Source organism: Musca domestica, unplaced genomic scaffold (genome assembly GCF_030504385.1).
Source record: "Musca domestica strain aabys unplaced genomic scaffold, Musca_domestica.polishedcontigs.V.1.1 20, whole genome shotgun sequence".
In the NCBI taxonomy this organism is placed as follows: domain Eukaryota; kingdom Metazoa; phylum Arthropoda; class Insecta; order Diptera; family Muscidae; genus Musca; species Musca domestica.
This window is the reverse complement of record NW_026712250.1, coordinates 12084102-12156190: the sequence shown is the minus strand read 5'-3', so window position 1 is coordinate 12156190 and position 72089 is coordinate 12084102. Positions and strand designations below refer to the sequence as shown.

General features: G+C 30.6%; 4 protein-coding genes across 7 annotated transcripts; 1 reads left to right on the top strand and 3 right to left on the bottom strand.

Moving 5' to 3' along the window:
* Nucleotides 1-989: 989 nt before the first annotated feature.
* Nucleotides 990-16400, bottom strand: LOC101887431 (SET domain-containing protein SmydA-8). The gene is made up of 7 exons (XM_059122519.1): nt 16237-16400; nt 4963-5279; nt 4318-4888; nt 1822-1994; nt 1545-1667; nt 1291-1484; nt 990-1233 (listed from the first exon to the last, which is right to left on the bottom strand). The coding sequence occupies exons 1-7, from the start codon at nt 16252-16254 to the stop codon at nt 1013-1015; spliced, it is 1617 nt and encodes a 538-aa protein (XP_058978502.1). The 5' UTR covers nt 16255-16400; the 3' UTR covers nt 990-1012.
* Nucleotides 16401-31093: 14693 nt separating this feature from the next.
* Nucleotides 31094-41258, bottom strand: LOC101892012 (tenascin). Of its 3 annotated transcripts, none has more exons than XM_059122241.1 (8): nt 41130-41258; nt 37379-37528; nt 36978-37116; nt 35306-35464; nt 35034-35225; nt 34905-34965; nt 34696-34826; nt 31094-31960 (listed from the first exon to the last, which is right to left on the bottom strand). In XM_059122241.1, exons 2-8 carry the CDS (start codon nt 37487-37489, stop codon nt 31173-31175), a joined length of 1581 nt encoding a protein of 526 aa, XP_058978224.1. In that variant the 5' UTR covers nt 37490-37528; nt 41130-41258; the 3' UTR covers nt 31094-31172. The 3 variants fall into 3 exon arrangements, with proteins under 3 accessions (XP_058978224.1, XP_058978223.1, XP_058978225.1); XM_059122240.1 differs by lacking the exon at nt 41130-41258 and adding an exon at nt 40954-41112; XM_059122242.1 differs by lacking the exon at nt 41130-41258 and adding an exon at nt 40963-41112.
* A 7238-nt stretch (nt 41259-48496) lies between these two features.
* LOC101891839 (uncharacterized) lies at nt 48497-53014 on the top strand. The gene is made up of 3 exons (XM_005189599.4): nt 48497-48741; nt 48944-49058; nt 52690-53014. Exons 1-3 carry the CDS (start codon nt 48627-48629, stop codon nt 52862-52864), a joined length of 405 nt encoding a protein of 134 aa, XP_005189656.2. The 5' UTR covers nt 48497-48626; the 3' UTR covers nt 52865-53014.
* A 3192-nt stretch (nt 53015-56206) lies between these two features.
* LOC131802279 (uncharacterized protein CG1552) lies at nt 56207-60614 on the bottom strand. 2 transcript variants are annotated; one of them, XM_059122245.1, is made up of 3 exons: nt 60361-60614; nt 60133-60286; nt 56207-56720 (listed from the first exon to the last, which is right to left on the bottom strand). In XM_059122245.1, exons 1-3 carry the CDS (start codon nt 60482-60484, stop codon nt 56498-56500), a joined length of 501 nt encoding a protein of 166 aa, XP_058978228.1. In that variant the 5' UTR covers nt 60485-60614; the 3' UTR covers nt 56207-56497. The 2 variants fall into 2 exon arrangements, with proteins under 2 accessions (XP_058978228.1, XP_058978229.1); XM_059122246.1 differs by having other exon boundaries at nt 60172-60286; nt 60361-60613.
* Nucleotides 60615-72089: the final 11475 nt, after the last annotated feature.

Here is a 72089-nt window from a genome sequence, read left to right as displayed (position 1 = left end):
AAATATTTTTTCAAAATATCAACAGACGTGGATTTTTTAAAAAATATTTTTTAAAGTATCAACAGACGTGGATTTATTAAAAAATATTTTTTCAAAATATTACAAGGCGTGGATTTTTTAAAAAATATTTTCTTAAATATGATAAGGCGTGGATCTTTTAAAAAATATTTTTCTTAAATATGATAAGGCGTGGATTTTTTAAAAAAATATTTTTCTTAAATATGATAAGGCGTGAATTTTTTAAAAAATATTTTTCTTAAATATGATAAGGCGTGGATTTTTTAAAAAATATTTTTCTTAAATATGATAAGGCGTGGATTTTTTAAAAAATATTTTTCTTAAATATGATAAGGCGTGGATTTTTTAAAAAATATTTTCTTAAATATGATAAGGCGTCGATTTTTTAAAAAATATTTTTCTTAAATATGATAAGGCGTCGATTTTTTAAAAAATATTTTTCTTAAATATGATAAGGCGTGGATTTTTTAAAAAATATTTTTCTTAAATATGATAAGGCGTGGATTTTTTAAAAAATATTTTTCTTAAATATGATAAGGCGTGGATTTTTTAAAAATATTTTTTTTTTTTCAAAATATAACAAGACGTGGATTTTTGAAAAAATTATTTTTTCAAAATATAACAAGACGTGGATTTTTTAAAAAATTATTTTTTCAAAATATAACAAGACGTGGATTTTTTAAAAAATTATTTTTTCAAAATATAACAAGACGTGGATTTTTTAAAAAATTATTTTTTCAAAATATAACAAGACGTGGATTTTTTAAAAAATTATTTTTTCAAAATATAACAAGACGTGGGTTTTTTAAAAAATTATTTTTTCAAAATATAACAAGACGTGGATTTTTTAAAAAATTATTTTTTCAAAATATAACAAGACGTGGATTTTTTAAAAATATCTTTTTTAATTTATTTAAATATTTTTAATTAAAATAATATATGAATTTTTTTAAATTTATTTATTTGCTCTCTTAAATCGGATTTCCATTTTTCACTATTGCACTCCCATCTTTTGCAGGGCTTCCTCGGCGGCCAGGCCCATTTGATGTTCCGTCGAGCCGGCCGGCTCCATTTTTAATATTTTGGCACTTTCCCTCAGCAGATGTATGACCTCTTTTATGGTCTTATTAAAATCACGGGCTGTTGTGAGCTGCATCATCATTGATCGCTGGGCCAGCATTAGCATGGGGGCATGGAGTTCGTACATGATGAGTCCTGAAAAAAATATGCCTTTTTATTATTTTTTCTAATTTTTCTTTTGGAGTACCTTACCTCTTAGCCTGGTCAATTGGGGCTCCAAAATATCCACAACCTTGAGAAAATGTTCACAGTAGCTTTTTTTCCTCTGCAGATCCTCCAACGACAAATCAGGCAATAAATAACCCTCAATCTTGCCATACAACTGGCAGAGCGAGTACTTGGCTGACAACAGCAGATAATGATTCTCTCCCAAGAGCCCAGAGTACCTTAAAAAGGAAATTTGTTTAATTTAAAAAAAAAAAATAAAATTTTTTATTTTGAAATACCTCTTCAAAAAATTCTCCAGTCCCGGTATGTCATGGGCATCTATGGCATCCAAATCATTGTTGATTTTATCCAGCAATTTTACCACAGCCTCACTTTTCATGACAAAGGGGCATTTGTCACATCTGAAATTGAAAAAAAGAAGAGAGGGAAAAGGGGCTTGAGGTTGGGTCTCAAGGGTGTGGTGGGGCGTAGTCGATTTCAAGAGCACCGGTTAATTTGCCAGCAAAATGGGGTTAGAAAAAAAATGAAAACATTTTAGCATGGTATCCAATGTACCTCCAATCGGCTTCTTGATCCAGGGGATTGGTGGATCTAACCAAGCCTGCACGGCATTTTTCACAAGCTATGGCACTGCAGTCCGTGCCCAGCTCGTAGGGGTCGGAACAGCGCCTGCAGCAGCACCAGAATAATTTGCCAGCCTGCATGAAGTCGCGCCGCTTCAGGGTGCCCTGGAAGCAAAGAAAAAAATTATTAAAAAATACCGAATATCAGGAGGTACCGCTATATGGGGCCTGTACGAAGACGTGGTCCGGCACAGACAATTTTCTGTCATAGGCTGTAGTACCCATTACGAACTTCAACTATCAAATTTTAAACAATTCCGGTAAATAATGGCGTTAAAATCATCAAAATACCGAATATCGGGAGGTACCCTTATATGGGGGCTATACGAAGACGTGGACCTGCACAGATAATTTTCTGTCATAGGCTGTAGTATCCATTACGAACTTCAAATACCAAATTTGAAACAATTCCGGTGAATAACGTGGCTAAAATCATCAAAATTCCGAATATCGAGAGGAACCCTTATATGGGGGCTATACGAAGACGTGGACCTGCACAGATAATTTTCTGTCATAGGCTGTAGTGCTTATTAGGAATTTCAAATACCAAATTTGAAACAATTCCGGTGAAAAACGTGAGTAATATCATCAAAATACCGAATATAGGGAGGTACCCTTATATGGGGGCTATACGAAGACGTAAATCTGCACAGACAATTTTCTGCCTTAGACTGCAGTATCCATTACGAACTTCAAATACCTAATTTGAAACAATTCCAGTAAATAATGGCGCTAAAATCATCAAAAAACCGAATATCGGGAGGTACTGTTGTATGGGGGCTATACGAAGACGTGGACCTGCACACACAATTTTGTGTCATAGGCTGTAGTATCTATTACGAACTTCAAATACCAAAATAAATAATAATAAATAATAAATAATGCCGCTAAAATCATCAAAATACCCGATATCGGGAGGTACCGATATATGGAGGCTATACGAAGAAGTGGACCTGAACAGACAATTTTCTGTCATAGGGTGTAGTACCCATTGCGAACATCAAATACCAAATATGAAACAATTCCGGTGAAAAACGTGGCTAAAATCATCAGAAAACCGAATATCGGGGGGTACCGCTATATGGGGGCTATACGAAGACTGGGACCTGCATAGACAATTTTCTGTCCTAGGCTGTAGTACCCATTACGAACTTCAAATACCAAATTTGAAACGATTCTGGTAAATAATGCCGCGAAAATCATCAAAATACCGAATATCGGGAGGTACCGTCATATGGAGGCTATACGAAGACGGGGACCGGCACAGACAATTTTCTGTCATAGGCTGTAGTACCTATTACGAACTTCAAATACCAATTTTGAAAAAATTCCGTTGAATAACGTGGCTAAAATCATCAAAATACCGAATATCGGGAGGTACCGTTATATGGAGGCTAAACGAAGGCGTGGACCTGCACAAACAGTTTTCTGCCATAGGCTGTAGTATCCATTACGAACTTCAAATACCAAATTTGAAACAATTCCGGTAAATAATGGCGCTAAAATCATCAAAATACCGAATATTGGGAGGTACCGCTATATGGGGGCTATACGAAGACGTGAACCTACACAGACAATTTTCTGTCTCAGGCTGTAGTATACATTACGAACTTCAAATACCAAATTCGAAACAATTCCGGTGAATAGTATCGCTAAAATCATCAAAATACCGAATATCGGGTGGTACCGCTATATGGGGGCTATACGAAGACGTGGACCTGCGCAGACAATTTTCTGTCATAGGCTGTAGTACCCATTAAGAACTTCAAATACTAAATTTGAAACAATTTCGGTAAATAATGCCGCTAAAATCATCAAAATACCGAATATCGGGGGTACCGTCACATGGGGGCTATACAAAGACGTGGACCTGCAGAGAAAATTTTCTGTCATACGTTGTAGCATCCATTTCGAACTTCACATACCAAATTTGAAACATTTCCGGTAAATAATGTTGCTAAAATCATGAAAAAACCGAATATCGGGAGGTATCGTTACATGGGGGCTATACGAAGACGTGGACCTGCAGAGAAAATTTTCTGTCATACGTTGTAGCATCCATTTCGAACTTCACATACCAAATTTGAAACATTTCCGGTAAATAATGTTGCTAAAATCATGAAAAAACCGAATATCGGGAGGTATCGTTACATGGGGGCTATACCAAAACGTAGACCTACATGGCCCATTTTCAATACCAAAAGTTCTACAGGCATAATATACATTTGAGTAAAATTTTATCAATCTACTTCATTTAGTTCGGAAGCTAGAGGGATTTTTCGAAGATGGTTGGCCTCCGGAACTCAAGCACCGGCCATGGTGATGGTGTAGGCCTTGGGCCGCCATAACAGCCGATGGTCGCTCTCCGCTAGTATTTCTTTATTTTTTATTTATTTTCTAATTATTTTCGTATTTTTATTCAACCCACCTGCAGAGTATAGGCATAGCTCAGCGTTATGGCCTCCCCCTTCCTGACCGCCCTTGATGTCCTCAGAATAATATCAAACGTCTCCGGGTCATCGGTGTGCGACGTATTCGGACAGCAATCGTGAGCCAATAGGAAAGCACTGGGATATAAGGTGCGTGCCTTGGCCAGATTTTGACCTATTTCGAAACAGTTCACATCCAAAATGCCACAGACCGTGTGAATTTCCGCGGATGTGAACCTTTCGGCCAAATGCCAATTTTCACGCAGATATTTCACGACATTACTTTCATAGTGGCTCCAGAGTTCGGGATTCTTTTGACGCATTTCCAGATGGGATTCCATGACCATGATGCGACCATAGAGTTCGGGATTTTGTTCCTTTTGCAGTAGGATGCGCGCCACCAACACCAGTTCATAGAGATTTTTCACCTTGACCGGTGAGGCATCAGGAGTAAGTGGGGCGGCCGTATTTTCCCTTGTGAACAGTTCACATTCCACGGCCGTGTGGCCGGTGTCCTTGCCTAGGCCACGACACTGGGCACCACACATGGGCCAGCGGCAGGAGGGACATCTGGAACAAAGAAACAATTTCCAAATCATTAAAAGATATTCTAGGTAAAATACCCTCCCCCACCCCTCACCCACCTGTACTGTGTTGCCTTCAATGTGACCGGCATGTAGCAGCCCAAACAAACCGGCTCGGCCGAGACACAGGGTCCAATGGCCAAGGCCTTTTCTTTGATGAGTATCTCCCCTGGCCTCAAATTACGATTTGCCACCAAGTAGCGTCCATAAATTTGGGATATCTCCACCCGATAGGGCTTCGCTGCACCACCATTCTCTTCAATGTGTAAATTTTGTAATTTCTCCTCCAGAACATCGTGGTGGTCTTCTGTTTCGGAATGTGCTGGTTTTGGGGCCGAATGATTGTTGTGATGGTGGTGTTGCTTTTTCTTGTTTTTCTGCAGAGAAATAATGAAAAAAAAAATATTGAAAAAAGTTGCCTGAATTTAATTTCAAAAATTCTAAAAAACACTTTTAGAAGTCCTTTAAAAATTCAGATACCCTTTAAAAATCCGGATATAAATGCTGGATTTTTTTTACATTTAATTTTGAGGCTTTTGGGGAGCACAAAAAATTCTTTAAAAAAATCTCGTTTGGAAACTTTTTGGGAAGATCAAAAAATTCTTTAAAAAAAATTTTGGAGAATTCAACAATTCTCTAAAAATCCACTTTTGGAGACTCATGCAGAGCTCAAAAAGTTCTTTAAAAAATCGACGTGTGAAAACTTTTGGAGAGCTCTAAAAATCCACGTTTGGGGACTTCAAAAAATTCTTTAAAAAAAACTAAGTTTGGAGAGCACAAACAATTCTTTAAAATATCCAAGTTTGGAGAGTTTAAAAAATTCTAAAAATCCATGTTTGGAGACTTTTGAAAAACCCAAAAAATTGTTTAAAAATTCAAGTTTGGAGAGCCCAAAAAATTCTTTAAAAAATCCTTGTTTGTAGATCTCAAAAAATTCTTTAAAAAATCCAATCTCTAAAAAATCTATGTGTGGAGACTTTTGGAGAGCTCAAAAAACTCTTTATAAAATCCACGAGTGCTATAAAAATACTTTAAAACATCTGCGTTTGGAAACTTTTAAAGTGCTCAAAAAAAATTAAAAAAAAAAACAAATTTGGAGACTTTTGGAGTGACCAAGAAATTCTTTAACGAATCCACGTTTGGAGACCATGTAATTTTTAGTATAAAATTTACTTTTGGTCAAAAAATTCGTTAAAAATTCAGGTTTGGAGAGCATGGAGTTTTTAGTTAAAATTTTTATTAATTGTTTCTAAAAATCCACGTTGGAGAATTTTTTAAAGTCACTTTTGGAGACTTTGAAAAAATCTACATTTGGAGACTTTTTTGTAAAATAATCCTAAAACACTTGGATAGCTCGGAAAATTTCCTTAAAAATCTACTTTTGGAAAAAATCTACATTTTTGGTTAAAAATTTGCTATTGGAGACCTAAAAATTTAAAAATCCACGTTTAGAGACCATGGTATTTTTGGATAAAAATTTGCTACTGGGATGTTAAAAAACATCTTTAAAACATCGACGTTTGGGGACCTCGGGAAATATTCTTAAAAATTACTTTTGGAGAGCTTTGGAAAAAGTCTATATTTGTAGACTTTTTTTGTAACAAATCTTATAAAAATTTACTATTGGAACCCTCGAAAAATTCTTTAAAATATCCAAGCTTTGGAGACTTTAGAATGTTTTTAAAAAATCATATTTGAAAACCTTGGGATTTTTTTTAAATAATTCGCTTCTAGAGGCCTCGGAAAAAATCATGAAAAATCCACGTTTGGAGACTTTTTTATAAAAAATCTTAATCTACGTTTGGAATACTCGTTTTAAAAAAAAGGGATTTTGGAAATTTTTTTAAAAAATCTAAGTCTGTAGATTTCGGAAAAATTCTTTAAAAAATCCAAGTTTTGGAGACTTTAGAGTGTTTTTAAAAAATCATACCTGAAAACCTTGGGAATTTTTTTTAAATACTTCGCTTCTAGAGGCCTCGGAAAAAATCTTGAAAAATCAACGTTTGGAGACATTTTTTATGAAAAAAAAAAAAATCGCTTTGAGGAACATTGGAATTTAAAAAATATCCAATTCATCTACGGAGATTTCGGAAAAATTCTTTAAAAAAAATCCACGTTGGGAGATCTCAGACAATTTTCTAAAAAAATTACTTTTGGAGACCTTGGGCAATTTCATTAAAGAATCTTGAATTGAAGACTTTTCAATTTCTTATAAAATTCTACGTTTGTAGACCTCGGTTTTCTAAAAATTCGCTTTTGGAGACTTTGGGAAAATTCTTTAAAAAGTACACGTTTGGAGAAATCAGAAAATGTTCTTAAAAATCACTTTTGGAGATATTGTACAATATTTTTTAAATAATCTGCAGTTGAGGACCCTTTTTGTAAAACATTTTTTTGCGAAACCCGCTTTTGGAAACCTTGAAAATCTCATAAAAATCCACGTTTGGAGACCTCGCAAAAATTTCTTTAACAAATCTGCCTTTGGAGACTTTGTTGCAAAAAAGTCTTATAAAAGTCCACATTTGGAGACCTCGGAAAATTTCTTTAAAAAATCTACAATTGAAGACTTTTTTTAGAACAATTTTTTTTTTTGCAAAAACCACGTTTGGAGAGAGAAAAATCTACTTTTGGATGCCTCGAAATTTTTATTTAAAAATTTGCTTTTGGAGATCTCCTTTTAGAAATCTCGGAAAATTTCTTTAAAAAATTCTAGTTTGGAGACCTTGGAAATCTTTTTCCAAAAATTTACCTTTGGAGACCTCGGATTTTTTTTTTTAAATCGGCATTTGGAGACTTTGTTGTAAAAAAATCTTATACAAATCCACTTTTGGAGACTTCGGAAAATTTCTTTACAAAAACTACATTTGGAGACCTTGTTGTAAAAAAGTCTTATAAAAATCCACTTTTGGAGACCTCGCAAAAATTTCTTTAAAAAATCTACTATTGGAAACTTATTTGTAAAACAATTGTTTTGCACAAACCACGTTTAGAGAGAGAAAAATCTACTTTGGATGCCTCGAAATTTTTATTAAAAAATTCGCCTTTGGAGATCTGGGAAAACTTTTTTAAATCACTTTTAGAAATCTCGGAAAATTTCTTTAAAAAATTCTAGTTTGGAGACCTTGGAAATATTTTTCCAAGAATTTACCTTTGTATACCTCGGATTTTTTTTTTAAAAAATCTGCATTTGGAGACTTGGTTGTTTTTTTTATACAAATCCATTTTTGTAGACTTCGGAAAATTTCTTTACAAAAAATACATTTGGAGACTTTGCTGTAAAAAAGTTTTATAAAAATCCACTTTTGGAGACCTCGCAAAAATTTCTTTAAATAATCTACTATTGGAGACTTATTTGTAGAACAATTATTTGGCAAAAAACCACGTTTGGAGAGAGAAAAATCTACTTTGGATACCTCGAAATTTTTATTTAAAAATTCCCTTTTGGAGACCTGGGAAAACTCTTTTATATCACATTCAGAAATCTCGGAAATTTTGTTTAAAAAATTCTAGTTTGGAGACCTTGGAAATATTTTTCCAAGAATTTACCTTTGGAGACCTCGCAAAAATTTGATGTAAAAAAAATCTTATACAAATCCACTTTTGGAGACTTCGGAGAATTTCTTTACAAAAACTACATTTGGAGACTTTGTTGTAAAAAAGTCTTATACAAATCCACATTTGGAGACCTCGCAAAATGTCTTTAAAAAATCTGCATTTGAAGACTTTTGGAGACCTCACAAAAATTTCTTTACAAAATCTACATTTGGAGACTTTTGGGGACCTCGCAAAAATTTCCTTGGAGACATTTGGAGAATTTGGAGACTTTTTTCTAAAATAATGTTATAAAATACTGCGTTTGGAGACCTTGAAATTTTTATTTAAAAATTCGCGTTTGGAGATGTAGGAAAACTCTTTTAAGTCAATTTTAGAAATCACGGAAAAATTCTTTAAAAAATTCTAGTTTGGAGGCCTTGGAAATCTTTTTCCAAAAAATTACCTTTGGAGACCTCGGAAAATATTTCAAAAATCTGCATTTGGAGACTTGGTTGTTTTTTTTATACAAATCCATTTTTGTAGACTTCAGAAAATTTCTTTACAAAAACTACATTTGGAGACTTTGTTGTAAAAAAGTCTTATACAAATCCACTTTTGGAGACTTCGGAGAATTTCTTTACAAAAACTACATTTGGAGACTTTGTTGTAAAAAAGTCTTATACAGATCCACTTTTGGAGACCTCGCAAAAATGTCTTTAAAGAATCTGCATTTGGAGACTTTTCGGGACTTCTCAAAAATTTCTATAAAAAATCTACATTTGGGGACTTTTGGGGACCTCGCAAAAATTTCTTTGGAGAAATTTGGAGAAATTGGATACTTTTTTCTAAAATAATGTTATAAAAATCCGCGTTTGGAGACCTCGAATTTTTTATTTAAAAATTCGCGTTTGGAGATGTAGGAAAACTCCTTTAACCCTTTCAGTGTTTTAAAAGTACTCTCTTTCTTTGCCATTTTTTGTTTTTCTTACGAACCGTTATTTTTGATATGTTTTAATAATATTTTTTCGCTATTTAAAAATATTGCAGTTCTATTCTATTAGTTTCGTTTTCGAATTTCTGAGCATATTTTAGCAAATTAGTACGGAATTTCAGATTTTTATCTCGACAAAAATTGTCATTGACACTGAAAGGGTTAAATCAATTTTAGAAATCTGGGAAAAATTCTTTAAAAAATCCAAGTTTGGAGGCCTTGGAAATCTTTTTTCAAAAATTTACTTTTGGAAACCTCGGAAAATATTTCAAAAATCTGCATTTGGAGACCTTGTTGTAAAAAAGTCCCACAAATTTTCACTTTTGGAAACCTCGCAACAATTCCTTAAAAATATACGTTTGGAGTTCTTGGAAATATTTTTAAAAACTCACTTTTGCAGACCTCAAAAATATATATTTTTTTAAAAAATCACGTCGGGGCCCTGAAAAATTTTTGTTTTCTCTTTCTTTTAAATTCACGTTGAGAGGCCCCGGAAATATTCCTTAAAACCTGCGTTTATTGCTTAAATTTTTTTTTTTAAGAAATGTAAAAAAAATGTTTTTTAAAATCATTTCATATTTTTGAGCCTTGAAAAAAATATTTCTTAAAAATTCTGGTTGATTAGAACTTTAAAAATATTTAAAAAAAAAAAATGTTTTTCAATCTTTTTAAAAAATATTTTTTTTTTAAAAATCTACTTTAATGGCTGTTGTTGTTGGTCCTTTTAAAAATATCCTGCAGCCTAGTACCCGCATTAATCACTCCCCTTTTGCAAAGTTACAATTTAATTAAAAATGTTGTTGATGTTGATGTTTTTTCATGGCGTGGAAATTTCTCATGTTTGTCGAGCTGTCTTCTGCAAGTCTTCAATAGCTGCTGCTGCTGCTGTCGTTGCTGCTGCTTTCGCCTCTACATCGATTAAAATCTCATTTAATGTGTTATTGGCTGGCAAACCGGCATAAAATGCCATGACAGAACAACAGGTGTCTGTCTGTCTGTCTGTCTGTCTATCATGTCCCAGTTCAGTTTGGATGGGTGTTGATTCCGTCGCCGCCATCGCCACCGCGTCTCATCGACAAGACTAGTCAACACATGTTATTGGATGACAGTGGTGTTCGCAAGATAAATCTTCTGTAGCCATGTTTTCGAATAACCAAATTTGCCCTTTTACCAGTGGAGTGGGGAAGGGGAGACCAGAAAGGCGAAGGCTGTTGCACGCCTTGCCACGCTAATTATTTTCACAAATTGCGGTTGCAAAGCACGCACAGACACCAAAATACGCCCGGCTATTTATAGGCATTTGGCACGCGCATTTCCAATAGATTTTCTCGTTGTTGTTGTTGGTTTTCTTCTTTGGGAGCCTCTGTCCTGTCTTTGCTGACACGTTGATTGGCGGTTGTTTTGGTAGTGGTGCTGATGGTGGTGGTGGTTTGGTGACGCTGTGTTGGTTGCATCAAATGATTCTATTTCATTTGAGGTTTTCTGACAACAAGGAGCAAATTTGCCGAGAACATTTTCGAGCCAAGAACAAGATTTATCGGGAATGTGAATTGTTGTAATTAACAACAATTTGGCAACGGTTTTGAAAATACATAAATATTTTTCAAAATACGAATTTTGATTCAGAAAATATGAGGTGTTCTAAGAATTTTTGACCTTCAAAGAAAAATGATTTTTTTTAATTTTTTAAAAATTTTCATAGGTTCCAAATCGGGATTTTTTTGAGGATGTGAATTGTTGTAATTAACAAAAATTTGGCAACAATTTTGAAAATATATAAAAATATTTTAAAAATAAAAACTTTTGATACGACAAAGAAAATGTTAGGTGTTCTAATAATTTTTGTAGCTAGACCTTCAAAGAAAAATGTTTTTTTTTTTAATTTTTTTAAATTTTTTTGCATGTCTTCCAAATAAGAATTTTTCAAGAATTTTGAGTTTTATTTCAGACCTAGAATGTTCCGGGATATTTAAACCTATATATTTTAAAGAATTTTCCCAGGTGGCCTCTAAACTTTTTTGAAAAAATGCAAGGCCACTAAAACTAGACTTAAAAAAAAAACAAAGGTCTTCAAACGTGAATTTTTGAGAAGTTTTTTTTTAATTATCCCAATCCTACAATCTCGAATTTTTAAGAATTTTACAAAATCTCAAAAATGAAATTATTTTTTATTTGAATTTTCCTAGTTTTCTAAAGAATCATACAAGGCTCCAAAAGTGAAGTCCTGTAAACATTTTCCGAAGCCTATTTCATAAAGAGTGAATTTTTCAAAAAAAAAATTCTAGATTTTTAGAAGTTTTCTGAGACTTCAAATGTGGATTTTGTAGGATTTTCCAACAACAACAACAGTTCCAATCGTGAATTCTGGATAATTTTCTTGGGCCTTCAAGCCAATTTTTTTTAAAAAAATTCTGAAGGAATTTTACAACAAAATCTTAAAATTAAGAAAATCAAAAAATTTCAAAGGGCTACAGGTGTAGATTTAAAAAAAGTCTCCAAATGTGAATTTTTGAAGAATATGTCTTAAGGTCTCTAAAAGCCATTAAAAAAAATATCTGAAGTCTCCAAACGTTTCATTTTTTGAAGAATGTTTTATATTTTCTAAACTATTTCTTAAGAATTTTCCCAGGCCTACAATTGTAGATTTTCAAAACTGTTTCCAAATATGGGTTTCTTTAAAGAATTTTCATAAGAGGTCTCCAAAAGTGAGTTTAAAAAAATCCAATGTCTCCAAAAGTGGGTTTTAAAAAAAAAAAATTTCGTGGTCTCCAAATGTGAATTTTCAAAAAAATATTTCTGATGCCTCAAAAAGCGATATTAAAAAATCGCTCCAAACGAGAATTTTTTTAAAGAATTTTCAGAGGTCTCCAGAAGTAGATATTTAAGAGATTGTTTGAGGTTTAAAAAAGTGGATTTTAAAAAGAGTTTTTCGCTTAAATTGCTTAAAATGTTCCATATTTTCTAAACTAAATTTTTAAGAATTTTACCAGGCCTTCAATTGTAGATTTTCAAAAATGTTTCCAAATATGGATTTCTTAAAGAATTTTTCAAAGAGGTCTCCAAAAGTGAGTTTGAAAAAATCCGAGGTCTCCAAAAGTGATTCTTTAATTTTTTTTTGTGGTCTCCAAACGTGATTTTTTTAATGAATCTTTCTGAGTCCTCCAAAAGTGATACTAGAAAAATCCCAGGCCTCCAAGCGAGAATTTTTTTAAAGAATTTTAAGAGGTCTTCAGAAGTAGATATTTAAGAGATTTGTTGAGGTTTAAAAAAGTGGATTTTAAAAAGATGTTCTTGATTAAAAACGGCAAATTTAAATTTAAAAGGTCCCCAAATGTAGATTTTTTAGAGAATTTTTTCCAAGGAGATCCCCATAAGTTTACGAGGTCTCCAAAAGTGGATTATTAAAAGTGATTTTTTAAAAAATTTTTTCGAGGTCTCAAAACTTACATTTTTTAGGGAATCTTTCTCAGGTCTCAAAAATGATGTTTTTGAATAATTTTCTACGTCTCCAAGGTTGGATTTTTTAAAGAATTTTTCAGAGGTCTCCTGAACTAGATTTTTGAAGTTCTAGAAACGTGGATTTAAAAAAGATTTTTTGCAAAAAGTCTGCAAATTTAGATTTAAAAAGTCCCCAAAAATAGATTTTTTAAGAATTTTTCTAAGGAGATCCTCATAAAATGTTTATAAAAAAAAAGATTTCTAAGGTCTCCAAAAGTGAGTTTTTAAAATATTTTTTAAGGTCTCTAAAATCTCAAAAATTAATGTTTTACAAGATTTTCCTACTGTCTCCTGGGATGGATTTTTTTTGAGTTTTTTTCAGAGATCTCCAAAAGTGGATTTTGAAAGAGATTTTTCGAGGTCTAAAAACGTGGACTTTAAAAAGATTTTAGCGAATTTTTGATGAAACAAATCCTAGTTCTCCAAAGTCTCCAAAAGATAATTTTTAAAAATATTCCAAGGTAAATTTAAAAAAATCCAAGTGGATTTTTTACAAACATATTTTTTTTTAAAGTATCAACAGACGTATATTTTTTAAAAAATATTTTTTCAAAGTATCAACAGACGTGGACTTTTTAGAAAATATTTTGTCAAAGTATCAACAAATGTGGATTTCATAAATATATATATATATTTTTTTGTTAATAACAAACGTGGATTTTTTTAAAAAATATTTCTTCAAATTATCACAGACGTGCATTTTTAAAAAAAAAAAACATTTTTTCGACGTGGATTTTTAAAAAAATATATTTTTTTTCGAATTATCAACAGACCTGGATTTTTTAAAAAATATATATTTTTTTCGTATAATGAACAGACGTTGATTTTTCAAAAAATATTTTTTTCGAATAATGAACAGACGTGGATTTTTTAAAAAATATTTGTTTGAATTATCAACAGACGTGGATTTTTTAAAAAAATATTTTTTTTTGAATTATCAACAGACGTGGATTTTTTTAAAAATATTTTTTGAATTATCAACAGACGTGGACTTTTAAAAAAAAAAAAATTTTAAAGTATCAGCAGACTTGGATTTTTTTAAAAATATTTTTTTAAATTATCAACAGACGTGGATTTCTTTAAAAATATTTGTTTGAATTATCAACAGACGTGGATTTCTTAAAAAAATATTTTTTCGAATTGTCAACAGACGTAGGGATTTTTCAAAAAATTATTTTTTCGAATTACCAACAGACGTGGATTTTTTAGAAAATTATTTTTTCAAAGTATCAACATACGTGGATTTTTTAAAAATATTTTTTCAAAGTATCAACAGACTTGGATTTTTTAAAAATATATTTTTTCAACGTATCAACAGCCGTGGATCTTTTAAAAAATATTTTTTCAATGTATCAACAGACGTGGATTTTTTAAAAATATTTTTTTAAAGTATCGACAGACCTGGATTTTTTTAAAAAATATTTTTTTTAAAGTATCGACAGGCGTGTATTTTTTAAAAAATATTTTTTTGAATTATCAACAGACGTGGATTTTTTAAAAATTATTTTTTCCACATTTTAACAGACGTGGATTTTTTAAAAAATATTTTTTTGAATTATCAACAGACGTGGATTTTTTAAAAAATATTTTTTTGAATTATTAACAAACTTGGACTTTTTATTTTTTTCTCGGACTATCAACAGACTTGGACTTTTTAAATTTTTTTCGAATTATTAACAGACTTGGACTTTTTAATTTTTTTTTCGGAAAATCAACAGACATGTTTTTTTTTAAATTTAAAAAAATATTTTTTTCAAAAAAAAAACAATCATAGATTTTTCAAAAAATATTTTTTAATAAATACATTTTTTTAAAAAATCCATCATCTTTTGACCGCTTGAAAAAAATATTTTTTTCAAAAAAAAAAACAGTCATGGATTTTTCAAAAAATATTTTTTTCAAGCTATCATAATACATGGATTTTTAAAAAAAATATTTGTTCAAGCGGTCAAAAGATGATGGATTTTTTAAAAAAATATATTTTTGCGATATATCAACAAAAGTGGATTTTTTAAAGAATATTTTTTTAAGATATTAACAGTCAAGATATTAACAGCCGTGAATTTTTTAATTTTTTTTTTTTCAAAATATCAACATTGAGTTTTCAAAAAAAAAAAATAAGCTATCAACGAACGTGAATTTTTTAAAAAATATTTTTTCGAAATATCGGCAGACGTTTATTTGTAGAAAATATTTTTTCCTAAATATCAACAGACGTGGATTTTTTAAAAAATATTTTTTCAAGCCATCTACAGCCGTGGTTATTTTTAAAATATTTTGTCAACATATCAACATTTGTTCATTTTTAAAAAAAAAAATATTTTTTTCGAATTATCAATATTCGTGAACTTTTAAAAAAATATTTTTTCAAAATATCAACAGATGTGGATTTTTAAAAAATATATATATTTTTTCGATAAATCAATGAAAAAAATACTTTTTCGAAATATCAACGAACGTGGATTTTTTAAAAAATACTTTTTCACAGCAACAAACACAATTATATATTTTTTTTCTTAAAAAAGTTTTATTAATTTAAAAAATATTTGATTTCAAATATTTTCTCGCCATATTTTTTGTTGTCAAAAAAAAACAAACAAAAATTGAAAATTATTTTCATATTCAACATGTGGTCGCATAGATCATCGTTGTTGGCACAATGTTTCAATATTGTTATGAGTGTATTTTTTTTTAATTATTATTTTTTTCTTTGATTTTGAAAATATGCCAACTGCAGGCCAGCAATGAATGAATCGATCGATGCCCATTGCCAAAGAAAGAGAAAACCAAAATTGTTCTCAAACTAATCCAAACATTGTTATGAACAAATGATCATTTTCCGAGATTTCTCTGTTGACACCCAAGTGCTGTGCGGTGAGGGTGGGTGTGGGTGGGTGACTTAATGTGTATGCAAGTGTGTGGCTATATGCGTATCACACACACACTGCTGCATTTAAATTCATTTCGTTTAAAAATAAATGTACACAAAAACAAAAATTGATGAAAAATGTTTTTATAGAGAGCGAGAAAATAAAACAAAACACCAGAGGGGACACACTCCCACACAGGTTTGGGTTTTCCACATCTTTGGTGCAGCAAGCGAGAAATTCCGGTGTCATGTTAAAAATTTTGTTTTTTGTTTTTAAATTTTCAAATTCAAAACACTTTTCAGAAATTTCTTTGTTATATATTTATATATATTTTATTTGAGGTTCTTTTTATTATTTTTTTTTTCTTGAATTTTTTTCAATATTTTTTTTTTTTAATTTTGATATATTTCAAGTTTTAATACACAATTTTCTTTCAATTACATTTTTTTTATTTGGCATTATTTTATTTATGTTCGCTGCCGCGGTTCACTTAGTTTTCTTAAAAATTTGTTTGAAAAAATCCAAAACCGAAACGCAAGTGATTTGTATATTTTCTTGTTATTTATAGCTCAACGCCAGCCATTTAGTCTCGTTCTCGTTGATGGTTGGTGTGAAACTAAAGAAATATTTCAAAATTTGTGATCACTGCCTAAAAGCTGGGAGTTGCCAGATATATTGAAAAAAATTAATTACAAATTTTTAAATTGAAAATATTAAAAAAAAAATAAAATTAAATTAAAAAAAAAATATTATTCAAAAATTTGCCTCTTTTGTGGGGGAGGTACCAGAAGGAGTGAACCAATAAATCCCATCTTTACACCAGATTTTGTGTTGCTATAAATATTGGGATCTACCAAGTTTGAAGAGAATCGGATGTCTATTTCGCATTTTATGAGACTTATAATTATTCAAAATTCCGACCCCTATGTGGGGGAGGTACCAGAAGGGTTTGTCCAATATTTCCCATCTTTACACCAGATTTTGTGTTGCTATAAATATTGGGATGTGTGAAATTTGAAGAGAACTGGATGCTCATTTCGCATTTTATGAGTGTTATAATTATTCAAAATTCCGACACCTTTGTGGGGGAGGTACCAGAAGGAATGGACTGACATATTCCATCTTCACACCAGATATTTTGTTATTAAAAATATTGTGATGTGTGTAATTTGAAGACAATCGGATGCTAATTTCGCTTTTTATGAGACTTGTAATTATTCAAAATTCCGACCCCTTTTTGGGGGAGGTACCAGAAGGGGTTGTCCAATATATCCAATATTTACACCAGATTTTGTGTTGATAGAAATATTTGGATGTGCCAAGTTTGAAGAGAATCAGATGCCTATTTCTTATTTTATGAGAGTTATAATTATTCAAAATTCCGACCCCTTTGTGGGGAAGGTACCTGAAGGAGTGGGCTGATATATACCATCTTTACAACGGATCTTGTGTTGCTAGAAATATTATGAAATGGGGAATTTGAAAATAATCGCATACTTATTTCGCATTTTATGAGAGTTATAATTATTCAAAAGTCCGACCTCTTTGTGGGGTAGGTACCAGAAGGGGTTGGCCAATATATCCCATCTTTACACCAGATTTTGTGTTGCTAGAAATATTGGGATGTACCAAGTTTGAAGAGAATAGGATGCCTATTTCGTATTTTATGAGAGTTATAATTATTCAAAATTCCGACCCCTATGTGGGGGAGGTACCAGAAGGAGTAAACCGATATCTATCATCTTCACAACAGATCTTGTATTGCTAGAAACATTGGGATGTGTGAAATTTCAAGTGAATCGGATGCCTATTTCACATTTTATGAGAGTTATAATTATTCAAAATTCCGACGCCTTTGTGGGGGAGGTACTAGAAGGGTTTGTCCAATATTTCCCATCTTTACACCAGATTTTATGTTGATAGAAATATTGAGATGCGCCAAGTTTGAAGAGAATCCTATGCTTATTTCGCATTTTATGAGAGTTTTAATTATTCAAAATTTTGACCCCTTTGTGGGGGAGGTACCAGAAGGAGTGGACCGATATCTACCATATTCACAACATATCTTATGTTGCTAGAAATATTGAGATATGTGAAGTTTGAAAGGAATCGGATATTTATTTCGCATTTTATGAGACTTGTAATTATTCAAAATTCCGACCGCTTTGTGGGGGAGATACCAGAAGAAGTGGAAATAAAGCCAAAATTCCAAAAATACCGAATATTGTGAGGTACCCTTACATGGGGGCTATACCAAAATGTGGCCCTTCATGGAAAATTTTTTGCTATAGGAAGCAATACCCATGGGGAACTCCAAATTTCAAATTTGATATAATTCCGATGAAAATTAGAGCCAAAATCCCAAAAATACCGAATATAGGGAGGTACCGTTACATGGGGGCCTTACGAAAATGCGGACCGGCATAAGCAATTTTCTGTCTTTGGAGTTGGTAGCCATTACGAACTCAAAATACCAAATTTGATGCAATTCCGGTGAAAAATGTGACAGAAATCGGCAAAATACAGAATATGGGGAGGGGGTACAGTTATGTGGGGGACTATACCTAAACTTGGGTTTATATGACCTGTTCTTGGCAAGGATGTTTCCTTTATAAGGGGAACTCAAAGTGCCGATTTACAGAAATTTTTTTTAAACAAATATGACTTAGTATGCCGAAAGAGCTTAAAATCTGGCGGTACGTTGATATGGGGGCTATATCAAAATGTGGACCTATCTGACCCATTTTCAAAATATTCTCATTTTTTTTTCAAATTTTTTTAAGAAATATGAAAAAAAAATATGATAAAGTTATATGGGGGGCTATATCAAAATGTGGACCTACGTGACCCATTTTTAAAAGAATTCTCATTTTTTTTTTCAAAATATTTTTTAAAATTTATTCATCAACGAAATTTTTTTCATAACTTTTCCCATTATGCAATTTCTCCCCAGAACCCCCTCCCCCCTTCCTCAACTCTTAATATTGACTTTTTTTTATTTAGTTCTCAAATAAACCTCAATCCTGCCACATGTATCCAAGAGCAGGTGTAAACTAAACCGAACTCTTTATAATTTAAATACTTTGTAAATAACAAATTTCCAGTTTAGATTTTTGGAAACATGTATTCAAATAAATTACAAAGGCATATGGGGCTTGGGAGGGGGGAGGAAGGTGGAATGGTCTTTTTCTTTTTGGTGAGCCAACAATAAAACATTTTCAGTACATACAAGGATACACATATCCTTGCCGCCCCAAAAAAATACTGAAGTGAGATTTATTTCGCAACCATAAATTACAGGAATTTAAAAAAATTGGGGATGAAAACTTTTCCAAATAAAAATGAAAGGTAAATCGAAGCGAAGTTTGGGGCACAGAAAATATGCCCTTGTTCTAATTTCCAACTTCCCCTATACCCTCCCTCCTTAATAAACTGCCACTATTATATCTCAATACTCAAGCATAAGTTTATTTACGTTGTTGTTGCTGTTGTTTTGTCAATAATCAACTACTACTGCATCATGCAAATATTATCCTTGCTGGCTTCCTAAGGACTCTGGAACAAACTTCAACTTACTGGCATGGCAAAAATTGTGGAATAAATCGAGCCAACTTCTAAACTAAATAAACACAATCAAATAAAGTCAAAAATTGATAAAGCCACCATCCATCCGTACGGTGTATGTGTGCCTTGCACACACATACATACACACACTCGCACATACATATATAAATAATGTACGGAGATTTGAAAATATGCACATATGCATGCTTGTGCCATATGCATAGATTTCTGGGGGGTAACAATTTTAAGGATAAACACACATTTTTTGTTGGAATATTTTGTACAAGGAGCAAAGGATTAGCAAAAAAATGAGGACGAAAAAAGAGAGGATTTTTAAAAAAAAAAATATATATATATTATTCAAGTGTATTTTTTAAAAAATTATTTTTTTTCAAATACCAACGGACTTAAATTTTTTAAAATTTATTTTTTCCAAATTTTATTAGACGTGGATTTTTTAAAAATTATTTTTTCCAATTATCAACAGACGTAGACTTTTAAAAATATTTTTTTTTTCAATTATCCACAGACGTGGATTTTTTAAAAATTATTTTTTCCCAATACCAACAGGCGTGGATTTTTTAAAAATTATTTTTTCCCAATACCAACAGGCGTGGATTTTTTAAAAATTATTTTTTCCCAATTATCCACAGACGTGGATTTTTTAAAAATTATTTTTTCCCAATTATCCACAGACGGGGATTTTTTAAAAATTATTTTTTCCAAATACCAACAGGCGTGGATTTTTTAAAAATTATTTTTTCCCAATACCAACAGGCGTGGATTTTTTAAAAATTATTTCTCCCAATACCAACAGGCGTGGATTTTTTAAAAATTATTTTTTCCCAATACCAATCGTCGTGGATCTTTTAAAAATTATTTTTTCAAAGTACCAATTGACGTAGATTTTTTAAAAATTATTTTTTCAAAGTACCAATTGACGTGGATTTTTTTTAAATTATTTTTTCAAAGTACCAATTGACGTGGATTTTTTAAAAATTATTTTTTCCGAAATACCAATAGACGTGGATTTTTTAAAAATTATTTTTTCAAAGTACCAATTGACGTGGATTTTTTAAAAATTATTTTTTCCAAATATTATTAGACGTCGATTTTTTAAAAATTATTTTTTCCCAATGCCAACAGGCGTGGATTTTTTAAAAATTATTTTTTCCCAATACCAACAGGCGTGGATTTTTTAAAAATTATTTTTTCCCAATACCAACAGGCGTGGATTTTTTAAAAATTATTTTTTCCCAATACCAACAGGCGTGGATTTTTTAAAAATTATTTTTTCCCAATACCAACAGGCGTGGATTTTTTAAAAATTATTTTTTCCCAATACCAACAGGCGTGGATTTTTTAAAAATTATTTTTTCCCAATACCAACAGGCGTGGATTTTTTAAAAATTATTTTTTCCCAATACCAACTGGCGTGGATTTTTTAAAAATTATTTTTTCCCAATACCAACAGGCGTGGATATTTTAAAAATTATTTTTTCCCAATACCAACAGGCGTGGATTTTTTAAAAATTATTTTTTCCCAATACCAACAGGCGTGGATTTTTTAAAAATTATTTTTTCCCAATACCAACAGGCGTGGATTTTTTAAAAATTATTTTTTCCCAATTCCAATCGAAGTGGATTTTTTAAAAATTATTTTTCCCCAATACCAATAGACGTGGATGTTTTAAAAATTATTTCTCCCCAATATCAATAGACGTGGATTTTTTAAACATTATTTTTTCACAATACCAATAGACGTGGATTTTTTAAAAATTATTTTTTCCCAATACCAATAGACGTGGATTTTTTAAAAATTATTTTTTCAAAGTAGCAACAGACGTGGATTTTTTAAAAATTATTTTTCAAAGTACCAATTGACGTGAATTTTTTAAAAATTATTTTTTCCCAATACCAATAGGCGTGGATTTTTTAAAAATTATTTATTTTCCAATTCCAATAGTCGTGGATATTTTAAAAATTATTTTTTCCCAATACCAACAGGCGTGGATTTTTTAAAAATTATTTTTTCCCAATACCAACAGGCGTGGATCTTTTAAAAATTATTTTTTCCCAATACCAACTGGCGTGGATTTTTTAAAAATTATTTTTTCCCAATACCAACAGGCGTGGATTTTTTAAAAATTATTTTTTCCCAATACCAACAGGCGTGGATTTTTTAAAAATTATTTTTTCCCAATACCAACAGGCGTGGATTTTTTAAAAATTATTTTTTCCCAATACCAACAGGCGTGGATTTTTTAAAAATTATTTTTTCCCAATACCAACAGGCGTGGATTTTTTAAAAATTATTTTTTTCCCAATACCAACAGAAGTGGATTTTTTAAAAATTATTTTTTCCCAATACCAACAGGCGTGGATTTTTTAAAAATTATTTTTTCCCAATACCAACAGAAGTGGATTTTTTAAAAATTATTTTTTCCCAATACCAACAGAAGTGGATTTTTTAAAAATTATTTTTTCCCAATACCAACAGGCGTGGATTTTTTAAAAATTATTTTTTCCCAATACCAACAGAAGTGGATTTTTTAAAAATTATTTTTTTCCCAATACCAACAGGCGTGGATTTTTTAAAAATTATTTTTTCCCAATACCAACAGGCGTGGATTTTTTAAAAATTATTTTTTCCCAATACCAACAGGCGTGGATTTTTTAAAAATTATTTTTTCCCAATACCAACAGGCGTGGATTTTTTAAAAATTATTTTTTCCCAATACCAACAGGCGTGGATTTTTTAAAAATTATTTTTTCCCAATACCAACAGGCGTGGATTTTTTAAAAATTATTTTTTCCCAATACCAACAGGCGTGGATTTTTTAAAAATTATTTTTTCCCAATACCAACAGGCGTGGATTTTTTAAAAATTATTTTTTCCCAATACCAACAGGCGTGGATTTTTTAAAAATTATTTTTTCCCAATACCAACAGGCGTGGATTTTTTAAAATTTTTTTTTTTCCAAATATTATTAGACGTGGATTTTTTAAAAATTATTTTTTCCAAATATTATTAGACGTGGATTTTTTAAAAATTATTTTTTCCAAATATTATTAGACGTGGATTTTTTAAAAATTATTTTTTCCAAATATTATTAGACGTGGATTTTTTAAAAATTATTTTTTCCAAATATTATTAGACGTGAACTTTTTAAAAATTATTTTTTCCAAATATTATTAGACGTGAACTTTTTAAAAACTATTTTTTCCAAATATTATTAGACGTTAACTTTTTAAAAATTATTTTTTCCAAATATTATTAGACGTGGATTTTTTAAAAATTATTTTTTCCAATATTATTATTAGACGTGGATTTTTTAAAAATTATTTTTTCCAATATTATTATTAGACGTGGATTTTTTAAAAATTATTTTTCCAATATTATTATTAGACGTGGATTTTTTAAAAATTATTTTTTCCAATATTATTATTAGACGTGGATTTTTAAAAATTATTTTTTCCAATATTATTATTAGACGTGGATTTTTTTAAAAATTATTTTTTCCAATATTATTATTAGACGTGGATTTTTAAAAATTATTTTTTCCAATATTATTATTAGACGTGGATTTTTTAAAAATTATTTTTTCCAATATTATTATTAGACGTGGATTTTTTAAAAATTATTTTTTCCAATATTATTATTAGACGTGGATTTTTTAAAAATTATTTTTCCAATATTATTATTAGACGTGGATTTTTTAAAAATTATTTTTTCCAATATTATTATTAGACGTGGATTTTTTAAAAATTATTTTTTCCAATATTATTATTAGACGTGGATTTTTTAAAAATTATTTTTTCCAATATTATTATTAGACGTGGATTTTTTAAAAATTATTTTTTCCAATATTATTATTAGACGTGGATTTTTTAAAAATTATTTTTTCCAATATTATTATTAGACGTTGATTTTTTAAAAATTATTTTTTCCAATATTATTATTAGACGTGGATTTTTTAAAAAATATTTTTCCCTGCAACAGGTATTACATTGATTAATTCAATGTAATAACACCCACAACAAGCAACTGCGGCACAATTATCGAACCCAGTCCTTTTCAATACCCCGCCCATTTTCTCTCCAAAAATAAAATTAAACCAATTTAAAAATGAAATATGTGCGTTGTCACGGTGGTTGGCAATATATATTAATAAATGTTTTTTTTTTATTCAAGTATTGTTGTGCTGTGTTGTTGTTTTTGGATTTTGGATTAATGTTCGATTTAATTAAAACAAAGAGTTACAGCTTGAAAACGGCCAACACCTGGTGCCTGGTTGCTGTGTGGCAGCCAACGAAATTTATTGAATCATCTGTTGACGTGATGTAGCTTTCAATTTTCAATTTCATGGAATTCTTCTTCTTCTCTTGCAATGGCTAAAAGCTTTTAAGTTTTCTTTGGCAATTTTGGGAAATACTAATTAAAAAGGACATTATCTTGGCAGGAGGAGGAGGATTAAGAAGGCAGTTAATTGGAGGACTGAAAGTCCTGGCAATATTTAAGGTATGTGGAATAACCTGTTAAAAATAATAAAAAAAAAATATTTTTAAAAAAATCCAACTTTTTGATCCTTGAAAAAAAATATATTCTTTTAAGGGTCCATTTTATATTTTATTAAATCTTAAAATTAATTTAAGTTTTTAAATTATTTTAAATATATTTATACCAAATCACTTGATGTCCTTGCTGCTGAGCACCTGTTCCATTTCGGTTGCTAGCTTGTCATATCCTGATTTACTTCCTTGGCAAGGACATTTATTTTAGTGCCTTGTTGTCGGTGGGTGTTTTTGTAAAATTATGATTGCACTTTATTGCAACAGTTAACAAAGGCAGCTACACATTCAGCACACACACATACTCTCTCTCTCTCTCTCAGGAAATCACGTAACTCATGCAGAGTGGAAACAATAACGGAAATTCATAAATTTCTCCTTTTTATATTTTTGTTGTATTTTTAAAAATTATTTTTTCCACATTTCAACAGATGGGGATTTTTTAAAAATTATTTTTTGGATTAATCAAAAGACGTGGATTTTTTAAAATTTATTTTTTCGATTTTTCAAAAGGCTTGGATTTTTTAAAAATTATTTTTTGGATTTATCAAAAGACGTGGATTTTTTAAAAATTACTTTTTGGATTTATCAAAAGACGTGGATTTTTTAAAAATTATTTATTCCACATTTCAATAGACGTGGATTTAAAAAAAAATCCGAATTTCAATAAACGTGGATTTAAAAAAAAATTCCAAATTTCAATAGACGTGGATTTAAAAAAAAATCCAAATTTCAATAGACGTGGATTTAAAAGAAAAAGAAAATTCCAAATTTCAATAGACGTGAATTTTTTAAATTTTTTTTCCACATTTCAATAGACGTGGATTTTTTAAATATTATTTTTTCCCAATACCAATAGACGTGGATTTTTTAAAAATTAATTTTCCCAATACCAATAGACGTGGATTTTTTAAAAATTATTTTTTTTCAAATTATTTTTGTCATTTATCCACAGACGTGGATTTTTTACAAATTATTTTTTCGACAATTATCCACAGACGAGGATTTTTTAAAAATTATTTTTTCCACATTTTAATAGACGTGGATTTTTTAAAAATTATTTTTTCCCAATACCAACAGGCGTGGATTTTTTAAAAATTATTTTTTCCCAATACCAACAGGCGTGGATTTTTTAAAAATTATTTTTTCCCAATACCAACAGGCGTGGATTTTTTAAAAATTATTTTCTCCCAATACCAACAGGCGTGGATTTTTTAAAATTATTTCTCCCAATACCAACAGGCGTGGATTTTTTAAAATTATTTTCTCCCAATACCAACAGGCGTGGATTTTTTAAAAATTATTTTCTCCCAATACCAACAGGCGTGGATTACAACAGGCGTGGATTTTTAAAATTATTTTCTCCCAATACCAACAGGCGTGGATTTTTTAAAAATTATTTTCTCCCAATACCAACAGGCGTGGATTTTTAAAAATTATTTTCTCCCAATACCAACAGGCGTGGATTTTTTAAAAATTATTTTCTCCCAATACCAACAGGCGTGGATTTTTTAAAAATTATTTTCTCCCAATACCAACAGGCGTGGATTTTTTAAAAATTATTTTCTCCCAATACCAACAGGCGTGGATTTTTTAAAAATTATTTTCTCCCAATACCAACAGGCGTGGATTTTTTAAAATTATTTTCTCCCAATACCAACAGGCGTGGATTTTTTAAAAATTATTTTCTCCCAATACCAACAGGCGTGGATTTTTTAAAAATTATTTTCTCCCAATACCAACAGGCGTGGATTTTTTAAAATTATTTTCTCCCAATACCAACAGGCGTGGATTTTTTAAAAATTATTTTCTCCCAATACCAACAGGCGTGGATTTTTTAAAAATTATTTTCTCCCAATACCAACAGGCGTGGATTTTTTAAAAATTATTTTCTCCCAATACCAACAGGCGTGGATTTTTTAAAATTATTTTCTCCCAATACCAACAGGCGTGGATTTTTTAAAAATTATTTTCTCCCAATACCAACAGGCGTGGATTTTTTAAAAATTATTTTCTCCCAATACCAACAGGCGTGGATTTTTTAAAAATTATTTTCTCCCAATACCAACAGGCGTGGATTTTTTAAAAATTATTTTCTCCCAATACCAACAGGCGTGGATTTTTTAAAAATTATTTTCTCCCAATACCAACAGGCGTGGATTTTTTAAAAATTATTTTCTCCCAATACCAACAGGCGTGGATTTTTTAAAAATTATTTTCTCCCAATACCAACAGGCGTGGATTTTTTAAAAATTATTTTCTCCCAATACCAACAGGCGTGGATTTTTTAAAAATTATTTCTCCCAATACCAACAGGCGTGGATTTTTTAAAAATTATTTTCTCCCAATACCAACAGGCGTGGATTTTTTAAAAATTATTTTCTCCCAATACCAACAGGCGTGGATTTTTTTAAAAATTATTTTCTCCCAATACCAACAGGCGTGGATTTTTTTAAAAATTATTTCTCCCAATACCAACAGGCGTGGATTTTTTAAAAATTATTTCTCCCAATACCAACAGGCGTGGATTTTTTAAAAATTATTTTCTCCCAATACCAACAGGCGTGGATTTTTTAAAAATTATTTTCTCCCAATACCAACAGGCGTGGATTTTTTAAAAATTATTTTCTCCCAATACCAACAGGCGTGGATTTTTAAAAATTATTTTCTCCCAATACCAATTTTTTTCCCAATACCAACAGGCGTGGATTTTTTAAAAATTATTTTCTCCCAATACCAATTTTTTCCCAATACCAACAGGCGTGGATTTTTTAAAAATTATTTTCTCCCAATACCAATTTTTTCCCAATACCAACAGGCGGTGGATTTTTTAAAAATTATTTTCTCCCAATACCAATTTTTTCCCAATACCAACAGGCGTGGATTTTTTAAAAATTATTTTCTCCCAATACCAATTTTTTCCCAATACCAACAGGCGTGGATTTTTTAAAAATTATTTTCTCCCAATACCAATTTTTCCCAATACCAACAGGCGTGGCTTTTTTAAAAATTATTTTCTCCCAATACCAATTTTTTCCCAATACCAACAGGCGTGGATTTTTTAAAAATTATTTTCTCCCAATACCAATTTTTTCCCAATACCAACAGGCGTGGATTTTTTAAAAATTATTTTCTCCCAATACCAATTTTTTCCCAATACCAACAGGCGTGGATTTTTTAAAAATTATTTTCTCCCAATACCAATTTTTCCCAATACCAACAGGCGTGGATTTTTTAAAAATTATTTTTTCCCAATACCAACAGGCGTGGATTTTTGAAAAATTATTTTTTCCCAATACCAACAGGCGTGGATTTTTTAAAAAAATATTTTTTCCCAATACCAACAGGCGTGGATTTTTTAAAAATTATTTTTTCCCAATACCAACAGGCGTGGATTTTTTAAAAATTATTTTTTCCAATACCAACAGGCGTGGATTTTTTAAAAATTATTTTTTCACAATACCAACAGGCGTGGATTTTTTAAAAATTATTTTTTCCCAATACCAATAGACGTGGATTTTTTAAAAATTATTTTTTCCCAATACCAAGAGACGTGGATTTTTTAAAAATTATTTTTCCCCAATACCAATAGACGTGGATTTTTTAAAAATTATTTTTTCCCAATACAAACAGGCGTGGATTTTTTAAAAATTATTTTTCTCCAATACCAATAGACGTGGATTTTTTAAAAATTATTTTTCCCCAATACCAACATCCGTGGATTTTTTAAAAATTATTTTTTCCCAATACCAACAGGCGTGGATTTTTTAAAAATTATTTTTTCCAAATATTATTAGACGTGGATTTTTTAAAAATTATTTTTTCCCAATACCAACAGGCGTGGATTTTTTAAAAATTATTTTTTCAAAGTAGCAACAGACGTGGATTTTTTAAAAATTATTTTTTCAAAGTAGCAACAGACGTGGATTTTTTAAAAATTATTTTTTCAAAGTAGCAACAGACGTGGATTTTTTAAAAATTATTTTTTTCAAAGTAGCAACAGACGTGGATTTTTTAAAAATTATTTTTTCCCAATTATCCACAGACGTGGATTTTTTAAAAATTATTTTTTCCCAATACCAACAGGCGTGGATTTTTTAAAAATTATTTTTTCCCAATACCAACAGGCGTGGATTTTTTAAAAATTATTTTTTCCCAATACCAACAGGCGTGGATTTTTTAAAAATTATTTTTTCCCAATACCAATATACATGGATTTTTTAAAAATTATTTTTTCCCAATACCAATAGAGGTGGATTTTTTAAAAATTATTTTTTCCCAAAAATTATTTTTTCCCAATACCAACAGGTGTGGATTTACTAAAAATTATTTTTTCCCAAAAATTATTTTTTCCCAATACCAACAGGTGTGGATTTACTAAAAATTATTTTTTCCCAATACCAAAAGGCGTGGATTTTTTAAAAATTATTTTTTCCCAATACCAACAGGCGTGGATTTTTTAAAAATATTTTTTCCCAATACCAACAGGCGTGGATTTTTTAAAAATTATTTTTTCCCAATACCAACAGGCGTGGATTTTTTAAAAATTATTTTTTCCCAATACCAACAGGCGTGGATTTTTTAAAAATTATTTTTTCCCAATACCAACAGGCATGGATTTTTTAAAAATTTGTTTTTCCCAATACCAATATACATGGATTTTTTAAAAATTATTTTTTACCAATACCAATAGACGTGTATTTTTTAAAAATTATTTTTTACCAATACCAATAGACGTGGATTTTTTAAAATTATTTTTTTCCCAATACCAATAGACGTGAATTTTTTAAAAATTATTTTTTCCCAATACCAATAGACGTGGATTTTTAAAAAATTATTTTTTCCCAATACCAATAGACGTGGATTTTTTAAAAATTATTTTTTCCCAATACCAACAGGCGTGGATTTTTTAAAAATTATTTTTTCCCAATACCAACAGGCGTGGATTTTTTAAAAATTATTTTTCCCAATACCAATAGGCGTGGATTTTTTAAAAATTATTTTTCCCAATACCAATAGACGTGGATTTTTTAAAAATTATTTTTTCCCAATACCAACAGACGTGGATTTTTTAAAAATTATTTTTTCCCAAAAATTATTTTTTCCCAATACCAACAGGCGTGGATTTTTTAAAAATTATTTTTTCCCAATACCAATATTTATTTTTCCCAATAGACGTGATTTTTTTTTAAAAAATTATTTTTTCTACGTTTCAATAGATGTGGATTTTTTTAAATTTATTTTTTACCAATAAAAATAGACGTGAATTTTTTTAAAAACTATTTTTCCACGTTTCAATAGACGTGGATTTTTTAAAAATTATTTTTCCAAGATTTCAACAGGCGTGGATTTTTTAAAAATTATTTTTTCCACATTTCAATAGACGTGGATTTTTTAAAAATTATTTTTTCCACATTTCAATAGACGTGGATTTTTTAAAAATTATTTTTTCCACATTTCAATAGACGCGGATTTTTTAAAAATTATTTTTTCCACATTTCAATAGACGTGGATTTTTTAAAAATTATTTTTTCCACATTTCAATAGACGTGGATTTTTTAAAAATTATTTTTTCCACATTTCAATAGACGTGGATTTTCTAAAAATTATTTTTTCCAATTATACACAGACGTGGATTTTTTAAAAAATATTTTTTCCAATTATCCACAGACGTGGATTTTTTAAAAATTATTTTTTCCAATTATCCACGGACGTGGATTTTTTAAAAATTATTTTTTCCAATTATCCACAGACGTGGATTTTTTAAAAATTATTTTTTCCAATTATCCACAGACGTGGATTTTTAAAAATTATTTTTTCCAATTATCCACAGACGTGGATTTTTTAAAAATTATTTTTTCCAATTATCCACAGACGTGGATTTTTTAAAAATTATTTTTTCCAATTATCCACAGACGTGGATTATTTAAAAATTATTTTTTCCAATTATCCACAGACGTGGATTTTTTAAAAATTATTTTTTCCAATTATCCACAGACGTGGATTTTTTTAAAATTATTTTTTCCAATTATCCACAGACGTGGATTTTTTTAAAAATTATTTTTTCCAATTATCCACAGACGTGGATTTTTAAAAATTATTTTTTCCAATTATCCACAGACGTGGATTTTTTTAAAAATTATTTTTTCCAATTATCCACAGACGTGGATTTTTTAAAAATTATTTTTTCCAATTATCCACAGACGTGGATTTTTTAAAATTATTTTTTCCAATTATCCACAGACGTGGATTTTTTAAAAATTATTTTTTCCAATTATCCACAGACGTGATTTTTTAAAATTATCCACAGACGTGGATTTTTAAAAATTATTTTTTCCAATTATCCACCGACGTGGATTTTTTAAAATTATTTTTTCCAATTATCCACAGACGTGGATTTTTTAAAAATTATTTTTTCCAATTATCCACAGACGTGGATTTTTTAAAAAATTATTTTTTCCACATTTCAATAGACGTGGATTTTTTAAAAATTATTTTTTCCACATTTCAATAGACGTGAATTTTTTAAAAAAATTTTTTCCAATTATCCACAGACGTGCATTTTTTAAAAATTATTTTTTCCAATTATCCACAGACGTGGATTTTTTAAAAATTATTTTTTCCAATTATCCACAGACGTGGATTTTTTAAAAATTATTTTTTCCAATTATCCACAGGCGTGGATTTTTTAAAAATTATTTTTTCCAAAGACCAACAAAATTTATGCTACTATCCACCCTAATATGTGCCGATATCTAAATCTAAACAAAGAACTACTTTTCTTAACAACAAAAACAATGTTGTCCTTTATTTTGAGGGAGTTGAAGTTATATTTCTTGGCATCCAGAGTTTCTTACTCCAAAAATGGTAAAGAGACATGGAAGTAGCTAAAGAAAGCCAGGAAGTTGCCAAGTTTCGATAAGGAACAAAACCTTTTCCAGCAGGTAATAAAGCTGTAAATTTTATACTTTGGAGTTGGAATAAACCAAAAATATTTTTCTTGATTTCAAAATTTAAACAGACATCCTAAAAGTATGCCACAAAATTAAAAATTAATTCAGATGTTGGTAGTAATAGGTAGGAATCTTTGCTATGTGGAACTTAGGGATTAAATGTAAATTTATTAACTATTTTTGGAATTTAATTTTAATATTTTTTTTATTATTATTTTTTTAAATAAATAAATTAAATATAAATATCTTGACTAAATACAAATGTTAACTAAATGATCATTCATCTTCCTACTCTTCATCATCGGTTTCCTCCTCTTCTTCATCATCTTCGTATTCACAATCTTCGTCATTATCATCTTCGGTGCATTCTTCATCATCTTCCTCCTCCTCCTCTTCGGTTTCCACCTTTGTTTGCTGTGAGCCAGCTTTTAGAGAAGTCTCCTTGTTCTTGACCCCAAATGTCGGCTGATGTTGCTCCTCCTCAAGCCGACTTAGGGGAGACATTGTGGTCGCGTTTTGTGTTTTATTACTGGAATTTTTAGTTGCCTTCAAAGAATCCTTGAGAGAATCCTTAGTATTCAGCATATTTGTGGTGGCAGTACCAATTATATCCGATCCCGATATATTTAATAAATTTTCAAATTTATTTCCCAATTTCAAATTCGGCACAGCAGTTGGGGTACTGGGAGTTATGACCACCACCGGTTTGGGTGTAGTGGAATTGAACCTATTTTTGAGAGGAATTTTTTCATGGCTCTCAGTTACACCCTCCTTGGTAATTGGAGTAATTACCGAGGGTTTCCTGGTAGCTGCCAGATTTTGTGTAACATTAGTACGCCTAATAAGATTTTCATTTATATCATCGGCAATGTCGGCCGTTTCCCAATCCAAGGGTGGTGGTGGGGTTATTCTGGGTGCCACCGTGGAGGTTATCAAAAATTCATCAATAATTTCACAGTTTTTACCCAAATAACCCTGGCGACACTGGCAATGATAGCTGCCATCTTCTTTGGTCAACGATATGCATTTTCCACCATTTTCACAGATATTCGGATTCTCCTTGCAATAGGTGAGGGCTGGAAGGAAAAACAGGTACGAAATTAATAAAAAAATATGTTTTAATAAAAATTAAAAAAAATCTGTTGAAATTTGGAAAAAATAATTCTTTAAAAAATCCACGTCTGTTGAAATTCGGGAAAAATAATTTTTAAAAAAACCACGTCTATTGGTATTGGGAAAAAATAATTTTTAAAAAATCCACGTCTATTGGTATTGGGAAAAAATAATTTTTAAAAAATCCACGTCAATTGGTATTAAGAAAAAATAATTTTAAAAAAATCAACGTCTATTGGTATTGGGAAAAATAATTTTTAAAAAATCCACGTCTATTGGTATTGGGAAAAAATAATTTTTAAAAAATCCACGTCTGTGGATAATTGGAAAAAATAATTTTAAAAAAATCCACGTCTTTTGGAACTGTGAAAAAATAATTTTTAAAAAATCCACGAAGGTGGATAATTGGAAAAAATAATTTTCAAAAAATCCACGTCTGTGGATAATTGGAAAAAATAATTTTTAAAAAATCCACGACGGTGGATAAATGGAAAAAATAATTTTTAAAAAATCCACGTCTGTGGATAATTGGAAAAAATAATTTTTAAAAAATCCACGACGGTGGATAATTGGAAAAAATAATTTTTAAAAAATCCACGACGGGGGATAATTGGAAAAAATAATTTTTAAAAAATCCACGTCGGTGGATAATTGGAAAAAATAATTTTTAAAAAATCCACGTCGGTGGATAATTGGAAAAAATAATTTTAAAAAATCCACGTCTATTGGTTTTGGGAAAAAATAATTTTTAAAAAATCCACGTCTATTGGTTTTGGGAAAAAATAATTTTTAAAATATCCAAGTCTATTGGTATTGGGAAAAAATAATTTTAAAAAATCCACGTCTATTGGTTTTGGGAAAAAATAATTTTTAAAAAATCCACGTCTATTGGTTTTGGGAAAAAATAATTTTTAAAATATCCAAGTCTATTGGTATTGGGAAAAAATAATTTTTAAAAAATCCACGTCAATTGGTATTGGGAAAAAATAATTTTTAAAAAAATTCACGTCAATTGGTATTGGGAAAAAATAATTTTTAAAAAATCCACGTCTACTGGTATTGGGAAAAAATAATTTTTAAAACATCCACATCTATTGATATTTCGAAAAAATAATTTTTAAAACATCCACGTCTACTGGTATTGGGAAAAAATAATTTTTAAAACATCCACATCTACTGGTATTGGAAAAAAATAATTTTTAAAACATCCACGTCAATTGGTATTAAGAAAAAATAATTTTAAAAAAATCAACGTCTATTGGTATAGGGAAAAAATAATTTTTAAAAAATCCACGTCTATAATTTTTAAAAAATCCACATCTTTTGGTATTGGGAAAAATAATTTTTTAAAAAATCCACGTCTTTTGAAACTGTGAAAAAATAATTTTTAAAAAATCCACGTCGGTAGATAACTGGAAAAAATAATTTTTAAAAAATCCACGTCTATTGGTATTTCGGAAAAAATAATTTTTAAAAAATCCACATCTTTTGAAACTGTGAAAAAATAATTTTTAAAAAATCCACGTCTTTTGAAACTGTGAAAAAATAATTTTTAAAAAATCCACGTCTATTGGTATTTCGGAAAAAATAATTTTTAAAAAATCCACATCTTTTGAAACTGTGAAAAAATAATTTTTAAAAAATCCACGTCTTTTGAAACTGTGAAAAAATAATTTTTAAAAAATCCACGTCCTTTGGACCTTTGAGAGAATAATTTTTTAAAAAATCCACGTCTTTTGAAACTGTGAAAAAATAATTTTTAAAAAATCCATGTCCGTGGATAATTGGAAAAAATAATTTTTAAAATATCCACGTCTTTTGAAACTCTGAACAAATAATTTTTAAAAAATCCACGTCTTTTGAAACTGTGAAAAAATAATTTTTAAAAAATCCACGTCTTTTGAAACTGTGAAAAAATAATTTTTAAAAAATCCACGTCTTTTGAAACTGTGAAAAAATAATTTTTAAAAAATCCACGTCTTTTGAAACTGTGAAAAAATAATTTTTAAAAAATCCACGTCTTTTGAAACTTTAAAAAAATATTTTTTAAAAAATCCACGTGATTTGAAACTTTGAAAAACTAATTTTTAAAAAATCCACGTCTTTTGAAACTGTGAAAAAATAATTTTTAAAAAATCCACGTCTTTTGAAACTGTGAAAAATAATTTTTAAAAAATCCACGTCTTTTGAAACTTTAAAAAATATTTTTTAAAAAATCCACGTCTTTTGAAACTTTGAAAAACTAATTTTTAAAAAATCCACGTCTTTTGAAACTTTAAAAAAATAATTTTAAAAAAAATCCACGTCTTTTGAAACTTTGAAATAATTGTTTTTAAAAAAAATCCACGTATTTTGAAACTTTCAAAAAATAATTTTTAAAAAATCCACATCTGTTGAGTATTCAAAAAAATATTTTTTTATAAATTCAATTCTCTTGATTATTCGAAAAAATATTTTTTACAAAATCCACGTCTGTTGATTATTTGAAAAAATATTTTTTAAAATATCCACGCCTGTGGATTATTTGAAAAAATATTTTTTTAAAAGATCCACATCTGTTGATTATTCCAAAAAATATTTTTTAAAAAATCTACGTCTGTTGTTTCTTGAAATTATTTCTGAAATTCTCTCAAAAATATTTTGATTGATATTTTTTTACTCCTAAAAGTATGCATCAAAAATGTTTTTTTTTTCTTACCTTCATCGCACAGTATGCCACCCCAGCCTGGCTTACAGTTACACTCCCATGGCTTCTCACAGTCTCCATTCACACAGCCGGGATAGGGGAAACATTGATCGCATTTGGGACCCGTCCAGCCGACTTTGCAGCTAAAATAAAAAAACACAACCCCGATAAATACGACAAATTTCACCCGGAAGATAAAAATGAACTTCCACGCTACATACCGACACTCTCCCGGCTTCTTGCAATAACCATGTTGTTTATGACAGTCTGAGGCACAAATGGCTATTGGGAGAAATTATTTGCGTTTTTTTTTTAATTTTCAATTTTTTTGAAGAGATGACCGAACTTACGCAATTGACACAATAGACCCGTATATCCCGGCAGACAATTGCATTCCAATGGCTTGTTGCAGGTGCCATGCTGACAGCCGGGCAACACGGCACAATCACTGCAATTACGTCCAGCCCAGCCAATGCGACAACGACACTCATTGGGAGCCTCACAGTAGCCACGTGTGTTGTGGCAGCCCTCACGACAAGAGGCTAAATTTTTTTTTGGAAGGGGGTGGGTAAAGTAATTAACATTCCATGTGAAAACTGGAGGTTCATTGGCAAATACTTACGTTCCGTACAGAAGAGCCCATCCCAGCCAGGACGACAAATGCATTCGAAGGGTTTGGTGCAGTCACCGTGCTGACAGCCGGGCAATGGAATGCATTTATCGCATAATTCTCCAGTGTAGCCAATGCGACAGCGGCACTCGCCCGGACGTTGACAATAGCCTGGGGAGGGAAAAAGAAGAAGAAGAAAAAGATGTCACCAACACCAAAACGATCATCAATTGAAGTATGTGGAGAGGTAATTTCAAGATGGAATGACAGAAACCAAAAGGAATGAATTCAATAGCCTAAAAGTATGCAACACAATATGGTGTAATTGTCAGGGAAAAGACACTGGATCAGAGGAAGTATGGACATTTTTCTACAGAAAAATTCTCCAGCCAAGGGAGGGGGGCTATGAGAAATTTTCTGTAGAAAACTCCTCCAGCCAAGGGAGGGGGCTATGAGAAATCTTCTATAGAAAAATCCTTAAGCCAAGGGAGGGGGCTATGAGAAATTTTCTATAGAAAATTCCTCCAGCCTGGGTTGTGTGAAAAATTTTTCTATAGAAAAATCCTCCAGCCTGGGGTCTGTGAAAATTTTTCTATAGGAAAAATCCTCCAGCCGGGGGTCTGTGAAAATTTTTCTATAGAAAATTCCTCCAGCCGGGGGTCTGTGAAAAATTTTTTATAGAAAAATCTTCCATCCCAGGGGCTGTGAAAATTTTTCTATAGAAAAATCTTCCATCCCAGGAGCTGGGAAAAATTTTCTATAGAAAAATCTTCCATCCCAGGGGCTGGGAAAAATTTTCTATAGAAAAATCTTCCATCCCAGGGGCTGGGAAAAATTTTCTATAGAAAAATCTTCCATCCCAGGGGCTGGGAAAAATTTTCTATAGAAAAATCTTCCATCCCAGGGGCTGGGAAAAATTTTCTATAGAAAATTCCTCCAACCAGGCTGTGAAAAATTTTTCTATAGAAAATTCCTCCAGCCAGGCTGTGAGAAATGTTTCTATAGAAAATTCCTCCATCCCAGGCGCTGTGAAAAATTTTCTATAGAAAATTCCTCCATCCCAGGCGCTGTGAAAAATTTTCTATAGAAAATTCCTCCATCCCAGGGGCTGTGAAAATTTTTCTATAGAAAAATCCTCCAGCCTGGGGTCTGTGAAAATTTTTCTATGGAAAAATCCTCCAGCCTAGGGTCTGTGAAAAATTTTCTATAGAAAAATCCTCCAGCCTAGGGTCTGTGAAAAATTTTCTATAGAAAAATCCTCCATCCCAGGGGCTGTGAAAATTTTTCTATAGAAAATTCCTCCATCCCCGGGGGCTGTGAAAAATTTTCTATAGAAAAATCTTCCAGCCTGGGGTATGTGAAAATTTTCCTCCAGCCTGGGGTCTGTGAGAAATTTTCTATAGAATAATCCTCCTGGTACTTCGATGATTTAATTCTCTTCCACGCCTGCCCTGCTCTTGGCTTTTGCCTCAGGCTTGGTTTTTATCTGATTCTCAGCTAGTCCGACCATTTAATTATATGTGTTTTGTGTTGCACCGAACTGCATTGGAATTTTGCCCTATTCCCAATGGATGGTTAGATGCCATCGATGGATATGGCCATACCAGTTAGTGTTGTGGCTATGAAACTGAGGTCTGCTTTTGGTTTCTTATCATTGTTGTTGTTTTTTTTTTCTGGCACTTACCATTCATGGGGTCACAGCCCTTGCGACACATGGGCACTTGACATAAATCTCCTTGCCATCCTGGTAGGCATTTAACATCGCCCTTATCATCGCAGGTATAATGAGAATTGGCTTTTTGCTTTTGAGCCTTTTCACAGGCCTGGAGGGCACAGAGAGAGAAAAGGGGTGGTTAAAAATTGAGTTCCACAATGGCCATAAGGGGGAAGGGATTTTGAAAGGGGGGAGGGTAAATTGTTGGCCTAAAACCTTAGACTTAGCCTTATCATTGATGTACGATAATGCTGTCTATTGGTCTTTTTTGTTTTGTCAGGACGAAAACAAAAATGGAGAGAATGGCTTGGTGTTGGTCTTTGACCATAGAACAATGAAAAGGTGCCGTAATATTTAGCCTCTTGACTTACCCTTTGTTTCCATAACGGTATACTCGCTTTGGTATATTTTGTGTCATAATTTTGTACGATTGGCAATAGAACTGCCAAGATTGCCAAAAACAACACCTTTGTGGGGGACATCTTGTTATGGGCCTTGTTTGCAATTTACAGCATTCATTACTGGAACGAGGAGGAAGAAAAGGGATGAGATGATTTTTTTTTTTTTTGAAAGGATTGAAAACATCCCATGGGTTTGGAAATTTTTCACAGCCCCTGGGATGGAGAATTTTTCTTTAGAAAAATTTTCACAGCCCCTGGGATGGAGGATTTTTCTATAGAAAAATTTTCACAGCCCCTGGGATGGAAGATTTTTCTATAGAAAAATTTTCACAGCCCCTGGGATGGAAGATTTTTCTATAGAAAAATTTTCACCGGCCCTGGGATGGAAGATTTTTCTATAGAAAAATTTTCACCGGCCCTGGGATGGAAGATTTTTCTATAGAAAAATTTTCACCGGCCCTGGGATGGAAGATTTTTCTATAGAAAAATTTTCACCGGCCCTGGGATGGAAGATTTTTCCATAGAAAATTTTTCACAGCCCCCTGGGATGGAGGAATTTTCTATAGAAAAATTTTCACAGCCCCCTGGGATGGAGGAATTTTCCATAGAAAATTTTTCACAGCCCCCTGGGATGGAGGAATTTTCCATAGAAAATTTTTCACAGCCCCCTGGGATGGAGGAATTTTCTATAGAAAAATTTTCACAGCCTCCCTGGGATGGGGGATTTTTCGATAGAAAAATTTTCACAGCCCCGTGGGATGGAAGATTTTTCCATAGAAAAATTTTCACAGCCCCGTGGGATGGAAGATTTTTCCATAGAAAAATTTTCACAGCCCCGTGGGATGGAAGATTTTTCCATAGAAAAATTTTCACAGCCCCTTGGCTTGAGGATTTTTCTATAGAAAATTTTTCACAGCCCCCGTGGGATGGAGGAATTTTCTATAGAAAACTTTTCACAGCCCCCGTGGGATGGAGGATTTTTCCACAGAAAAAATTTCACAGACCCTGGGATGGAGGAATTTTCTGTAGAAAATTTTTCACAGCCTCCCTGGGCTGGAGGATTTTTCTATAGAAAATTTCTCACAGCCTCCCTGGGCTGGAGGATTTTTCTATAGAAAATTTCTCACAGCCTCCCTGGGCTGGAGGATTTTTCTATAGAAAATTTTTCACATCCCCTGAGATGGAGGATTTTTTTATAGAAAATTTTTCACAGCCACTGGGATGGAGGAATTTTCTATCGAAAATTCTTCACTGCCCCTGGGATGGAGGAATTTTCTATAGAAAATTTTTCACAGCCCCTGGGATGGAAGATTTTTCCATAGAAAAAATTTCACAGCCCCTGGGATGGAGGAATTTTCCATAGAAAATTTTTCACCGGCCCTGGGATGGAAGATTTTTCTATAGAAAATTTTTCACCGGCCCTGGGATGGAGGAATTTTCTATAGAAAATTTTTCACCGGCCCTGGGATGGAGGAATTTTCTATAGAAAATTTTTCACCGGCCCTGGTATGGAGGAATTTTCTATAGAAAATTTTTCACCGGCCCTGGGATGGAGGAATTTTCTATAGAAAAAATTTTCACCGGCCCTGGGATGGAGGAATTTTCTATAGAAAATTTTTCACAGCCCCTTGGGATGGAGGAATTTTCTATAGAAAATTTTTCACAGCCCCTTGGGATGGAGGATTTTTCAATAGAAAAATTTTCAAAGCCCGGGGGTTTGAGGATTTTTCAATAGAAAAATTTTCAAAGCCCGGGGGTTTGAGGATTTTTCAATAGAAAAATTTTCAAAGCCCGGGGGTTTGAGGATTTTTCAATAGAAAAATTTTCAAAGCCCGGGGGTTTGAGGATTTTTCAATAGAAAAATTTTCAAAGCCCGGGTGCTGGAGGAATTTTCTATAGAAAAATTTTCAAAGCTTGGGGGTTTGAGGATTTTTCAATAGAAAAATTTTCAAAGCCCGGGGGTTTGAGGATTTTTCATATAGAAAAATTTTACAGCCCCTGGGATGGAGGAATTTTCTATAGAAAATTTTTTACAGCCCCTGGGATGGAGGAATTTTCTATAGAAAATTTTTTACAGCCCCTGGGATGGAAGAATTTTTCTATAGAAAATTTTTTACAGCCCCTGGGATGGAGGAATTTTCTATAGAAAATTTTTCACAGCCCCCTGGGATGGAGGAATTTTCTATAGGAAATTTTTCACAGCCCCCTGGGATGGAGGAATTTTCTATAGGAAATTTTTCACAGCCCCCTGGGATGGAGGAATTTTCTATAGGAAATTTTTCACAGCCCCCTGGGATGGAGGAATTTTCTATAGAAAATTTTTCACAGCCCCCTGGGATGGAGGATTTTTCTATAGAAAAATTTTCACAGCCCCCGGGGCAAGAGGTTTTTTCCATAGAAAAATTTTGCAGAGCCCCGTGGGATGGAGGATTTTTCTATAGAAAAATTTTGCAGAGCCCCGTGGGATGGAAGATTTTTCTATAGAAAAATTTTGCAGAGCCCCGTGGGATGGAAGATTTTTCTATAGAAAAATTTTCACAGCCCCTGGGATGGAGGAATTTTCTATAGAAAATTTTTCACAGCACCGTGGGATGGAGGAATTTTCTATAGAAAATTTTTCACAGCACCGTGGGATGGAGGAATTTTCTATAGAAAATTTTTCACAGCACCGAGGGATGGAGGAATTTTCTATAGAAAATTTTTCACAGCACCGTGGGATGGAGGAATTTTCTATAGAAAAATTTTCACAGCCCCTGGGATGGAAGATTTTTCCATAGAAAATTTTTCACAGCCTCCCTGGGCTGGAGGATTTTTCTATAGAAAATTTTTCACAGCCTCCCTGGGCTGGAGGATTTTTCCATGGAAAATTTTTGTCAGCCCCTGGGATGGAGGATTTTTCTATAGAAACATTTTCACAGCCCCGGGGATGGAGGAATTTTCTATAGAAAATTTTTCACAGCCCCTGGGATGGAGGAATTTTCTATAGAAAATTTTTCACAGCCCCTGGGCTGGAGGAATTTTCTATAGAAAATTTTTTACAGCCCCTGGGCTGGAGGAATTTTCTATAGAAAATTTTTTACAGCCCCTGGGCTGGAGGAATTTTCTATAGAAAATTTTTCACCGCCCCTGGGCTGGAGGAATTTTCTATAGAAAATTTTTCACAGCCCCTGGGCTGGAGGAATTTTCTATAGAAAATTTTTCACAGCCCCGCGGGATGAAAAATTTTTCTATGGAAAAATTTTCACAGCCCCTGGGATGAAAGATTTTTCTATGGAAAAATTTCCTCAGTCCCTGGGATGAAGATTTTTTATTGAAAAATTTTCACAGCCCCTGGGTTGGAGGATTTTTTTTTTTTTTTCTAAGATTTTTATTTTTCTAAGATTTTTCCATAGAAAACTTTTCAAAGCCCCAGGGCTTGAAGATTTTTTTTGGGGAAGTTTTCCTTTTGTTTCCATTGAAAAAATCTCCAATTCTATCCCCACTTTTTCCCCAGTTTCCTATAAACATTTTTTTCTTTTAAGCGTTGTTTTTTTCTTTAGCATTACCATAATGGCCAGTATTGTCACTGAAAATAATTTCACTTCGAATTTTACTTTTTTTTCTTCTTCTTCTCTCACAAAGGCCAGTTGTTAAACCACGGTTACGTTAACGGAATTTTTAATTCTTTTTCTTCAGTTGTTTTTTTTTATATTTCTTATAAATAAACAATTGGACCTCTCACTTTTCTTGTTAAAAACCAACAAAATCCACTAGAAATAGAAATGCAACAACAATTCCAAATTTAATTTAGTCCGCTCTCGATTTGGTTGTCTTCAGCACTTTCCGTTACCATGAACTTGACTTAAAGCCGGTCTTAATAACACTAAAGTCGCCGTTTTGGCTTCGAGAAGAAATGCCTATGCGTTACAATGCAAAACAAACAAAAGAGAGCGAGAGAGATATAGAGAGAGAGTGGGAGAGAGTAAAAGTATTCTTGCCGTTTGACCAAATGTGGGTCAAACGGTTTTCTTTTACTTTGTAAAGAAGAGAGGTTTCAAAACAAGAAAGACGTTAAGAAACTAAAGAGTCAACAAAACAAAAGAAATGGCCAGAGATGGAAATGTTGAATTACTAAGAATAATTTATGAGTTATGGGTTTTAAAGAGTGATTTCAAAAGGGACAAATCATTCGAGTATTACAGGTCGAACAAAATTTTGTCAAGAAAAGATTTTCTAGATTTTCCCTGGAAAAGCCTGTTTTTGGGAGAATTTTTAGCTAAAATTATTTAGAAAAAAAAAAAATTAGAAAATCTTTTAAAATTTTTTCTATATTTTTTTGAAATAAAATATTATTAAATTTAAAAAAATATATTAAATGTTGTCATTAACAACTTCCCATCCCTGCATGAAACTGGTGAATCAAGTGTGTGTAATCCACTTCTTGGTACGTTTGCGTACCAATTGCTCATTCGTGACTATGTCATTTACTCGCTTAGACCCATGGGCAGTCATCGCGTAATGTATTATTAAACAAAAAATCACAACAAGAACAACTATTGGGTCAATGTGAATAGATGTTTAATTAAATTTGTAAGTTTTTGAAAATGGTTATTTGGGGTCAATGGCCGCCACACAAGCCATAAAGGGAACCTAAAAAGGATTATTTTTACCATAGAGAAATAAAAAACGATGATAGAATTGACAGCAATAAAGATTTCAACATTTTCAACCATTTAGATTACAGTATAACAGTTTTTCGATAGTGTTATACGTCCCAAAAATACCTAAAATAGGTATTTTTTCAATAAAAGAGAAAAGTTTATTTAATTTTTAATTAAAAATTACAGTATAACAGTTTTCTCGAAACTGTTATACTACTGAAATCTCCAGCAAATTGAATTTCTTTTGAATAATAAGCATAGAAACGGCTTAAAAATGGCTTAACACATTGTATAACAGTTTTCTCGAAACTGTTATACTGCTAAAATCACCATCAAATTGAGTTTCTTTCGAAGAATAAACATAAACAACGCATAAAAATGGTTTTACACGTTGTATAACAGTTTTTCGAAACTGTTATACTCATGAAATAACCACCAAATTGAGTTTCTTTCGAAGAATATACATAAACAACGCATAAAAATGGTTTAACACGTAGTATAACAGTTTTCTCGAAACTGTTATACTGTAAAAAAATCTATCAAAAAGTGTTTTTTGTTCAAATTATAACAAGAATAAGTAATTCTGTATATTTGGAAACCATTTAAAGCTGCAAAAAAACTGTTATACTGACAAGAAAATCGGTGCTTACGCAACAATTTGCAAAAACTTAAATGTAAATAGTACCTATGGCCTGGGTAACAGTTATTGATACCATTAAAAACTATTGCTTGTTCAAAATATAGCAAGAAATATCATTGAATTATATTTTGCAAACAGTAAAACTGTTATACTACTGAAAAAGTAGTTGCTACAAAATATTTCAAAAATCAAAAATGTAATAATATTTTGTGGTGCTGCATAACAACTCTTGATACAGCTCTTTTTTGAAATTTCATTAAACAAAAAATTAAAATAATACTTCGGTATGCCGTATAACAGTTTTTTTGGGCCACTACATGAACAAAAAACAACGCTTTAATTAATTTTTAAAGTCAATGGGCTACATATTATTCTACAAAACTACTCGTAATAATTCTTTTGCGGAAATCTGGAAAAAATTCCTCGTAATATGAAATTGCTATGTTGTATAACAGTTTTTCAAAACTGGTATACTATCACAATTCCAATCAAATTTAAGTTATTTCGTGAAATACATCAAAAAATGCAAGAAATAAGAATTTTATACGCTGTATAACAGTTTTCTTAAACTGTTATACTGTACAAAAAAACCTACAAAAAACTGTTATTTTTTCTAAATAAACCAGGAAAAATCACCTGGGTGAAGTTTGAGAACATATATAAATGTTAGAAAACTGTTATACTGCTCAAAAATCTGTGTTTACTTCGAAATTTCGGCAAAAAAATGGCATCTAAAAATTCCTTGGTATGCCGTACAACAGTTCTTGGAAACAAGCATGCTATGATTTTTTTTTTGGAAAATTTAAAAAAAAATCAATAATAATAGTTTAGTAGGCTGTATAACAGTTTTGTTAGACCACTTTATGACGAAAAGGTACTGCTTAAAGGAATTTAATTTGTTTTACAACTTGAATCTCCATGCAATGGTTAATTTTTTTCCGAAATCTGGCCAAATATTCATTGAATTTTAACTGTTAATAACTGTTATACCAACTGTAATTAACTGTTATACCAACGAAATCACTTTTAATATTTATTTCTTACCAAAATATAGCAAAAAACACAAGAAATAAGAGATTTTACATGTTGTATAACAGTTTTATAAAACTGTTATACAGCTTGAAAACGTATCAAACACTGTTACTTTTTCTAAATATAACAATGAAGACCAATTTTGTATACTTCCTGCGCATTTATGACAGTAATAAAACTGTTATACTGCTCAAAAATCTGTGATTTTCAAGAAAAAATTGTGTTATAATTCCCGGTTATGTTGTATAACAGATTATGGAAACTAACATGGTGTGATTATTTGGAAATTCTACACGAGGAGAAAGATAATAATAAAAATAGTTTTGCCTGTATAACAGTTTGGTTATACCACTTTAAGAAAAAAGGTGCCGCTTATAACACTTTTATTTGTTGTTTACAATTTTTATCCTCCTCTATTGGCCACCGTTTTTCGAAATCTGGCAAAAATGTTAATTGAAAATTAATCATGGTTGTTGTATAACAGTTTCTTAAAACTGTTATACTAATGAAATCTCTATTAATATTTAGTTTTTTGCGAAATATAGAGAAAATACACAAAAAATTAGCGTTTTTCATGATGTATAACAGTTTTCTGAAACTGTTATACTGCTTTAAAAAGTATCTAATACTGTTATTTGTTCAAAATATAGCAGGCTGATCCAATTAGGCAAAGTTTCGAAGCATTTAGGACCGTAGTGAAACTGTTATACTACTAAATATTAGATTTGTTTGTGATATCTTGCAAAAAAAAATTATGTAAAAATTCTCTAAGATATTATATAACAGTCCATTAAAACTAATATGCTGTGATTAGTTGGAAATTTTACGAAAAAAAATGTGTTGTAAACTGTATAACAGTTTTGTTAGACCAATTTGTTGAACAAAGAAACAGATTTAAAAAAATCGATTTGTTTTTCAGCTTAAATTCCACTGCAATGGTTATTTTTTACAGAAATCTGGGAAAATTTTTCCTTGAATTTTAATTTGGGCTGTAGTATAACAGTTTTTCCAAACTGTTATACCAACGAAATCATTAACAAATGTTTTTTTCTTCCAAAATATAGCTAAAAAAAACCCAAGAAAGAGGAGTTTGACGCGTTGTATAACAGTTTTTTTAAACTGTTATACAGCCTGAAAACGTATCAAATGCTGTTAATTTTTCGAAATATAGCAAAAAAACCCAATTTCGGTATAGTTCCGAAACATTTATAACCATAATGAAACTGTTATACTACTAAAAATTACATGTTTTTGTGATATCTTGCAAAAAAACATATGTCTTAGTTCTCTGTGATGCTATATAACAGTCCTTTAAAACTTATATGCTGTGATTAGTTGGAAATTTTACAAAATTGCTTTGCAGACTGTATAACAGTTTTGTTCGACGAATTTGTTGAAAAGAGGAATAGATTTAAAAAATCAAATTGTTTTTCAGCTTAAATTCCACTGCAATGGTTATTTTTTACAGAAATCTGGAAAAAATTGTCATTGAATTTTAATTTGGGCTGTAGTATAACAGTTTTTCCAAACTATTATACCAACGAAATCATTAACAAATGTTATTTTCTTCCAAAATATAGCTAAAAAGCCCAAGAAATAGAAGTTTGCCACGATGTATAACAGTTTTTTGAAACTGTTATACTGTCGTAAAAAGTGCAAAAAACTGTTATTTGTCCAAATTTTAGCAGGAAAAAACATATTCGATATAGTTCAAGGCCATTTAACAGTGTAATGAAAGTGTTATACTGCTTAAAAATTAGCTTTTTCTTCAAAATATCACAAAAAATCGTATAGTGTTGTACTTTTAATGCTATATAACGGTTTCACTGAATTCCGGATTTAATTATGATATTTTTCTGAAAAAATAAAATATTTCTAAGCATTATGAAATGCAGTATAACAGTTTTTAAGAGAGAGAGAGATAAATATTTTTTTATTTTTTTTTTATTTTATTTATTTTTTTTTTTTTTAACTTTAAACTCTCTATAAAATTCACACCAATTCTCAAAATATTATTATATTTATAAAATAAATATTATTAAATAAATTATTTTTAAATACAATTTCCTCCATGGACCACATGTTGTTCACCTCTGCCTTTGCGGTCTATTATTTTTCGATTTATGTTCATGTCACATTTTTGTTTGAAATTCATCACAAACAACAACAACAACAACAACAACAAATCCATAAACCTATTCTATAATTAAATTAACATTGAACTTAAAATAGAAAATCGAACAGATTTTATGTTTGAAAAATTAAAAAAAAAACATCGCAGTAGAAGAAAAACAACAAAGAAATGGAAAAGGCTGTTTGTTTGTAAACAAATCCAAAAATTACCCCCCGTATTGACTGCACCAACAACAACAACGCTCAGGCAAACAGCACGACAACATATTCCATGGTAATCAGTACTCAACACTTGTTGTAGGTCAAAAGATCAATGGGAGGCCTGCAAAACGAAAACAAACCACAGGCCCAAACACATGCACACGTACACACATGTATGTATGTTCGGGTCTCTCATTTCCTCTTTTGTTGAGTGTCTGAATCTGTTAATTTGAAGAATTTTTCTCATTTACGCTCAGCATGTGTTTTTTGTGAGGGCGGCAGGGTATAGGGTTGCCGTGTATTATTAAAAAAAAAATAAAAAATTAGTTTCCGTTAGTTTGGGGCAGTATAACAGTCTTGCGAAACTGTTATACAACATTTTTAAGTTTATTATGTTCGAATTTTCATTTGATATTGTGAGAATATAAGAAATTTGCATTTTGGCATTGTATAACAGTTATTCCAAACTGTTATACAACCATTCAAACTTCAAAAAAACTGTTCTTTCCTATTTTTTTCTTTGAAAATATAGCAAATGTAACGAAAAATGGCAAATTTTCTGTGTTTTGTGTCATTATAACAGTTTGGACAAACTGTTATACCGTAAATTAAACATTTGAAAATCTATTAGAATTAAATCCAAGACAAATACTACGAAAACTAACAAATTTCCCATACTTTCTGAGAGTATAACAGTTAACAAAAACTGTTATACAACAATGCAAACGTTCAAAATTAAAAACTTTCGACCTTTTCTTCAAAAGTATACGAAAAACAAGACATTTTCAACAGTTTCTAATAGTATAACAGTTAACAAAAACTGTTATAACAATGCAAACGTTTAAAATTACAAATGTTGGTGGTTATTTTCAATGCATAACCAAAATCTAAACAATTTCCATATTTACAGTTATAGCTAATTATTATAACAGTTTATGTCTAACTGTTATACAGCAAAAATATGAAATAAATTAAAAAAGGCAGTATGAATTTATTTTAACATTTTGGAATGAAATTTCTTTAATATATTTTGAAAATCTAACCGATTTTCGAAATTTTTCGACAGTATAACAGTTTGCTGAAACTGTTATACAACAAACCACACGTTGTAAAAAACAATTTTTAACGGCACAATAGACAAAATAATAGTTTTATGGCTTTTTTGATAGTATATCAGTTTGCTAAAACTGTTATACTGCATAAAAATCGTTGTAAAATAATTTTTTTTTGTCCAATTTCGAGATAAAACCCATTGTCAAAACAGTTTCAGTTTCAGTAAATCCAAAAACAGATTTTTGTATTGTATGATAGTTCTGTAAAACTGTTATACAGCATGCAAAGCATTCCTGCATTCATTTTAATGCATATATCAAGAAAACCAACAATTTTATTGGCTTTTATGGGAGTATAACAGGTTTCTGAAACTGTTATACGGCTAGCGAAACTTACTGAAATTAAGATTTTTACCGAAGAAACCAGCATAGCTATTAAAATTACAATCATTTTGCAGATTTTTTAAAGATTATTTTATAGAAATGTTGGAGAAAACTGTTATACAGGCAGCCAAACCTAGGCAAATGAAAGTGAAATGGATTGAAAAATGTTTCTAAGCCAAATTCTTAGCTTCATTTTGAAAAAATCATAATTTTCCAGCATTATTGATTGTATAACAGTTTGTAAAAACTGTTATACGACATACAAAACATGGAAAAAATGTATTTCGAAAAAAAAATCATAATTTTCTTTAACATTTGTAAAATATTTTTTTGTTTCTCTGAAGAATAAAAATACAATTTTCGCTATATTTTACTGTATAACAGTTTGGAAAAACTGTTATACAACATGCAAAATATATTATAAGTACGTTTTTTGTGTATATTTTTACAAACAATTCGTTTTTGTAGGTTTTTGGATTGTATAACAGTTTTGCCAAACTGTTATACAGCAAGCAAAACTTCGAAAAATATTATTTTCATCAACATATCACCGAAAAAATGAAATTCTTTGCATTTTATACAGTTTATAACAGTATAACAGTTTTTCCAAACTGTTATACAGTAAGCAAAACTTCAAAAAATGTATTTTTATTCAACATATCAACGAAATAATGAAATTCTTTGCATTTTTTGGTTGTATAACAGTTTTTCCAAACTGTTATACAGTATGGAAAACTTCAAAAAATTTTATTTTTAATCAATTTTTTTCAAAATAATGAAATTCTCTGCATTTTTGGATGTATAACAGTTTGGCGAAAACTGTTATACTGCAATTTCAAGCATTATTTTCAAATTTCTCGTTTGTTTGAACTTAAAAATGGATGTATATGAGTTTTGTTTAAAATTTTTATACTTTGGCAACCCTATTTTCTTTGATTCCTAAGAATCCTCAATTTGCCGCCGGCTAGGGTCCGAATGTTGCCACTAAAATATTTTGTTTTCAGTGCAGTTTGAAAATTCACTGTGAAAAGTCTTTTGATTATTTCGCTTTCCCGTTGTTTAACAAAAAAAATAACCCTCCTCCCCCTCTCTCTCTCTCTTCTGGTGAAAATCGTTTTTTGGAAAATAAAACACAAATGTCTGCGGAAAACCGACATTTATGGCATTTATGCTTCGTTGTCGTCACTTTTGCCGTTATGCTTTCCCAGATCAGCATCGATGCGGAAGCTTATCAGATGCTGTTACCTGCAGGTATTCAAAATTGACAACATTCTAGAAACTCAAAGAAGATCAGGGAGGAAAAACAAAAAAAAAAAAAGGAAAATGCTAACGATTTGTGTTTCTTTTGTTTTTGTTCTATTTTTCTTCGTCGGCCATGTTCTGGAAAATTTTTGATGTTTTGCCATGTTTTTTTTTTCTCGTTTCGTGCAAATGGCATTCACAATAACCATAGGCGAGGATGGAAATTGTACATATCGTGGTGACAAACTGGAACTGGGACAACAGAGTGGTCCGGTGCCATGCCAGCGTTTAACCTGCAACGAGGATGGAACGGTGTTAGTTGAAGGGTAAGTTATGGGAAATGAATTTCATTTTGGAAGGGGTGGGAATATTTTTACGCATTTTCAATAGTTTTTTTTTTTTTTTTTTTTTTTTTTTGTAATGTGGAATTTGGGGTTCCCCTGTAAAAATACGCCGATTTCTTAAATGACATCTATGTGATGAACAAAGCGAACCATATCGCCTGGCCTGTTAATTTGTTTTGAAATTTCGCAATGCTGATAAGAGTTGAACTTATTTTCTGCGAAACTTTGCATTTAAATTCGTTGATATGGAAAAGCGTTTGGAATGCAGTAACGTCAAGTCATTCGTTTTAAAACTACTCAACATGGAATTAAAAAATATTTTCAGGCCATGATTAACATTTCTAATTATTTTTGGTCCACCTCGTCGCCTTCGATTCAGGATTTTCATAAAAAAAGAGTCCAAAACGTGGATTTTCTCAAAGAAAGTCTCCAAAGTGAATATTAAAAAAAATCGCGAGTTCTTTAATCGAGCATTTTCTTAAGTGTATTTTTTGAAAATTTCTCCAAACAAAAAAGTCTCCAAACGTAGATTTTTAAAGAATTCTTGGAGATAGACTTTTATTCAAATTTTGAATTTTTGGTAGGTCTCCAATCTTAAATTTTTATTCAAGGAATTTTTGCAAGGTCTCCAAAGTGAATTAAAAAAATCCAAGGTCTCCAAAAATAGATTTTTGAAAGATTTTTAACACAAAAATCTCCAAACGTAGATTTTCAACGGATTTTTTTCGAGGTGTCCAAAGGAAATTTTTTGAAAAATTTTCCAAGGTCTCCAAACGTATATTTTTTTAAAGTCATTAACAAAAAAGTCTCCAAATTGAGATTTTTATAGAATTTTTGCAGATCTCTAAAATTTATATTTTAAAAAAGTTTCTCAAAGTCTCCAAAAGTGGATTTTTAAAGAATTCTTCTGAGGTCTCTCCAATCGTGAATTTTTAAAGAATTCTTGTGAAGTCTCCAATCGTGGATTTTTAAAGAATTCTTCTGAGGTCTCAAATCGTGGATTTTTAAAAAATTCGTCTGAGGTCTCCAATTGTGGATTTTTGAGGAATTCTTGTGGGGTCTCCAATCGTGGATTTTTAAAGAGTTCTTGTGAGGTCTCCAATCGTGGATTTTTAAAGAATTCTTCTGAGGTCTCCAATCATGGATTTTTAAAGAATCCTTGTGAGGTCTCCAATTGTGAATTTTTAAAGAATTCTACTGAGGTCTCCAATCATGGATTTTTAAAGAATTCTTGTGAGGTCTCCAATCGTGAATTTTTAAAGAATTCTTCTGAGGTCTCCAATCGTGGATTTTTAAAGAATTCTTGTGAGGTCTCCAATCATGGATTTTTAAAGAATTCTTCCAAGGTCTCCAAATTCTTCCAAGGTCTTAAAAAATTCTTGTGAGGTCTCCAATCGTGGATTTTTAAAGAATTCTTCTGAGGTCTCAAATCGTGGATTTTTAAAGAATTCTTGTGAGGTCTCCAATCGTGGATTTTTAAAAAATTCTTGTAAGGTCTACGACGGTAATATTTTTAAAGAGTATTTTTAAGGTCTCCAAACGTAGATTTCTGTAAGATTTTTAATAAAAAAGTCTCCAAATGTAGGTTTTGTTAAGAATTTTTGCGATTTTTTAGAGAAATATTTCGAGGTCTCCAAAAGCAAATCTCTTAATTTGGACTTTCACAGGTCTGCAAATACATTTTTTAAAAGTCCTCAAATGTATATTTTGTTAAGAATTTTTGGAAGGTTTCCAATTTAGAATTTTTAAAGAAATTTTACGAGGACTCCAAAGTGGATCTTTCAAAGGTCTCTAAACATAGATTTTTGTAGGATTTTTAATAAAAAAAAAATCTATAAACGTGGATGTTTGAAGAATTTTTGCACGGACACTAAAAGGCATATTTTAAAGAGATTTCTCGTGGACTACGAAAGTGAATTTATTTGAAAAAAATGCGAACTCTCCAATTGTGGACTTTTTCAAAGAATTTTTGCGAGGACTCCATAATGAATTTAAAAAATAAAATTCCAAGGCTTCCAACGTAGATTCATTTAAAATTTTCAAAAAAAAAAAAACCCAAAGAATTCTTACGAAGTCTCCAAAGTGAATTTTTCAAAAATTTTCCGAGGTCTCCAAACGCAGATTTTAGTGGAATTTTAAAAAAAGTCTCCAGAAGTGGATTTTTAAAACATTTTCCAAGGTCTCCAAACGTAGATTTTGGTAAGATTTTTAACAAAAAAGTCTCCACGTGTGGATTTTTCAAAGAATTTTTGCGAGGTCTTATATTTTTTTAAGAGGTTTCTTATGGTCTCCAAGCGTGGATCTTTTAATCAAATTTCCGAAGATTTTTTTCAAATAATATTTTCGAAGTCTCCAATAGTAGATTTTTGAGGAAATTTTCCTTGGTCTCACAAACGTTTTTTTTACAAAACACTCTACAAATGTAGATTTTGTACAATTTCTCCAAAACTTAATTTTTAAAAAAAAATTTTGCGAGGTTTCCTAAAAGCGAATTTTTAATTATATTTTAAAGGTTTCCGACCAAAAAAAAAAAAATTAATAAATAAATGAAATATAGAATATTCCCAGGCCTCTTAATGTGGATATTCCCAGGCCTCCAAATACAAGTTTTATTTTAAAGTCTCCAAAATTTAGATTCTTAAAGAATTTTTGCGATGTCTCCAAAAATTGATTCTTAAAGAAATTTTCAGAGGACTCCCAAAAGCGAATTTTTAATAAAAATTTCAAGGTTTCCGCAGCGTGGGTTTTTTTAAAGAAATTTTCCCAGCCTTAAGATCCGGATTTTTAAAGTATATCCGTATTTTAAAGGGCTACCAAATGTGGATTCCAAAATTATTTTTTACAGAATTTTCTCGATCTATAATCGTTTTTTAAACCCATTTTTCCCGACCCCCAAAGTATTTTCCCAAGGCTCCAAAGGTGTTTTCCCAAGGCTCCAAGCGAGGATATTGAAAGAAATCAAAAGCATTTTCAAAGCCTTCCTAACGTGGATTGTGAAAGGATTTTCTAAGGCCATATTTATCTACTGGCCTTGCAGAATCGGTTATCGCTGTAAACAATTTTATAAAATTTTACACAAATTTAGTACCATTTAGTACAGTTCGTACACTTAGTACAAATTTTCAAAATTCCCTTCACACATCAAACTTACTTTCCAACCTTGAATTTCATACCAAATTTTCAAATTTTTAGCTTTGTCCGTTCATATAACACCAAATGGTACACTTTTTGGAAGTTTAGTACTATTTTAGAACTATTGGAATTTGTAAATACCCTTTGGTACACCTAGCCAGCTCTCCATCAATGACTCTCATTTCAAATTTCATTCCATTTGTCCAACGCAAAGTATTTAATTTTTAGTACATTTTAGTACATTTCGTACCTTTTTGGTACTAATTTCCAAAAATCCAGCCTTAAAGCTACATCTGCCGATACTTCGAAAAAATATATTTTTTCCAAGTCCAAAAAATCCACGTCTGTTGATAGATTTTCCATTTAATTTTTGTTGTTCAAAAAGTGTTGCCTACTTTTAGGCCATTACATTACTGACTCGCTTTTTTTTCTTTTTAATTTAATATTTTTTTTTTTGTTATTCTTTACCACAACTAAACAGATGCGGCAAACTTTGGATACAAAACTGCAACCGTGGCGAACGTGTGAATCCTGAGAAGCCCTATCCAGAATGCTGTAAGCTGGTGTATAAATGTAAAAATCCCGATGGTTCGTCGTATTACATTGAAAAGGATGCCCTCGACAGTAGTAATGTGAAGAGTGAAAACTCAACATAGTTTGGGCAGATTTTTTTTATTTTGTTTTTTCATTTGCTCATGTGAATAGAGGGAACTCCATTAGAACGTAGGTGAAATGTATAAAAAGAAATTTAGTTTTATTTTATTTCATTTTTCTATTATTATTTATTATAAAATAATTGTATATTTTTGAATAAAAAATAAAAAAATATAAAGAAAATAAAAAAAATAAAATTAAAAAAATATTTAAAATTCAATTAAAGGCGTATACGTAACGACAATACGTATACTCCCGCATTTGCTGTGGCTGGTATAAGCAACGTCTTCAAGTATACGCCCACCCATACAGCCCCCTTAATTGTATTTGGATCATAATAAAGGAAACTGCTTCCTCTCTCCGTCGCCCTCTCCCTCTCTCATCCCATTGAGCTCATAATCAAAATTGAAGTTAATATCCTTTTATGCTCAACGAATATTTAAATCGATTCGAATATCCTTTTCGCTCATAGCAGCAACAAAAAAAAATGAACCGACAGATGACAGTTTTACCTTTCACCTCTTAAAACTATTTTGTTTCCATTTAGCTGGGTAACTGGCGAAAGTGCTGGGAATACAACTTGCATTCCACTTAAATAACAATCAAAAGATGAGTGTGTAAACGTTGTTATCCTTCGTTATATTTTTGTTATTGCTACTGGAATTGTTGGCAAACATAGGCGGAACAATTGGAGGGGAAATTGGGATTTAAAAAATTATTAAAAAAAGATTATTTTAAAAAAATATTTTTTCAAAAAATCAACAGACGTGGATTTCTTAAAAAATATTTTTTTTTTCAAAAAATCAACAGACCTGGATTTTTTTAAAAAATATTTTTTCAAAAAATCAACAGACATGGATTTTTTAAAAAATATTTTTTCACAAAATCAATAGACCTGGATTTAAAAAAAAAATATATTTTCAAAAAATCAATAGACCTGCATTTCTTTAAAAATATTTTTCTTGATTAATGAACGGACGTGGATTTTTTAAAAAATATTTTTTTGATTAATGAACAGACGTGGATTTTTTAAAAAATATTTTTTTGATTAATGAACAGACGTGGATTTTTTAAAAAAATATTTTTTTGATTAATGAAAAGACGTGGATTTAAAAAAAAAATATGGTTTAGAACTAACAACAGACGTGGATTTTTTAAAAAATATTTTTTAAAAGTAACAACAGACGTGGATTTTTTAAAAAATATTTTTTCAAAAGTAACAACAGACGTGGATTTTTTAAAAAATATTTTTTCAAAAGTAACAACAGACGTGGATTTCTTAAAAAATATTTTTTCAAAAGTAACAACAGACGTGGATTTTTTAAAAAATATTTTTTAGAAGTAACAACTGACGTGGATTTTTTTAAAAATATTTTTTTATTTATGAACAGACGTGGATTTTTTAAAAAATATTTTTTTTATTTATGAACAGACGTGGATTTTTTAAAAAATATTTTTTAGAAGTAACCACAGACGTGGATTTTGTAAAAAATATTTTTTTAGAAGTAACCACAGACGTGGATTTTTAAAAAATATTTTTTTTTCAAGAATCCACAGACGTGGATTTTTTTTAAATATTTTTTTGAAGACTATCAACAGACGTGGATTTTTTCTTAAACATTTTTTTGAATTTTTCATTGGATTTTTTAAAAAAAATATTTTTTTCAAAGAAACAACATTTTTAAAAAATAGTTTTTCCAAAAATCCAGAGACGTGGATTTTTTAAAAAATAGTTTTTCCAAGAATCCACAGACGTGGATTTTTTAAAAAATATTTTTTAGAAGTAACCACAGACGTGGATTTTTTAAAAAATATTTTTCAGAAGTAACAATAGACGTGGATTTTTTTAAAAAATATTTTTTAGAAGTAACAACAGACGTGGATTTTTTAAAAATATTTTTTAGAAGTAAAAACAGACGTAAATTTTTAAAAATATTTTTTAGAAGTAAAAACAGACGTGGATTTTTTAAAAAATATTTTTTTCAATTATCAAGGAACGTGGATTTTTTAAAAAATATTTTTCAGAAGTAACAACAGACGTGGATTTTTTAAAAAATATTTTTTTCAATTATCAAGGAACGTGGATTTTTTAAAAAATATTTTTTAGTACTAACAACAGACGTGGATATTTTTAAAAAATATTTTTTGGAGTAACAAGAGACGTGGATTTTTTAAAAAATATATTTTGGAGTAACAACAGACGTGGATTTTTTAAAAAATATATTTTTAGAAGCAACCACAGACGTGGATTTTTTAAAAAAATATTTTTTTTTAATGAACAGACGTGGAATTTTTAAAAAAATATTTTTTCAAAGTAACAACTGACGTGGATTTTTTAAAAAATATTTTTTAGAAGTAACAACTGACGTGGATATTTTAAAAAATATTTTTTAGAAGTAACAACTGACGTGGATATTTTAAAAAAAATATTTTTAAAAAAATGCACGTCTGTTTTTACTTCTAAAAAATATTTTTAAAAAAATGCACGTCTGTTTTTACTTCTAAAAAATATTTTTAAAAAAATGCACGTCTGTTTTTACTTCTAAAAAATATTTTTAAAAAAATCCACGTCTGTTTTTACTTCTAAAAAATATTTTTTTAAAAAATCCACGTCTGTTTTTACTTCTAAAAAATATTTTTAAAAAAATCCACGTCTGATTTTACTTCTAAAAAATATTTTTTTAAAAAAACCACGTCTGTTGTTACTTCTAAAAAATATTTTTTAAAAAATCCACGTCTGTTGTTACTTTTAAAAAATATTTTTTTAAAAATCCACGTCTGTTGTTACCACTACAAAATAGAATAAACTGTCGTGGATTTTTTAAAAAATATTTTTTTCAAAGAATTAACTATTGTGGATTTTTAAAAAAATATTTTTGTTTTGATTTTTTAAATATTTTTTTAAAAAATATTTTTTTTACAAGTTTCAGAAGACTTGGATTTTTTAAAAAATATTTTTTCCAAATTTCAGAAAAATTGAATTTTTAAAAAAATATTTTTTCCAAGTTTCAGAAGAAGTGGATTTTTTAAAGAATATTTTTCCCAAGTCTGAGGTGACTTGGATTTTTTAAAAAATATTTTTTCAAAGCATCAGCAGACGTGGATTTTTTAAAAAAAATATTTTTTCCCTCTCAGCAACGCCCAATGCTGTCTGTCACCCAACTGCCTTGTTGTGAAACTACCGTTAAGTATTGAAAATTCAAGTGTGCTTGTTTGTGTGCGCGGGCTCTTAAAGCTGCATCAAAAAGGATATGGCAAAAGGAAGAAACATACACATCTTACCTTTAACCCTACACTTAATATTTTCGCCCCCACCCCCCCGCCTCTTCGGAATGAAAAACGCATTTAATAGCAATCAGTGTAAATACAACGAAAGCAACATGAAAACTTTATTGAGGGAAACTGTTAAGGAGGAAAACATGAAAAGGATAAAAAATAAGAAGGAAGAATGTTACATGGCATCTACGTTAATCGAATGTAAATTTTATAAGAATAATAAGGATGTACTTGTGAGTTATATATGAAAATAATATGAAAAGCATACATTTCCAGGAAAAGCATTAAAATAGGGCTATCTGGGAAAATCCTTTATAAATGGAATATGTTCCTTTTAACCCTTGTATTTTGTTATTTTTTTATATGCTATCCAACCCATATTCATTGAGCAATAGATTTGTTCCGCCAGCCGCCTGCTGACGTTGCAGATCCAACAGAAGTCGATGACGAAAGTGCATGGTCTTCAAACGCTGCATACGCCGCTTCAAATTACAGTAAACCGGACAACAGTCTGGGAATGGTTTATACATTAGCTCCTCCTCATCGCCCTGCTCGCACTGGTCCGGTAGGATGTCCAAACAGCTGTGAAGGTTGTTGCATAGAATTGTTTTGGAAAATAAAATAAGAAATGAAAATCGTGATTAAAACATTTTTCGGTTCAGGGTAGGTAAAAAGGATTAATCGGACAGGGCCGATTTTCGAAATAATCCATAGCGAAGTTAATAAAATTTTTTTTTAATCTACGTCCTAAATTCCAAAGAAATATTTTTAAAATTAAAATCTACGTCAGTTTAAAATTCAAAAAAAAATATTTTTAAAAAATCTACACCAGTTTAAAATTCGAAAAAAAATATTTTTAAAAAAATCCACGTCAGTTTAAAATTCAAAAAAAAAATATTTTTAAAAAATCTACGTCAGCAAAAAAATTAGAAAAAAATATTTTTAAAAAATCCTCGTCAATTTAAAATTCGAAAAAAATATTTTTAAAAAAGTCCACGTCAATTTAAAATTCGAAAAATATATTTTAAAAATCCACGTATGTGTAAATCCCGAAAAAATATTTTTTATAAAACCACGCCCAGTTAAAATTCGAAAAAATATTTTTTATAAAACCACGCCCAGTTAAAATTAGAAAAAAATATTTTTTAAAAAATCCACGTCTGTTGATACTTCAGAAAAATATTTTTTAAATCCACGTATGTTAATATTTTTAAACAATCTACGTCAATTTAAAATTCGAATAAAAATATTTTTAAAAAATCTACGTCAGTTTATAATTCGAAAAAATATTTAAAAAAATCCATGTCAGTTTAAAATTCGAAAAAAATAGTTTTAAAAAAACCCACGTCAATTTAAAATTCGAAAAAAAAAATATTTTTAAAAAATCCTCGTCTGTGTGAAACCCGAAAAAATATTTTTTTAAAAAACCATGTCTAGTAAAAATTCAAAAAAAAATATTTTTAAAAAAAACCTCGTCTGTGTGAAACCCGAAAAAATATTTTTTTTAAAAAACCATGTCTAGTAAAAATTCAAAAAACATATATATTTTTAAAAAAATCCTCGTCTGTGTGAAACCCGAAAAAATATTTTTTTTAAAAATCCATGTCTAGTAAAAATTCAAAAAAATATTTTTTTTAAAAAACCCACCTCCAGCTAAAATTCGAAAAAATATTTTTTTATAAAACCACGCCAAGTTAAAATTCGAAAGAATATTTTTTATAAAACCACGTTCAGTTAAAATTCGAAAAAATATATATTAAAAAATCCACGTCTGTTGATACTTCAGAAAAATATTTTTTTAAATCCACGTATGATACTTCGGAAAAATATTTTTTTAAATCCACGTATGTTGATACTTTGAAAAAATACTTTTAAAAAATCTACGCCTGCTGATAGTTCGAGAAAATATTTTTTAAAAAATCCACGTCCATTGATAGTTCGAGAAAATATTTTTTAAAAATCCACGTCTATTGATAGTTCAAGAAAATATTTTTTAAAAATCCACGTCTGTTAATTACTTGAAAAAATATTTTTTCAAAAAAATCCACGTCTATAGATTATTTGAAAAAAATATTTTTTTAAAAAATCTACGTCTGTTGATTATTTAAAAAAATATTTATGTAAAAAATCCACGTCTGTCGATACTTCCAAAAAATATATATTTTCTTAAATCCACGTCCTTTGATATCTCTAATAATTATTTTTAAAAAATCCACGTCTGTCGATACTTCCAAAAAATATTTTTTAAAAAATCCACGTCTGTCGATACTTCCAAAAAATATTTTTTAAAAAATCCACGTCTGTCGATACTTCCAAAAAATATTTTTTAAAAAATCCACGTCTGTCGATACTTCCAAAAAATATTTTTAAAAAAATCCACGTCTGTCGATACTTCCAAAAAATATTTTTTAAAAAATCCACGTCTGTCGATACTTCCAAAAAATATTTTTTAAAAAATCCACGTCTGTCGATACTTCCAAAAAATATTTTTTAAAAAATCCACGTCTGTCGATACTTCCAAAAAATATTTTTTAGAAAATCCACGTCTGCCGGTACTTCCAAAAATATTTTTTTTTAAATCCGCGTCTATTGAAAATTTGAAAAAAATTTTATTTGAAAATCCACGTCTGTCGATACTTCCAAAAAATATTTTTTTTAGAAAATCCACGTCTGTAGATACTTCCAAAAAATATTTTTTTTAAAATATCCACGTCTGTTGATGTTTTGTAAAATATTTTTTTTTAAATCCACGTACGTTGATACTTTGAAAAAATATTTTTTTTAAAATATCCACGTCTGTTGATGTTTTGTAAAATATTTTTTTTAAAATCCACGTACGTTGATACTTTGAAAAAAATTTTTTTTTAAATCCACGTCTATTGAAACTTTGAAAAAATATTTTTAGGAAATCCACGTCTGTCGATACTTCCAAAAAATATTTTTAGGAAAACCACGTCTGTCAAAAAATATTTTTAGCAAATCCACGTCTGTCGATATTTCCAAAAAATATATTTTTTTAAAAAAATCCACGCCTATTGAAACGTTGAAAAAATATTTTTTAAAAATCCACGACTGTCAGAACTTCCAAAAAATGTTTTTTTAATCCACGTCTATTAAAACGTTGAAATAATATTTTTTAAATAAACCACAGACGTGGTTGAAAAATATTTTTTAAAAAATCCACATCTGTTAATACTTTGAAAAAATATTTTTTAAAAAATCCACGAGTGTTGAAACGTTTAAGAAATATTTTTTAAAAAATCCACGTCTGTTGATACTTCGAAAAAATATTTTTTAAAAAATCCACGTCTGTTGATACTTTGAAAAAATATTTTTTAAAAAATCCACGTTTGTTGATACTTCCAAAAAATATTTTTTAAAAAATCCACGTCTGTCGATACTTCCAAAAAATATTTTTTTAAAAAATCCACGTCTGTCGATACTTCCAAAAAATATTTTTTAAAAAATCCAAAAAATCCACGTCTGTCGATACTTCCAAAAAATATTTTTTAAAAAATCCACATCTGTTGATATTTGGAAAAAATATTTTTTTAAAAACCGACGTCTGTTGAAACTTTAAAAAAAATATTTTTTAAAAAAAATACAGGTCTGTCGATATTTCGAAAAAATATTTTTTAAAAAATCCACGTCTGCCGGTACTTCGGAAAAATATTTTTTAAAAAATCCACGTCTGTTGAAACTTTGAAAAAATATTTTTTAAAAACCCAAAGTCTGTCAATATTTCGAAAAAAAAAATTTTCAAAAATCCACGTCCGATGATACTTCGATATTTTTTTTTTTTAAATCCACGCCTGTTGATTATTTGAAAAAGTATTTTTTAAAAAATCCCCGTCTGTTGATTCTTTGAAAAAATATATTTTTTTTTAAATCCCCGTCTGTTGATCCTTCTCTATGGAATATTTGTTTCACAGGCATGCAACTACTTAATTTTGTTGTTGTTTTTTTGTTTTTGTAAATTGGAAGCTATATCTACTCGTTGGGTCTAGCCATCTTTTCGACTACAAAAAGAGACCTGGATCTGGCTACAACATGATTATTTTCACAGAATAAATTCTGGCACAAACTGAGCAGCACCAAACGGCGCGGCAAGGATTTCGACTGTTCCCACAGGCAGCGGCGATAGGTTCCTAGAAACGAAGAACATTAAATTCTGCCCAGAAAACGTTGAACTTCCCTTCGGCTGGAGGAACACTTCTCTTACTTAGCACACTATTGGTGGCCTCCTCATCCGAGTCCACAGGAGGTGTATATTTCTTCATGTGAAATTGACCGAAACCATAGCAATAGGCCACGATGACACTGAAGACGAATAGATGTTTCAGCATTCTTATTCTGTTCGATTCGACTTAGAATTCCGCCCGTTATAGAATTTAAAACAATGGCCTGGTTGGTATTCCGTGCTCTGTTGAGGCTAAGTGTTTATGAGGCCACTCACTAACTGGAGGTTTGACAATAAACATTATCATCAGTGGAATTCAAGTGGTTTTTGGGTGCCGATTCGCAGAGTGTCACATTGTGAGTGACACTCATCCACACAAATTGCAAATGTGACAATCTACACTCGAGGAAAAAAGAAGATTTCTTAAAAAAATATGGGAAGCGTATACCTGCTGATATTGATCATACGCACCGGTCTGCACTCTTAAAATATTTAATATTTCAGATTTCAATTCATCTGCGGTTCCATATCTTAAAAATCAATTCAAAAATAGAACAAATTCAATTTGAGATTTTTTAAATATTTTATCAGACAACAATATTCGTGGTCGGGCAATAATTTAAGTCATAACCTTGAAGAGTCTCAAACATAAATCATCATTATATCTACACGGAATTTTCACAAATTTCCCTGATTAGTTACATTTCTTGGAATTTCAAAGTGGTTCTACAATAGGGTGGAACTATACATTTTATAAAAAATAAATAAATTAAAATAATTTAAAAAAATAATAATTAAAAAATCCACGGCTGTTGCTACTTTGAAAAAAAAAAAATTTAAAAAATCCACGTTTGTTGATACTTTAAAAAAATAGTTTTTAAAAAATCCACGGCTGTTGCTACTTTGAAAAAATAATTTTTAAAAAATCCACGGCTGTTGCTACTTTGAAAAAAAAAAAATTTTAAAAAATCCACGTTTGTTGATACTTTAAAAAAATAGTTTTTAAAAAATCCACGGCTGTTGCTACTTTGAAAAAATAATTTTTAAAATATCCACGTCTGTTGCTACTTTGAAAAATAATTTTTAAAAAATCCACGTCTGTTGCTACTTTGAAAAAATAATTTTTAAAAAATCCACGTCTGTTGCTACTTTGAAAAATAATTTTTAAAAAATCCACGTCTGTTGCTACTTTGAAAAAATAATTTTTAAAAAATCCACGTCTGTTGATACTTCCCAAAAATAATTTTTAAAAAATCCACGTTTGTGGATACTATCAAAAAATAATTTTTAAAAAATCCACGTTTGTGGATACTATCAAAAAATAATTTTTAAAAAATCCACGTCTGTTGCTACTTTGAAAAAAAAATTTTTAAAAAATCCACGTCTGTTGCTACTTTGAAAAATAATTTTTAAAAAATCCACGTTTGTTAATACTCCATAAAAATAATTTTTAAAAAATCCACGTCTGTTGCTACTTTGAAAAAATAATTTTTAAAAAATCCACGGCTGTTGCTACTTTGAAAAAATAATTTTTAAAAATCCACGGCTGTTGCTACTTTGAAAAAATATTTTTTAAAAATCCACGTCGATTGCTACTTTAAAAAAATATTTTTTAAAAAATGCACGTCTGTTGCTACTTTGAAAAAATAATTTTTAAAAAATCCACGTCTGTTGCTACTTTGAAAAAATAATTTTTAAAAAATCCTCGTCTGTTGCTACTTTGAAAAAATAATTTTTAAAAAATCCACATCTGTTGCTACTTTGAAAAAATAATTTTTAAAAAATCCACGTCTGTTGCTACTTTGAAAAAATAATTTTTAAAAAATCCACGTCTGTTGCTACTTTGAAAAAATAATTTTTAAAAAATCCACGTCTGTTGCTACTTTGAAAAAATAATTTTTAAAAAATCCACGTCTGTTGCTACTTTGAAAAAATAATTTTTAAAAAATCCACGTCTGTTGCTACTTTGAAAAATAATTTTTAAAAAATCCACGTCTGTTGCTACTTTGAAAAAATTATTTTTAAAAAATCCACGTTTGTTGATTCTCCCCAAAAATAATTTTTAAAAAATCCACGTTTGTTGATTCTCCCCAAAAATAATTTTTAAAAAATCCACGTTTGTTGATTCTCCCCAAAAATAATTTTTAAAAAATCCACGTTTGTTGATTCTCCCCAAAAATAATTTTTAAAAAATCCACGTCTGTTGCTACTTTGAAAAAATAATTTTTAAAAAATTCACGTCTGTTGCTACTTTGAAAAAATAATTTTTAAAAAATCCACGTCTGTTGCTACTTTGAAAAAATAATTTTTAAAAAATCCTCGTCTGTTGCTACTTTGAAAAAATAATTTTTAAAAAATCCACCTCTGTTGCTACTTTGAAAAAATAATTTTTAAAAAATCCAGGTCTGTTGCTACTTTGAAAAAATAATTTTTAAAAAATCCACGTCTGTTGCTACTTTGAAAAAATAATTTTTAAAAAATCCACGTCTGTTGCTACTTTGAAAAAATAATTTTTAAAAAATCCACGTCTGTTGCTACTTTGAAAAAATAATTTTTAAAAAATCCACGTCTGTTGCTACTTTGAAAAAATTATTTTTAAAAAATCCACGTTTGTTGATTCTCCCCAAAAATAATTTTTAAAAAATCCACGTTTGTTGATTCTCCCCAAAAATAATTTTTAAAAAATCCACGTTTGTTGATACTCCCCAAAAATAATTTTTAAAAAATCCACGTTTGTTGATACTCCCCAAAAATAATTTTTAAAAAATCCACGTTTGTTGATACTCCCCAAAAATTATTTTTAAAAAATCCACGTTTGTTGCTACTAGCCAAAAATTATTTTTAAAAAATCCAGGTTTGTTGATACTCCCCAAAAACAATTTTTAAAAAATCCACGTTTGTTGATTCTTTCAAAAAATAATTTTTAAAAAATCCACGTTTGATAAAACTTTGAGAAAATAATTTTTGAAAAATTCTCAATGATGATATTTTGAATAAAAAAATCTTTGAAAAAAAAATGCTCTCACATTTAATTTTTGTTTTGCGCCTCACTTACAACCCATAGACGAATTGAGATGCTTTCTAATTCGCCTAAATCAAAGTCAAACCAAACAATAGAATAATTGTTTGATAAAAAAAACAAAAACACGATGTACACCCAAGCAAAAAGTTTAGTTGAAATAACCTATAATCATAATAATGCAATGGTTTCATTATTTAATGCCTTTTCGCCCTTCCACCAGATCTCCCTCCCCTATATGATTAGTTGCAGTTTCTATGTAAATAATAACCCCAAAGGCGGAATCCAATATTTCATTACATGGCGCATTTAGAGCATTGTAGTTGTGGAGCTGACCCAACTACTTTGCATAAATATTGAAATCGATTTTATGTTGATTAAAATCGGACCATGAATGAATTTGTACTCGGCCAAGGGCTATGTGGCTATGGCAGTTAATTGCTGTGCATGTATACACACACATAGTGTAGATTTGACATAAAAAATAGAATAACCCATTCCTTAAAAATATACGACGCAAATAGTGAGGGGGAAACTAAAGAATATCTCTTATGGGCGGAAAAAATATAAAGAGCGAAAACCTATAAAATCTTGAAGCAATGAATGATGGTAGTAAAATTTACCAAAAATCCCATATGGATATACAAGCTACTCTAGTTCAGGTCATAAATATGTCAAACAGTGTCATTACTGAGGGAAATTTTTTATACAAAGCACTCAATCATATTCTGGGGGTCGTAAAACCGAAAGTAATAAACTTATATGAATAATATCTATATCTTGAAATCAGAATATCCAATCTCATGATTGATGCCAATGATGATGATGTAACTCACCAACTACCCAAGATATGGACAATTTAACACAAACTCAAAAAATCTGATGTTTTCTAATTCTTCTTTGGTAATGCCATTCTGCGAGCAATAACATCGGATCTGAATGACTTGCAGACGTAAAATTACTTTTGATTAAATGAACGGAGTCCTAGCTATACTTGCTGTCAATTACGTTGGCGTATCTCACTTACTTCTCGAGATATGGCCCAGAGAAGAAAGGAACAAAAAAAAATTATAATATTTTTTAATTTTCCGCAATTACCTTTTGGGCGCCATAATTTCGGATATGAATGACTGACATTAATGAACCTCCTTGATTTTGAAAGTAGAGCAAGCGGTCTGAACATGGATGTAAAATACAGTGACTTCGCTCACGTAGTTCCCAAGATATAGCTAAGAAAATATAAGAGATATGACCCAGGGAACACAAGAACAAAAAAAGTTACAATATTCTTTGATTTTCCGCAGTTACCTTTTGGGGGCCATAATTTCCGACATGAACGACTGACATTAATGAACCTACTTGATTTTGAAAGTAGAGTAAGCGGTCTTGACACTGATGTAAAATCTAGCGATTTCGATCACTTAGTTCCCAAGATATAGCTAAGGAAATATAGGAACCAACATGGACAAGGAATTTGCATTTTTTTAAGTAATCACGTTTTAGTAGTCATTACTTCCGACCTGGTGGGCCAACGCCAAGTAAATTACCCGATATCGAAAGCAGATTAGCCCATCTTTACAAAAATGTAATCCAAGTATGTGTAGCTTATGTAATTCCCAAGATATGACCCACAGGATCTAAGAACAAAAATGTATTATGTATTCGAGATTTTTCAGTAATCACTTTCTGGAGAGCATAACTTCCGAAATGGAAGACCCATACCAACAAATCACTCGATATCGAAAGAAGATCAGCTTATCTTTACAAAAATGTAAGCCAAGTATGTGTAGCTCGAGTAATTCCGAAGATATGGTTCGGATAATATCAGAACCAAAATGAGTTAAGAATTCGAGATTCTTGAGGAATCTGTTTCGCGAGGACATAACTTCAGATCTGGAAAACCCATACTAATCAAATTACCCGACATCGAAAGAAGATCAGCCTTTCTTTACAAAAGTGTAGCTCCATTAGCGTAGCTCGTGTACTTCCAAAGATATGGCTGGGAGAATATGAGAATCAAAATGATTTAAGTGTTCAAAAATTTTGAGGAATCAGTTTCGCGAGGACATAAATTCGGACCTGGAAGACTCATACCAGGCAAATTACCCGACATCGAAAGAAGATCAGCCTATCTTTACAAATATGTAATTCTAGTAGTGCAGCTCGTATACTTTCGAAGTTATGGCTGGGAGAATATAAGAATCAAAATGAATTAAGTGCTCAAAATTTTTGAGGAATCAGTTTCGGAAGGCCATACCTTCGGACCAGTAAGATCCATACTAAACAAATTACCCGATATCGAAAGAAGAGGAGTCTGTCTTTACACAAATGAAATTCACGTGTGTGTAGCTCATGTTATTCCCAAGTTATGGCCCAGAGAATATGAGAACCAAAATGTCTCAAGTGTTCAAGAAATTTGAGTAATCACTTTTAAGTGTCCATAACTTCGGACCTGAAACGCCTATGTGAAGCAAATTACCCGATTTCGAAAGAAGATTAACCTCTCTTTACAATGGCATATACCATGTAGATGTAGCTCATAAAATTCCCAAGTTATGGCCCAGAGAATGTTAAAACTAAAATGTGTTAAGTGTTAGAAATTTTTGAGTAATCGTATTCTGGAGGCCATAACTTCGGACTTCTGGGGCATACACCAAACAAATTACCCGATTTCGAAGGAAAAGTAACCTCTCTTCACACTATTGTAGTACACGTATGTGTAGCTCTTGTAATCTCCAAGATATGGTCAAGAGAAATATGATTCCAAATTTGTTAAAAATTTTAGATTTTAAAGTAACCACTTTCTGGAGAGCGTAACTTCCGACCGTAACTTCCCACGCCAAGCAAATTACCCGATATCGAAAGAAGATCACTCTGTCTTTACAAAAAAGTATTCCATGTATCTCTAGCTCGTGTAATTCCCAAGATATGGCTCAGAGAATATGAGAAGCAAAATATGTTAAGTATTCGAGATTTTTGAGTAATCACTTTCTAAGGGCTATAATTTCGGACTTGGAAGGCCCATGCTAATATTTTTTTTTTTTTTTGATTTTGAAAGCAGAGTATTTGATCTTTCATTCGATGTAAATCATTTTAAAATGGCTCACTTAGTTCTCTAGATAGGGTCCAGAGAATATAATAACCAATATATATAAAGTACTCTTATTTTTCGGTAACTGCCTTCAAAGGGTCACATTTTCGTATCAGATTGATTTGAAAGAATAAAATTACTTCATTTTGAAAGACGGCCCTCCGATCTTTAAATTCGATGTTCGCTATATAAATCTAGCTCACTTAGTTCCCGAGATATCGTCCAAAGAACATTAAAATGCAATATGGCGATTTTGTTTACATTTTTCAGTAATCCCTGTTCAGAGGCCATAACTTCAAAATCTGAACGGCGCCGATCTACAAAATTGACTGACTTTGGAATAGGAGCCTTCTATCTTGCCACCGGTATTAAGTTTTGTGGTGTAACTCACTTAATCCACGAGATATGGTCCAAAGAACAAGTTAACTAGAATATTTAATAATTTCGACTTTCTTCCGTCGTTATTTACAGCTGGTCATAACTATGGAACTAAATGTCTTACAGCAATAAAATTCCTCAATTTTGAGAAGAGATAATTCACATCTTTCAGGTGATATAAATCCCGTGGGTGTAGCTCACTCAGCTTCCGATATATTGCCGAATTAATATATTAATGAACATATGTCAAATGTTGGTATTTTTTCGGTAACCACTTTTAGAAGTCCATATCTTCAGATCAGATTGATTGAGAGGAATAATATTACATTTATTTGGAAGAAGACAATCAGATCTTACCACCGATGTAAAATATACTAATGTGGTCCACTTAATTCTGGAGATATTGACCATAGAACATAGGAACTCAAAATTTGTAAATGGTTAACATTACTCAGTAATCCTTGTCCAGAGGCCATAACTTGCGATCTGAACGGCGCCAATTCACAAAATTGGCTGACTTTGAAAGAGGGGACCTATCTTCTCTCTTCGTAAAAAATCTCTGGCATATCGCACTTAGTTCCTGAGATACTGCCCAAAATACTAACAACAAAGTAATATTTTCTACTTTTTTCCTTACTAATTTTTAAGTGGCCAGAGGCCATAATTTCAATCCGAACGGCGCCATTTCACAAAATTTACTGACTTTGAAAGAGATGAAATCTCTCTCTTGATATCCTCCCAAAAAACTTTGGTGTAACACACTTAGTTCCTTAGATATCGCCCAAAGAAAATAACAACAAAGAATTTTAATATTTTCTACGTTTCCCTCATTCATTTTTAGGTGACCAGAGGCCATAATTTCGATCTAAACGGCGCCATTTCACAAAATGTACTGAATTTGAAAGAGTTGAATTCCCTCTCTTGATATCCTCGTAAAAAAACCTTGCCGTAACTCTCTTAGTTCCTTAGATATCGCCCAAAGAAAATAACAACAAAGAATTTTAATATTTTCTACTTTTCCTTCATTCATTTCTAGGTGGCCAAAGGCCAGAACTTTCGATACGAACGGCGCCAAAATGGACAGACATTGAAAGAGAGCTGTATTCTCTTGACATCGCCGTAAATAACTTTGGTGTAACTCACTTAGTTCCTGAGTTATTGCCCAAAAAACCTAACAACAAAGAATTTAAATATTTGCTAGTGTTTTCCGTATTTAGTTTCAGGTGGCTATAACTGCAGAACTAAATAAACAGAAGTAACGAAGTAATGAATGATTTTGGAAGAAGGGGTTCCGTTCTTTATTTTGTGTAAGAAATGCTGCTACAGCCCACTTAACTACCTAGTTATGGGCCAGGGAATGTCAGTGCAGAATTTTTAAAAATATTCGTATTTTTCCCGTCATCACCTTCGATGCATCATAACTTGGGATCTGAGTGGAGCGATTCAATAAATTTACTTGATTCTGAATGAGGAGCGTTTTGACTTTACAAAAATACACGGATGCTTCAAAATTACTCACTTAATTCCCGAGATATGGCCCATAGGACATAAAAACAAAAATTTTAAAAATTTCCGAATTTTTGAGTATTCTTTATCTTTTAGCAAAAACTTCGGATCTGATCTTCTTAAAGCAATACACCTGCATAAATTTGAAAGATCACAGATCTGACATAATATATAGGCATATGATCTGCTACTCTATCTCACCGTATAGGCGAGATATGGACGGACAAATGCGAATATTCTTATTTTGGACCATCTAATTTTTGATTAAATTTTGAGCAGGTAACTGCGTAATTTCTGATCTTAGAGCGATTTCTGAATACGCTCTCTTTACCTCATCCCACCCTATTAAACTATTTAATTGTGTGTACTCTCTAACCTCTAAAAATTACCATGGTAATCCCTCTCCGAATTCTCCAAGTTTCCATTTCACGATTAAGACGCAGTTTGTTTTTTTTCAGATTTTTTTCTGTTCTGGAATCGAATGGCATGTCAAAGAAAGAAAGAAAAAACCGTTTAACAAAAAGAGCTGTCAAAAAACGGTGTTGAGCTACTCTTTACTCTTGAACAATTGTGAATAATAAAAAAAATGGGACTTATGATGACGACCCACTGACTGACATGAAAATAACAACTTGAACTGTTGTCAGAATCGAACAAAGAACGAAGGAAAGATGCCAGATGAAATTGGTGCTGCGTCGCAACAAATGGATGTGTGGAAAATACAAAATAAACAGAAACACACACTCAGCGGCTTAAGTCGACGAGGAAATGCCTTCCAGGAAGAATATATTTTAAATTCAAGCTTTACAAATTCATTCATTCATTAAAAAATGCTTATTTATTCGACCTTGAAAAAAAACTTTTTGTAATCTTGCATTTATTTTGGCTTAGGTCCTTTCGAATTTCTCCAACATTTCTTGCTCCTTAATAAAAAAAAACTAAAAAGAAAATTTACTTAAGTCAGGATAAAAATTAAATAACTGCAGAAGATTTTCAAAAATCTTGAATCATTTGCACTCCCGTTAATTTGATCATATCTCGTTAATTACCCAAGCTGTACTAATAAAATTTACATCAGTGTTCAGACCAAATGGCCTTCTTTCAAGATGTATAAATTTCCTTGGCGTGCCTCATACACATCCGATGTTATCTCTCCTTAAAGCTTGTGACTAAAAATTAAACAACATTTTCAATATTTTGCGTCTTAGGTTTTCTGGGTCATATCTCATAAACTATGTAAGATATGAAGGTATATCATACAAAAATAAAAAGATCGGATGCTCTTCTTTCAAAAATGACTAATTTTATCGATTTCCATTACTCAGATCCGAAGTTATGGCCTCCGGCAAATGATTACTCAAAAAATTCGACTTTATTAACAATTTGGGTCCATATGATCTCTAGGTTATATCTCGAGAATTGTACGAGATATACCAACAAAGCTTACATATTCTGATGATAAAATATCGTTCTTGCTAAACCAAGTAGATATATCGATTTCCATCTCTCTGATCCGAAGATATGGCCTCCGGAAAATGATTACTCAAAAAAATTTAGTTTCCTCAAAATTTGGGTTCTTATGTTCTCTAGGTCATATCTCGCAAATTATGTGAGCTATATCAACAAAATTTACATATTATGGTGATTGAAAGGTGTTCTTGCTCAATCAAGTAGATTTATCTATTTCCATCACTCAGATCCGAAGTTATGGCCTCCGGCAGCTGATTACGCAAAAACAACGACTTTATTCAAAAATTGGGTTCTTATGTTCTCTACGTCATATCTCGAGAATTGTATAAGTTATACCAACAAAACTTACACATTGTGAGGATTGAAAGCGTTCTTACCAAATAAAGTAGTTTATCAATTTTCATAACTCAGATCCAAAGTTATGGCCTCCGGCAACTGATTACTCAAAAAATTCGACTTTATTGAAAATTTAGGTTCATATGTTCTCTAGGTCATTTCTCGAGAATTGCATGAGCTATACCAACAAAACTTACACAGTGAGATGATTCAAAGGTGTTCTTGCCCAATCAACTACTTTTAACGATTTCCACCGAGAACAGACCAAGTTGCGACTTCCAGAATGTAATTACTTCAAAAATTGTAACATCTTCGATTTTTGGGTCTCTATGTTCTTTGGGCTATATCTCTGGAACTAATGGAGCTACATTTACATAACTTTCATAGTATGAAGCACGTATTCTCTTTTATCAAAATTAGGACACTCCACTTATTTGATAGAACATATCCTCAGCTACATTCTCTAGAAGGTGATTACTTAAAAACCGGAAATATATTCAAAATTTAAGTTTATATACTCTCTGGGCCATAACTCCAAAACTAAATGAGGTATATCAACACAGTTTACAAGCTATAAAAACCGGATGCTAATCTTTCAGAATCGGGTAACAATATTGTTTTGTATCGAACACATCCTTAGATATGTTCTCTAGAAGGCAAATGCTAAACAAAATGGTAAACTATGAAAAAATTGAGTTCATATGTAATTTGGGAAATATCTCAGAAATTTGTAGAGATCTAACAACCTAACTTGCCCAGAGTAAGGACTGGGTGCCCTTCTTTCTAAATCAAGTCATTCTATTAATTTGGGCAACAGACATCTGAAGTTATGTCATCCAGAAGACAAATACGGTAAAACGAAAAAAATATTCATCATTTTGGGTAACATGTTTACTGGGCGATAACTCGAAAAATCAGCGAGTTACAGTAATATATTTCACACAGGGTAATGCTAATATGTGCTGCTTCCAAAATCTGTTCATTTTATTTATTTAGATTAAGCATGCCCGAAGTTGTGTCCGCAAGAAAGTAATTACTGAAAATTTAAGGAAATATTTAAAATTTTTGTTTATGTGTTCTCTGAGGCATATCTCCAAAACTAAGTGGGATATAGCAATGAAGTTCGCAAGCTATAAAGCGCGGATATTCATCTCTCAAAATCGGGGAACAATATTGTTTTGAGCCAAACACATCCGAAGTTATGCCCTCTGGAGAGGCAATTACTGAAAAAATGAAAAATTTTTTAAAAATTGAGTTATCATGTAATCTCGGCCATATCTCAGGTATTTATAGGGATGTAACAAGCTAGCTTGCTCAGAGTAAATAATATGTGGTCTCCATTCAGACCGATATATTTTTTTTTTAATTTAGGCGAAACACATCTGAAGTTATGTCTTCCAGGAGATCATTTCAGAAAAAAGGAGAAAATAATCAAAATTAGCGTACACATGTTATCTGGGCCATAACTCGAAAAATCAGTAAGGTACAGTGATATGTTTCACACAGTGTAAGGATAAGATGCGCTTCTTCCAAAATCTGTACATTTTATTTATTTGGATCAAGCATGTCCAAAGTTGTGTCCACTAGAAAGTAATTACTGAAAATTTAAGGAAATATTTAAAATTTTGGTTAATTTGTTCTCTGGGTCATAACTCCAAAACTAAGTGAGATACACCAACAAAATTCACAAGCTATAAAGATTGCATAATCATCTCTAAAAATCAGGAAACAATATTGTTTTGTGTCGAACCCATCCGAAGTTATGTCCTCTAGAAGGCAATTACTGAACATAATGGAGAATTTTAAAAAATTGAGTTATCATGGAATCTTGGCTATATCTCGGGTAATAAAAGGGATGTAACTATCCATCTTACTCATAGTAAAGACAATGAGGTCTTCTTTCAAAATCGATATATTTTGTAAATGTAGGCAAAACACATCGGAAGTTATGTCTGTCAGGAGATAGGTGCG

Bases quoted from the DNA above. Each gene is read 5' to 3' on its own strand.
- LOC101887431 (XM_059122519.1), bottom strand. The intron at 1,668-1,821 runs GTACATTGGATA...TTTCAATTTCAG, and splicing joins GATCAAGAAGCCGATTGGAG to ATGTGACAAATGCCCCTTTG. The intron at 1,485-1,544 runs GTATTTCAAAAT...TTCCTTTTTAAG, and splicing joins CTGGAGAATTTTTTGAAGAG to GTACTCTGGGCTCTTGGGAG.
- LOC101892012 (XM_059122241.1), bottom strand. From the start codon at position 37,489: ATGTCCCCCACAAAGGTGTTGTTTTTGGCAATCTTGGCAGTTCTATTG. The intron at 34,966-35,033 runs GTAAGTTCGGTC...TTCTCCCAATAG, and splicing joins GGGTCTATTGTGTCAATTGC to CCATTTGTGCCTCAGACTGT. The intron at 31,961-34,695 runs GTAAGAAAAAAA...TTTTCCTTCCAG, and splicing joins TGGCATACTGTGCGATGAAG to CCCTCACCTATTGCAAGGAG.
- LOC101891839 (XM_005189599.4), top strand. From the start codon at position 48,627: ATGTCTGCGGAAAACCGACATTTATGGCATTTATGCTTCGTTGTCGTC. The intron at 48,742-48,943 runs GTATTCAAAATT...CAATAACCATAG, and splicing joins TCAGATGCTGTTACCTGCAG to GCGAGGATGGAAATTGTACA. The intron at 49,059-52,689 runs GTAAGTTATGGG...ACAACTAAACAG, and splicing joins GGAACGGTGTTAGTTGAAGG to ATGCGGCAAACTTTGGATAC.
- LOC131802279 (XM_059122245.1), bottom strand. From the start codon at position 60,484: ATGCTGAAACATCTATTCGTCTTCAGTGTCATCGTGGCCTATTGCTAT. The intron at 60,287-60,360 runs GTAAGAGAAGTG...CTTCGTTTCTAG, and splicing joins GGCCACCAATAGTGTGCTAA to GAACCTATCGCCGCTGCCTG. The intron at 56,721-60,132 runs GTAGATATAGCT...CAACCTTCACAG, and splicing joins AAGATGGCTAGACCCAACGA to CTGTTTGGACATCCTACCGG.